Source organism: Triticum urartu, chromosome 6A (genome assembly GCF_056163025.1).
Source record: "Triticum urartu cultivar PI428250 chromosome 6A, HENAU_Tu73, whole genome shotgun sequence".
NCBI classification, from domain to species: Eukaryota; Viridiplantae; Streptophyta; class Magnoliopsida; order Poales; family Poaceae; genus Triticum; species Triticum urartu.
Genome location: NC_141878.1, coordinates 358,048,511 through 358,120,599, shown reverse-complemented (window position 1 = coordinate 358,120,599; position 72,089 = coordinate 358,048,511). Strand labels below are relative to the sequence as shown.

Below are 72,089 nucleotides of genomic sequence, written 5' to 3'. Positions count from 1 at the left end.
TTGGCTCCCAGGCGCACGGCCCCACGGCGCGACCTGCCGCGTTCGGCGCCTGCGCAAGAAGAAAGAAGCTACCAAGAAGTCCCTTGGCCACGAGAAAACGCCCCCGCGCTCCCTGTGCCACCATGGCAAGACCGTGTGCTGCCTGCGGCGGCGGTGCACAAACCGCATCAAGGACAAGTTCTCCACCAGCGCAGAGTCCCGGTGACCATGGCAGGCTGCTGCGCCTTCACTCCTGAGCTGCGTAGCGTCGCTTGGCCGGGCAAGTTCAAGACGGATCTGCCACCTCGCTACGAGCTGAGCATCGAGGCGGCCAACAGCGACGAGAAAGTCATGGCGAATTGGTTCCCCATGGCTCTCAAGGATGGTGCCCGCTCCTAGCTCTTGAATCTGCCTCCAGGCTCGATCTCCTCCTGGAACGAGATGCGCGACCGCTTCGTCGCCAACTTCCAGGGCACTCACGACCGCCCACCGGCTGCGGGTGACCTACGCCGCGTCAAGCAACAACTAGGAGAGACCCTCCAGAAGTACATCCAGCGCTTCAACAACGTTCGCCTCAAGATCCCCAAGGTGACGGACGAGGCCATCATCTCCACGTTCTTCTATGGCGTCCGCGACGTCAAGATGAAGGAGGAGCTCGCCATCCACGAGGAGCTGTGCACGTCCCTGGAGCTGTTCAACCTGACGACCAAGCACGCAAGAGCTGAGGAGGGGCGCCTCTCCCTCCTCGAGCTCCCGGCTGCGAACCCGGAGGAGAAGAAAGCCAAGGCCAAAGACGTGAAGTGCAAGGGAGCAGCCGTGCTCGCGGCGGAGCCAGACACAAAGCGTGCCAGGGACCTGCCCGAGTCATCCAGGAGCAGTCGACCGTTCTGTGCCTTCCATAACCTGCACAACCACAACACTAGCGACTGTCAAGAGCTCACATCCATTCAAGAAGGACGCTTCGGTCGACGCCCGGAGCGCAACAACCGGAGCTACAGCCGAGGAGGAGGACATGGTGGCGGACGCTGGGATGACCGTGGCCCGCGCCAGGAGTGGCGCGACCGGCCTTGTGAGGACAACTGGCAGTACCAGCCTCGCGAAGGTGCCTGGAGGGATCAGCCTCATGTGGATCGTCCTCAGGGCAATGTTGGGCTTCCTCCACTGCCACCACCAAGAAGGAACAATGACCACCACCAAGACGAGGGGGCTGGGGGCTTCCAGGAGCCGCGTGCTATCGCCTGTATCTTGGGCGGAGCTCAAGCCCCAGCCTCACAGCGTATCTTCAAGCAGTTTGCTCGTGAAGTGAATGCAGTCCTTCCCAAGCTCGAGGCCATGCGCCCGCTCAGGTGGTCCCAGTGCGCCATCACATTCAGCTCGGCAGATCAGCACAAGTGCGCGGCTACCACCGGCATCCTCCCGATGCTCTATTCACCAGTCATTAGCAACGTGCAAGTTACCAAGACTCTCATCGACGGCGACGCAGGGCTCAACGTCCTGTCCGTCGACACGTTCGACAACCTTCAAGTGCCATATGATCAACTTTAGCGCACCAAGCCTCTCTCAGGAGTGACCGATGGCTCCACCACCCCGATCGGGCAGGTCTGCCTCCCAGTCACCTTCGAACAGCGCAACAACAACCGCACTGAGCTCATCGATTTCGATGTCGCCCACATCCGTCTGCCATACAATGCCATCCTCGGGTATCCGGCCCTGGCCAAGTCCATGGCCGTGATGCACCACGGTTACAACGTCCTCAAGATGCTAGGAAGTGGCGGGATCATCACAGTCCCCTACGAAGAAAGAGATGCGGTGTGCTCCCTCGAGCGCGCCTTCCAAGCACCGCCAATCGAAGACCCCGGCAACAATGCATCTCGGTATCCTCCTGAGGTCGTCCCCAAGAAGAAGAAGCAGCAACTTCGTGCCGGACCTCAGGAGGGCAGCTCCGCAAGTGGGGCCTTGTCAGGATCAGTGCCCCCGCCTAGGGCGTCTCCCTCTGTCGCATAGGAAGGCATGCCCGGCGCCCTCCTCGGGCATGGCTCAGGGGCTCTCTTTTGGAGGGCCTCAGACCTTGCCAATGTCACGAGGGAGGTGCTCGGGCACCACTTGGAGGCATGTTTCGCGGCACGTCTCCCTCAGGAGGACACCAGGCAAGGAGCGCTCGACGCTCAGGAGTTCATCACTGTAAGTGCATCTAGTGCCCCTTAGTGATTTTGGTGTATTGAAGACTTATAGGTTAAGGGACTAATGCGTTTGTGAGTGTACACAGGTCTATAAGTCTATGATGAGTTTGATATTTACATAGAAAGTCGACCCCTAAAAATGAAGTTCTTCGACTGAAGACTTTGGATTTCTGAAGACTTTCTGAAGACTTTGAAAGTGAAGAAATTGGTGTGACCTTGAAGACTTGGTATTCATTCGAGGAACATGAAGCGTGAAGACTTTTGTTTTCGTAGTTTCATTTTCTCTTTCTTGAGTCATAGGAAACACCGTACTGTTAAAGGGGGTTGAGGAAATACTAAGGAAAATTTCCATGTGATGCTCAACTCAAAATCCTACACCTACCAATCCCTTCGAGTGAAGCCATTGGAAATCTCATACAGTCCAGTCATATTCTTCAGTGACAGAGACGAAGTTCTTCTGGTCTCTGAGGAATTTGTTCTGACTGAGGAGTTAGGAATTTGCCAGTGCGGATTGCCTACACAGTGAGGAACATGATAGCCCTGAGGATTTTGCTACTCAAAATTCCGACCATTGCTGTGCTATGCGCCAGCTGTCCCAAAATATCTACCCACCTAACAGTCATATCATTAAAGGGCATTTATGTCTTATCATGTCGGGCTGCTCCCTAGGCTATAAATAGCCGCCCCCTACAACCACTAGCTGGTTGGCTGCTCCGAGAGAAACTGACACTTGTCATTTGAGAGCAACCCATCCTCCGAGGACTTTGAGAGAAAATCATCAACTAAGGAAAAACCCAAACCTAAACACCTACACACCCCAAGTGATTGAGCATCACTTGGGAGATTCATCCTGTGTGGATCCGATGCTTTTTACCTTTGAAGTCTGTGCTTCTTCCAGATGGTTAGGCGTCATAGTCTAGAGCATCCAAGAGGAATTGTGGATCGCCGAGTGACCAAGTTTGTGAACGTTCGGAAGTCACCTGAAGACTTACCACGAGTGATTGGGCGAGGTCTGTGTGACCTTAGATCAAGGAGAATATGGTGAGGACTTGGTGTCCTGAGCTGCGTGTTCAGGACTGGGTGTCCGGGACTGTGTGTCCTTGAGTTTAAATACTCAGCCGCTCCAACCAGATGTACAATCGAGACAGCAGTTGGAACTGGTCTACCAAATCATTGTCTTCACCAAGCCAACTGGTTCTATTTCTTCAACTCTTTCATTTCCTCATAACTGTGTTGTGTGATTGTTCATATATGTGTTTGAAGACTTTGACTGAAGACTTTCTCAATTTCCTCAGTTCAATTTCTTCAGTCAATTTGTCTTCATCCTGTGTTATCCTATGCTTACGCTTCCTGTACTCTGTGCCTGTCTTCATTTCAGCATGATGACTATGCTTGTGTTCTGTTATGTTTACTTTTGAGTACTTATTCCGCTACTAGCAGTTCTTCTCTAAGGAACTTCCTCACCTGGAAATTCCTCAGTGAAGAATTCATAAAAATCGCCTATTCACCCCCCCTCTAGTCGATATAACGCACTTTCAATTGGTATCAGAGCAAGGTACTCCCTTGTTCTGTGTGATTTTGGTCTAACCGCATGGAGTTTAGTTATGCCAACCGTAGGTATGAAGAAAGTGACATGCCCCATCTTTGACGGTCATGAGTATCCCAAGTGGAAGGACATGATGAAGAAGGCCTCATGGCGATGAACAGCGAGCTGTGGACCGTCACTGAGATTGGTCTGACCGATTTAGGCAAGATGGCGGAAGCAGATGACATTTGCAAGTACACCCTTCTCAACCTCATGGAGAAGGATGTCATCTGTTCCTGTCTGTCTCAAAATTAGTTCAGGAATATCATGCATCTCGATCATTCGAAGCTTATCTGGGACCGTCTCTCTGAGGTCTATGAAGGTCATCGAACCCGTCATGATCCTTGGTTTGAGGACTTCAAGAAATCTCTCAAAGCGATGACATACGAACTAGCATCATCATCTTCTTCATCATGCCTTATGGCAAAAGATGCTGATGTAATTGAATACTACCTATCCGAGTCTAGTGATGATGAATCTGGTGATGAATTTGGACCCAGCTATGTCAAACTTGCTTCCCTTACCACTAAACAACAAATAGCTTTGGAAAAAGTTCAATATATGCTAAATAAGAGTGATGATATGTTGGGTGAAGAAATGGATCAGTCAAAAGCTTTAGCTGAGAGTCTTCAAAGACTTCAGTCTAAGTTTGACACCCTTCAAGGTCATCATAACAGTCTCTTATCTGATCATGTGAAGCTTTCTTATGAATTTCTTCAAAGAAAGCAAGACCTTGAAAAGCCAAGAGTGAGTTATGAAGATCTTCAGAAGGAGCGCAATTCATTACTTGCTCAACAAATCAGCGCTTCTTAGGAAGAATTTGTTCCTCCATGCTTGGAGTGCATTGAACGTGAATCTGCTAATTCTTCACCTGAATGTTCAAATGCTACTAATGTTTCAAATTCTTCACATGCCTCTGCTATCACTAATTCCTCATCTGAGGACATTGCTAGTATCACTAATGATGCAGGGCTGAAGGAATTGTACATGTGTAAGTGCATCTAGTGCCACCCCTAGTTGGTTTTGGAGTATTGACGACAAACCTAGTTGAGGGACTAATGTGTTTGTGAGAATTGCAGGATAACACAGGTAGAAGTCCCTCATTGATTCGGTTTTACTACCAGAGATGACCCCTAAAAATGTATGAAGACATTGAAGTCAAAGGTGGTATATGAAGATATTCACATTGAAGACTATGACAAGAGAAGACACGATATGAAGCCTATGGAGCTCGAAACTTAGATCTTTCGTAGTTCTTTTTCTTTTGTGTTGAGTCATAGGAACCACCGTACTGTTAAGTGGGGTCCAGGAGAACCAGTCAGAATGACTGAAGTGATGCCTAAATCAAAAACCTATGTCTTCGAGTGAAGACTATGAAAGCGAATCTTGTCCAGAGTCGGACAAGTCAGCTTTGCTTGTTGCCCAAGTAAAGTTGCCGCGTGAGTTTGAAATCTGACCGTTGGAACACGTGTCAGTTCCTTAGTGACCCAGGGTCATTTCGGACAAATCAGGTCGGGTTGCCAAGTGGTTATAAATAGCCCACCCCCTACAACCATAAACGGCTGGCTGCTCAGATAGAAAGTACGGCTTTTGTCGTTTGAGAGCAACCCACCTTGAAGCCTTTGAGAGAGAATTCCTTGTGAGGATAAAAGCCCTAACCACCAAAGGCAGAGAGAATTGGGCATCACTTAAGTCTTCTTGTCTGTGTGATCTGAAGACTTTTTACACTTGAGGACTGTGCATCCTCCAGCCAGTTAGGCGTCGCGTTCTGAGCTTCCAAGAGACATTGTGGATTGCCAGTGAACGAAGTTTGTGAAGGTTTGGGAGTCTACCTTGAAGACTTACCAGAGTGATTGGGTGAGGTCTATGTGACCTTAGCTCAAGGAGAATACGGTGAGGACTGGGTGTCCTGAGCTGCGTGTTCAGGACTGGGTGTCCGGGACTGTGTGTCCTAAGGTTTAAATACCTAGCCGCTCCAACCAGACGTACAGTTGTCACAGCAACTGGAACTGGTCCAACACAACATTGTCTTCAACGAGTCACTGGTTTCATCTTCACTTCCTTTTACTTACTGATTACTCATTGTGAAGTCATTGCATGTCTGTTCTATCTTTTGTCTTCACAACGTGAGTGTATGATCTGTTTGGCTTCATAATATCTTCCTACCTGATCCTTATTACACTACAGCTATTTGTCACTGTGCTTTCACTCTGTTGATACTTGACCATGGCTTGCCGAGTGTAGTCTAACTTCCGCTGCATAGTAATAGGCATATCTCTACTGTTTGTCTTCATAACTTCCACATTTTGAAGACTTTCATAAAAATCGCCTATTCACCCCCCCTCTAGTCGATATAACACACTTTCAATTGGTATCAGAGCAAGGTGCTCCCTTGTTCTGTGTGATTCAGTTTAACCACCTGGAGTTTTAGCTATGTCGACTGCAGGGATAATTAAAGTCTCCGCTGCGTGCCCTGTCTTCGATGGAACTGAATATCCCTACTGGAAGAATAAGATGCGTATGCATCTTGAAGCCATTGACGTCGACCTATGGTATGTCGTCGAGAACGGCGTTCCCAAGGCTAGAGAAGGTGTCACTGCTGCTGATGTCAAGAAATTCGTTCAACTGGACTCTACTGCCAAGAATATCATCTGTGGTCATCTGACCAAAGGACAGTATGGCCGTGTGAGTGCTTTGAAGACATCCAAGCTGGTCTGGGACTGGCTCTCCAAGGTCAATGAAGGCATCTCAACCCAGAGAGATCAGAGAATCAGTGTTCTTCGTAACCTCTTCAACCGCTTCAAGCGAAATGACAATGAGAATGTCCAGCACACATTTGACCGACTCACTGACATCACAAATGAGCTTCAAGCCCTCGGCGCCACTGAGATTACCAAACACGAAATCGTCAAGACGCTGCTAAGATCACTTGATAGTTCGTTTGACATCCTGGCCCTGATGATTCAAAAACGTCCTGATTTCAAGACACTCGATCCGTCTGACATACTTGAGAGGCTCAACACACATGAGTTTCAGCTTTCGGAGAAAAGAGAGATCTACGGTCCAAACTATGGGCGAACTCGTGCCTTGAAGGCAAAAGCTGTCTCCTCATCTGAAGAAGAATCTGACAGCAGTTCTGATGACCCTGAAGACATTGGAAGGGAACTTGCTATGCTTGTCAAGAAGTTCCAAAAATTCACCAAGAAGAAAGGCTTCAGAAAGTCTTCCCGATCAAGTTCAAGGAATGATGAAGCTCCTGCTCATGACTACAAGAAGAAAACATGTCACAAGTGCAAGAAACTTGGCCACTTCATCTCTGAGTGTCCACAGTGGGACAATGAGAACAAAAAGAAGAAGAAGAGCAAGGAATATGACTCTGACGACAAGAAGAAGAAGAAGAAATACTCAAAGTATTCTTCCAAGTCTTTCTCAAAGTCTTCATCACACAAGAAGAGCTCATCTGGCAAGGCACGTGCGTTTGTTGGCAAGGAAATGGATTCAAAGGAGGAGTCTGCTTCTGAGGAGGCGGAGGTGGAGTCTGAGGAGGAATCCAACTCAGGCGTCGCAAGTCTGGCTACAACATACATTGCCAAGTCCATCTTCAACACTGAAGACAATGACTTAATCACCGACACCGATGCAAATGACAAGGACTACTCCGCTTCTACCTACTGCTTCATGGCTCGCGGTGCCAAGGTAAACACACGCACTACTCACTATCAAACATCTAGTGACGATGACTCTGATTGTGGTTCAAAATCTAGCTACAAAACACTTGCTAAAATTGCAACTGAACAACAGAAAGTTATGGAACATATTCAAAAACTGTTAGACAGAAGCGATGATCTGTTGTGCTGAAATGACTCGATCTGATCCTTAATTGAAGACATAAAAAATCTTCACGTTAAGTACCAGGAACTTGAAAGTCGTCATGAAACTCTCTCAACAACTCATGAAAAGCTTTCCTATGATTATCTTCAAAGGAAGCAAGATCTTGAAAAATTGAGAGCGGTTCATGAAGATCTTCAAACGGAAAACGAGTCACTTCGCGCCAAACAGATCAGTCCCGCTCAGGAAGGATTTGAATCACCATGTCTTAAATGCATCGAGCGTGATAATGCTACTTCTGTTGCTAAATGTTCTACTGCTACTGCTGTTGCAATATCTTCAACTGTTGATGCGGTAACTAACCCCTCTGCTGAGGATACCACCGCTATTGCTGATGAGAATGCTAGGTTGAAGACATTGCTTGAAACAGGGATGTACAAAAGTCTTAAAGGACATCAGACGCTATATGATGTCCTGAAAAAGCAGATTCTGAACCAAAACCCTAGGAAAGAGGGTGTAGGGTTCGTAAGGAAAATGAATGCAGATGGCTCTTATTGGAAACCTGAGCAGTACCCCAAAACCATGTGGGTTGCTGCAAAGGAACCTTCAGCAGATCCATCCAATCTATCTGGCTTCACTTGTGCTCACCCCATTATCATTGATGAATCCTTTGATGCAAACTATATACTGTTTAAGAATCAGAATGGTGAAGTGTTTGCCAGGTACATTGGTACTAACTGCAGGAATGGATCGCCTATGAAGAAGATCTGGGTTCCGAAAAGGTGTCTGGAGAGTCTTCCTATGAATGTCATCATGACACCTCACGTGAAGAAGACAAACCTCAGACCAAAGGCTTCATACGGTCCAAAGGCTTCATACAGACAGAGGACTCACCTGAGTCACACTAACGCAAATGTTTTGCAGGAAAATCATACTCAGGCATATGAATATGAGAGCGGTTCATCAAACCGCCATGTTCATAAGACCAAAAACTATTCTGCTATTCTTATGAGTACTATTGTCCGCCTGCAAGACTGTTTGCAAAGGCTTCAAAGCCAAAATTCTCAGATGCTGCACTTAGACTTATTGCTTCTAAACCACCCTTGAAGATGTGGGTGGTTAAGAAGGCTTAACTATCTTTTGCAAGGAAAGGTCTCCAGCAGAAAACCAAAATCGTCTGACGCTATTGCTGGGGACCTTAAACATCTTGTAGGGCGCAAGATCAAATGCCCAAATGGTCTTACTATGTACTTCGTACCTGAATCGCTTGGTACTCTCCCTATTAGTCCTAACCTGGATCTAAGCTTTCATAACCCACTGGTTCGTCAAATGTTTTTGCTTCACAATGCTCTTGGTGAAGCCTATCCCCCTAACTGCACTGTAGGGTACGACACCATCGTCTTCAGAATGGATTATTGACAGTGGGTGTACAAATCACATGACTGGCAAAAGAAGTCTTCTTATGGACTCAACTTTACGTCCATCCGACAAGAGCCACATCACATTTGCTGGCACTGGTAAAAGTAAGGTATTGGGTCTAGGTAGAGTTGCAATCTCAAGGGATCAACACATGGATAAAGTCATGCTTGTTGAATCCCTTGGCTTCAACTTAATGTCTATCTCAATGCTTTGCGATTTGAACATGATCGTAATGTTTGGAAAATATTGTTGCCTTGTACTAATGGAATCTGACAAGTCTCTAGTGTTTGAAGGGTATTGAAAAGATGATTTGTATGTGGTAGATTTCTTAGCAGGGCCACAGCTTGCAGTATGTCTTCTAGCAAAGGCTTCAGAATGCTGGCTATGGCATCGGAGGCTTGGACATGCTGGCATGAGGAACCTCCACACCCTTGCGAAGAAGAAGCATGTCATAGGCATCGAGGGCGTCAAGTTCAAGAAAGACCATTTATGCGGTGCCTGTGAAGCAGGGAAGATGACGAGGGCCAAACATCCCTCGAAGACAATCATGACTAGTACTCAACCCTTCGAACTGATTCACATGGATCTTTTCGGTCCCACTCATTACTCAACTCTAACTACTACTGCTTGCCTCTATGGCTTCGTTATTGTTGATGATTATTCTAGATATACTTGGGTGCACATAATCCTTTACAAGACTGAAGTGCAGGATGTCTTCAGACGCTTCGCCAATCGAGATATGAACAATTTTGGCGGCAAGATAAAGCACATCAGAAGTGACAATGGCACTGAATTCAAGAACACTGGCCTTGATACATATCTTGATACCTTGGGCATCACACATGAATTCTCAGCCCCGTACACCCCATAGCAGAATGGCGTCGTCGAACTCAAGAACAGAACACTAATTGAGATGGCCAGAACGATGCTAGATGAATACAAGACCCCAAGAAAATTCTGGCCCGAAGCCATTGATACTGCATGCCATACAATCAATCGTGTTTATCTTCACAAGCTACTGAACAAGACATCTTATGAGCTCCTTACTGGCAAAAAGCCAAATGTCAGTTACTTCAGAGTATTTGGCGCAAGGTGCTGGATCAAGGACCCACATCACACCTCAAAATTTGCACCAAAAGCACATGAGGGTTTTATGCTTGGATATGGAAAGGATTCGCACTCCTACAGAGTCTTCAATCTCTTTCATTACAAAGTAGTTGAAACAGTGGATGTGCGGTTCGATGAGACCAACGGATCACAAAGAGAGTAGCTGCCAAGTGTGCTAGATGAAGTTCCATCCAGTGAATCAATCAAGCTAATGGGAACTGGAGAAATTATACCTTCTGAAGCTAATCCTGAAGAAGAACTTATCATTTCAGCACCTGATCAACATGAAGACAATGCTCAGCCTGAAGACATTCCTTCCAACAATGACAATGGACAGCCAGAGCAAAGTCTTCGCCCTGTACATCCTCACGTTGCCAATGAAGTGCAGATTGAAAGAATAATTGATAGAATCAATGCACCTGATCCACTCACTCGTTCAAGGGCAACTCAGCTAGCAAATTTCTGTGGGCACTTCGCATTCGTCTCAATATCAGAACCCAAGAAAGTTGAAGAAGCCTTCATGGAACCTGAATGGATTCAAGCTATGCAAGAAGAGCTTCAACAGTTTGAGCTGAATAATGTATGGGAACTGGTTAAGCGTCCTGATCCACGGAAGCACAATATAATAGGCACCAAATGGATATACCGCAACAAGCAAGATGAGCATGGTCAAGTTGTCAGAAACAAAGCTCGTCTCGTTGCTCAAGGATATACTCAAGTGGAAGGCATTGACTTCGATGAAACATTTGCTCCTGTGGCTAGGCTTGAAGCCATACGCATACTGCTGGCCTATGCAAATCATCATAACATACTTCTATATCAAATGGATGTGAAGAGTACCTTTCTCAATGGCAAGATTGAAGAAGAAGTGTATGTTGCACAACCGCCTGGCTTTGAAAATCCAAAACATCCTGACATGGTATACAAGCTCAATAAGGCACTGTATGGCCTCAAACAAGCCCCTAGGGCCTGGTATGACACACTCAAATACTTCCTGAAGAGCAAAGGCTTCATACCTGGTTCCCTAGATCCCACTCTTTTCACGAAGACATATGATGGTGAACTGTTTGTGTGCCAAATATATGTGGATGACATTATCTTCGGCAGCACCAATCAGAAGTACAGTGAAGAGTTTGGATATATGATGCACGAGCAATATCAGATGTCCATGATGGGGGAGCTGAAGTTCTTCCTTGGTCTTCAAATACGACAACAACGCAATGGCATCTTCATATCTCAAGAGAAGTATCTCAAAGATTGCCTGAAGAAGTTCGGTATGCAAGACTGCAAAGGCTTCACAACACCAATGCCAGCCAAACATCATGTGGGTCCTGACGACAATGGTAAAGAGTTCGATCAAAAGGTATACCGCTCCATGATTGGTTCTTTACTTTATCTATGTGCATCTAGGCCAGATATTATGCTTAGTGTTTGCATGTGTGCTCGATTTCAAGCGGCACCAAAGGAGTCGCATCACTTAGCTGTGAAGCGAATTCTTCGATATTTGGCTCACACCCCAACTCTAGGATTATGGTATCCAAAGGGCTCAGAGTTTGATTTGGTTGGATTCTCGGATGCTGATTATGCTGGTGACAAAGTTGATCGCAAGTCTACATCAGGCACATGTCACTTTCTGGGACGATCACTTGTATGTTGGTCTTCAAAGAAGCAGAACTGTGTATCTCTCTCCACTACTGAATCTGAATACATTGCTGCTGGATCTTGCTGCGCTCAGCTTCTGTGGATGAAGCAAACACTCAAGGACTATGGCATTCATTTGAAGCAAGTGCCACTTTATTGCGACAACGAAAGCGCCATCAAGATTGCCAACAACCTAGTTCGGCACTCGAAGACAAAGCACATTGAAATTCGTCATCACTTTCTCAGAGATCATGTTGTGAAGGAAGACATTGATATCATACACGTCAACACTGAAGAGCAATTGGCAGATATCTTCACCAAGCCCTTGGATGAGAAAAGGTTTTGCAAGTTACGGTGTGAGCTAAATATCCTGGAATCCTCAAATGTCCTGTGATCAGGCACACATCCTAACCCTTATGCATATCGATGACTTAGATGTGCAACACACGTAGTGAAGTATATCTTCAATCAATGAAGACATACATTCTAAGTGTGAATACATTAATGTGGAATTTTACTTCGGAGCGCCACGATAATTGTGCGCCATGTCTGGGTCTAATACTTCCTATACGGTGGGTAACGCCACCACCAAACGTTCTTTTTTAAAGTGTTTCACTCATGGTGTTACCTTGCAATGTCTTCACATTTGGTTTGGCTTCGAACTAAACATATTTTCATGATTATCTTCACTATGTTGATTATAGATATATACATATATATATGTTATTGTTCTGTCCTCTACAGCATTCACTTATAGCTATGTCTTCGTGTTGAATCTTTTGAACTAAGTGAATGTGATTGGACCCCAACTTCTCTATGCTTTCTATCTCAAACTCTATCTCTCCAAGTCATATGCATTCTATTGAAACTGTCGAATGTCCTCTCTGTGTCCTTGTCAGCAGAAGATACAGAGACAACCATTAAGTCCGTTTTCAATGCTCATTCCTCCACATGAAATCCGAAGAAGTAGGAACGACCACCCGACAATCCAGGCGTGCGTGGGACGTGGAACAAACCCCAAAATTCCGCATACTGGCCACGTGTTCCTCAGATGTGAATCGCCAGGGGCACCTGTGTAATAGCACAGTGCCGCCCCTGTGCCTATAAATACACACTCACAGCGGTAATTATCTCTTCTTCCACCCTCGCACGAACCCTAGCGCCACCGCTAGCTTTCGACGACGCCAACGACGAAGCGCTTCGCTGCCGCAACCTCTCCGACGCCATCTTCACGCCGATCGCGGACATCGTCCTCTCCACCGTCGCCGTAGGTCTCCTCCGTCGCCAAGTTAGGGCACGGAAGAGTGAACTACTCGGCCTCATCTCCCAATCCGTCTAGCAGTTCTTAGTGTGGTAAATAAAACTCCCTTTTTACAGCACCGTTGATCCTATTGATCTGTCACTTTCTACCACAAGCAGTTTCTGTTCACACAAGCTAGATCTCTCTCATACTGCATCTCATAACATGCCTAGTATATTCACTTATGCATCACAAAGTAGTTAGATTCCTCACTTGTACTGATCTGTGGGTTCGTGCAAATCTGGAACCAACTTCTTATCTATGAGTGAATGTCTTCGCACGATGAGGTCAATGTCTTCTAAACTGATTTATCTTCAAAATCTTCTGAGAATGCATATGACCTCTTCCCCTTCCCTCACACCTTAATGCTGTCACAGGTACATGTCCGTGGGAGAATCCTTTGGTTCTCATAGTCTGCATTCATTTGCAGAATTCTTATAGCAACACATAAATTCTCCTGAAGCCAGTTCCTGTTGGTCCAGCAAGAGAAAGCCTTTGAAGCCTTTGAACGTCTTGAAGCCTTTCAAGTTAAAGTTTATGGCTTCAGAGAAAGCAGCAAGAAAGGGGGGCAGACAACATCATGGCGGAACATCCAGAGATCTGCCTGATGAACTCGCAGAAATGTATAAGACAGATCCTGAAGAGGATTATGGTCAGCGCAAGACCCGAATCCAATGGATTCGACGCTATTGGGCAGAACAATGGTTCAAATACCGCTTCACAACCCAAGAGTATGCTGAGAAAAGTGCCACAAAAGACCGTGGGGAGACATCTTATACAAGAATCTTCAACCCAGGTCCAGAGATGAAGCTATTGCCCAAAGCTTCTATCCATGCATGGTTCGTGGGCCATAGCCTGATGATGCACATCCGTCGTCACTACTCTGGTGTCGTGACGACAATCTGTTCAAGCGCAACTTCCAGTTTGCCCAAAACTCAGCGAAGCAGAACAAGAAGAAATTTGGGTTAGACTTCAACCCTGGTCCCTCAGCACCAAGGGCAGATGGCACACGAGAAGCAGAACCCAATGTCATCGGGCCTTATGCAAACCTTGAAGGCCTCATCACCCGCATCTTAGTTCAAGGGACCGCAGTGAATGAGCCTCCAGCTGACTCTGAATCAGAAGAAGCTCCTGCAGTGCTGAAGCCAAAGAAGATGAAGAAGGCTAAAACTTCAAAGCCTGCCTCTTCACCGAAAATCTCAAGGGCGAAGCCATTGGCAACTGCACCTCCTGAAGACAGTGTGTAGTCTGAAGATTTATCACGTGTCTCCAAGCCCCAGAAGGCCAAGATGCCTCTGTCTCACACTGGCAAAGAGCTAGCAGCTGCTGCCATCCTGCGCAATGAAGACATTGATCTGTCAAGTGATGAAGATCTTGCAGATGACGCTCTTGAGCAGCTCATCAAGAGCAAAGAAGAAGCAGAAATCTTCAATGATCTGCCTCTCTTTGATGTCACCATCATCCACAGTTTCATTGACGAGTGGTTTGACATGCCAAACATCAGCTTTGAAGATCTGTAGCTACCTATTGGCCTCAGTGTTGCCTTCCAAGGCGCCATTACTTCAGAACTTCCTATTGCCCAGCGCATAGTTGAACTGAAGCAGAAAATTGACTATGAAAAGGCTCAGTTCAAGAAGCATATGGCCAAGCTCAGCGTGCAAGAAGTGAAGAACTTCAAGACAATGATGCACGAGCTCAAGGAAGCCTTTGTGAAGAAGCATGCAGAAGCTCAGGGCTCGCGTGAGCGCATGAAGACTCTGGCTGACAGATGTGTGCAAGCCTATAATGAGGCTGAGAAGCGCAAGGCACTTGGGCGTCCTGGCATCGACCCCAGGATGGACGCAAAGAAGAAGAAGAAGCCTGCTACGGCTGAATCTGATGCACCAAGGCAAGAAGCAGTTCCGATTGTCTTCCCAACAAGAATGACTGGCTCAAAGCCAAAGAGCCGGTCAACAGCTTCAGAGTTCAAGAAGACAAGAACTGCTGAGGCTGAAGCCAGGAAGAGGAAAAGCTCTGAAGCCTCTCCTACTGCCCCCAGCAAGAAAAAGAGAAAGACCAAGAAAGCTCGGGCTGCTCCCACAGAGCCCTTGATAGTTGAACACATTTCTATGGTTCACCCTGACGCAGAACGTCAACTGACGGTTCATGAGCCTGCTTCCACAGAGGCTCGTGAAGCTGAAGACATTCCAGCAGCTGATCCCATCGCTGCTGAAGACATTGGTCATCGTGACAATGTAGAAGATGATGCAGCCCTTCCTCAGTTAGAACACATCAAACTCATCAGCGTTGGTCGTCCACTGACGCCAATTACACAGGATACTTCATGGGCGGAGGAAGAAGACTGTGAGGCTCAGCCCACTCCAACCCCACAGGTGTCGTCTGCGTTCCGCAGGCTTCGCAAAGGTCCAAGGCCTCAAGTCTATGCTGAAGACGTTCCGGCTGCATCAGCCGCAGAAGAAGAAGTACCACACGAGCCCACTCCTCTGCTCCACCAAGAAGCAGTTCTCCAGGAGAACGTGCCTGTGACTGACCCTCCAGCTCGTTAAGTGGAGGATGAAAATCTTGAGGCTACCACAACCAATAACGAAGCTAATGTGGAGCCCTCCCCAGCAAAAGCTTCAGAAGACAGCGAAGCCACTGAACCCGCCACTTCTGTTCCTGAGTCTGCTGCCGGTCCCCAATTCAACTATCATGTTGAGCACAGGCCTCAGGTCCAGAAGCCAATCCCAAGACTACCAAGGTTTCCAGGTCCTGCATCAGCACCTGGCTCCTTCAACATCAATGGCTTCAGGGCAGACAACACGTTCTTCGATAGCTCCAGGAACCCCTACTCAAGGGAACGGATATCATCTGATCGGTTCTAGAGCTATGCTCAGTGAAGCTATTACTCTTGCATTCTTTACAACCAAGGTCGTATCTTCCCACACAAGCGCCTTGACGTTGAAGCTGTAGCTGGTCTGCCCTGTCTAGAAGAAGCGCTGGATTGCTTCAAGCAAGTGGGTCTGCTACAGTTTGTCACTGATGAAGAGCATTGGAATGAAGAGCTGCTGCTACAATTCTATGCCACACTTCACATCAAAGGGTATAGCAGAGATCTGAAGACTTGGGTCCTGGAGTGGATGACTGGCAACGTTCATCACGAAGCCAATGCATTTGACATCATTGAGCTCACTGGCTTGCCCACTCCTGGCAATCTCTTCGAGCAAGGCTGTCTGCTACATACTGAAGCTATTGAGAGCATCTTTCAGCGGCCAGAACCCAATATGAGTCAAATGCTCAGCATGATGAAGCCAATGCCCCCAGATGCTGCGTATCCCACAGAGTTCTTCGTTGAAGACCTTGAGTACCTGCCCAGAACCATCTATCACATCATCAGGCGAACTCTCTGGCCTATCAAAGGGCACTCTCCAAATGCCAAGCTTCAGGGTGCAATGAAGACTTTGGTCTTCTATATACTTCATGGCAAATGCTTCAATGCACAGGACTTCTTCATACGCCAACTTGCTGCATCAGGCATGGATCTGTTTGGTTTGAAGTTCTACACCCCTTGGGTCATGCGGCTGATCAAGCTACACTCCGCCATCAAGTATCAGCCCTCAGCCCGCAACCATCGGATCTTCTTGCCTAACGTGGACATGTCAACTGAAGCCATATATTCTGAGCCTGCCAAACAACCTCTAAGTCTTCAGAATGCAGAACATCAGAGTTTTACACAAAACGTTGAAGGCGTTGAAGCAGTTTCTCGGGTGTATCCTTTGGCTGGCACTACACGTGCACCACACCCTGCTTCAACTGAAGCCACTGACAGTGCCACTGCTTCAAAACCCAAGAAGCGCACTCGTGTTCTCAACGACCGAGAGCTTCTTGTGGCCCTACATCAGAAACAAGATAGGCATCATGACTGGCTGAAGCGTCAGATGAAAAGCCTCTTGGTGGATGTTAATCGCACTCGAAATCTTGCCACCAAGAATGCTTTCGTTGCCCATGAAACCTGTCGCCACACATGGAAAGGGCTAACGATGATGCTTTCTGAAGCTGATCTTCAAGAGGATGGCTTCACTGAGAGATTCAAGTTTGACTCCACACCTCCTCGAAGGGCTGTGCTGCTAGGAACTCCATCCCTTGAAGACTCTGAGTTCTCTTCCTCTACTGCCACAGTCACTGCCAGAATTATTGAGGAAGAAGACGATGCTACTTCACCGCCATATCCTTCAGCACCTCCAAGCTCTTCTGCACCGCCAAACAACACCAACAACCCTGATACTTCACCTACTCCTCATGGGAACGAGTAGAGGCTCTATGTCTTCAAACCTTTTTGGTCATTACTGACAAAAGGGGGAGAAGCATATGAGATTTATAGTCTTCAAGCGGGTCCATATGGGCGGGTGCTTTATATTTTGCTTCGTGCTTACAACTCTCATTTTTGTTACATTTGGTTCTTATGAGTTGTAACACTTAAACTAGATGGTCGTCTGCTACTTATTTGCCACCTTGTTTTGCGAAGATAAATTCCGCATGTGCAACGATAAATTCCGCTCTTAGCTCATTCTGCAGACGTCCATTTTCCATTATGCATGTCATTATCTTCATATACTTTCACATGCATAGTGGATTGTCATCATAAGTTGAGGTGGATCTCCACAAGTACAACCTTCCATGTGCATTTGCATTCCAAAAGCAAATTAACTCATATGCACATCTTCAGGGGGAGCCCTTGCAACCTATGAAGACAATTCCTTATTCTTTAACAATTTCACAGATTATATTCCCCGTTGAAAACTTCAACTAGTTTTTCATCAATCACCAAAAAGGGGGAGATTGTAAGTGCATCTAGTGCCACCCCTAGTTGGTTTTGGAGTATTGACGACAAACCTAGTTGAGGGACTAATGTGTTTGTGAGAATTGCAGGATAACACAGGTAGAAGTCCCTCATTGATTCGGTTTTACTACCAGAGATGACCCCTAAAAATGTATGAAGACATTGAAGTCAAAGGTGGTATATGAAGATATTCACATTGAAGACTATGACAAGAGAAGACACGATATGAAGCCTATGGAGCTCGAAACTTAGATCTTTCGTAGTTCTTTTTCTTTTGTGTTGAGTCATAGGAACCACCGTACTGTTAAGTGGGGTCCAGGAGAACCAGTCAGAATGACTGAAGTGATGCCTAAATCAAAAACCTATGTCTTCGAGTGAAGACTATGAAAGCGAATCTTGTCCAGAGTCGGACAAGTCAGCTTTGCTTGTTGCCCAAGTAAAGTTGCCGCGTGAGTTTGAAATCTGACCGTTGGAACACGTGTCAGTTCCTTAGTGACCCAGGGTCATTTCGGACAAATCAGGTCGGGTTGCCAAGTGGTTATAAATAGCCCACCCCCTACAACCATAAACGGCTGGCTGCTCAGATAGAAAGTACGGCTTTTGTCGTTTGAGAGCAACCCACCTTGAAGCCTTTGAGAGAGAATTCCTTGTGAGGATAAAAGCCCTAACCACCAAAGGCAGAGAGAATTGGGCATCACTTAAGTCTTCTTGTCTGTGTGATCTGAAGACTTTTTACACTTGAGGACTGTGCATCCTCCAGCCAGTTAGGCGTCGCGTTCTGAGCTTCCAAGAGACATTGTGGATTGCCAGTGAACGAAGTTTGTGAAGGTTTGGGAGTCTACCTTGAAGACTTACCAGAGTGATTGGGTGAGGTCTATGTGACCTTAGCTCAAGGAGAATACGGTGAGGACTTGGTGTCCTGAGCTGCGTGTTCAGGACTGGGTGTCCGGGACTGTGTGTCCTAAGGTTTAAATACCTAGCCGCTCCAACCAGACGTACAGTTGTCACAGCAACTGGAACTGGTCCAACACAACATTGTCTTCAACGAGTCACTGGTTTCATCTTCACTTCCTTTTACTTACTGATTACTCATTGTGAAGTCATTGCATGTCTGTTCTATTTTTTGTCTTCACAACGTGAGTGTATGATCTGTTTGGCTTCATAATATCTTCCTACCTGATCCTTATTACACTACAGCTATTTGTCACTGTGCTTTCACTCTGTTGATACTTGACCATGGCTTGCCTAGTGTAGTCTAACTTCCGCTGCATAGTAATAGGCATATCTCTACTGTTTGTCTTCATAACTTCCACGTTTTGAAGACTTTCATAAAAATCGCCTATTCACCCCCCCTCTAGTCGATATAACACACTTTCGTAGTTCTTTTTCTTTTGTGTTGAGTCATAGGAACCACCGTACTGTTAAGTGGGGTCCAGGAGAACGAGTCAGAATGACTGAAGTGATGCCTAAATCAAAAACCTATGTCTTCGAGTGAAGACTATGAAAGCGAATTTTGTCCAGAGTCGGACAAGTCAGCTTTTCTTGTAGCCCAAGTAAACTTGCCGCGTGAGTTTGAAATATGACCGTTGGGAGACGTGTCAGTTCCTTAGTGACCCAGGGTCATTTCGGACAAATCAGGTCGGGTTGCCAAGTGGCTATAAATAGCCCACCCCCTACAACCATAAGCGGTTGGCTGCTCAGATAGAAAGTACGGCTTTTGTCGTTTGAGAGCAACCCACCTCGAAGCCTTTGAGAGAGAATTCCTTGTGAGGATAAAAGCCCTAACCACCAGAGCCAGAGAGAATTGGGAATCACTTAAGTCTTCTTGTCTGTGTGATCTGAATACTTTTTACACTTGAGGACTGTGCATCCTCCAGCCGGTTAGGCGTCGCGTTCTGAGCTTCCAAGAGACATTGTGGATTGCCAGTGAACTAAGTCTGTGAAGGTTTGGGAGTCTACCTTGAAGACTTACCAGAGTGATTGGGCGAGGTCTATGTGACCTTAGTTCAAGGAGAATACGGTGAGGACTGGGTGTCCTGAGCTGCGTGTTCAGGACTGGGTGTCCGGGACTGTGTGTCCTAAGGTTTAAATACCTAGCCGCTCCAACCAGACGTACAGTTGTCACAGCAACTGGAACTGGTCCAACACATCATTGTCTTCAACGAGTCACTGGTTTCATCTTCACTTCCTTTTACTTACTAATTACTCATTGTGAAGTCATTGCATGTCTGTTCTATCTTTTGTCTTCACAACGTGAGTGTATGATCTGTTTGGCTTCATAATATCTTCCTACCTGATCCTTATTACACTACAACTATTTGTCACTGTGCTTTCACTCTGTTGATACTTGACCATGGCTTGCCTAGTGTAGTCTAACTTCCACTGCATAGTAATAGGCATATCTCTACTGTTTGTCTTCATAACTTCCACGTTATGAAGACTTTCATAAAAATCACCTATTCACCCCCCCTCTAGTCAATATAACGCACTTTCAACATGACATGCATGTACAAAAGCCTCAAAGGCATCAGACTCTTTGTGATGTGCTTAAAAAGCAGATCCTCAATAGGAACCCTAGGAAAGAGGGTAGTGCCTTTGAGAGGAAACTCCATGCTGATGGTACATATTGGAAGCCTGGGCAGTACCCCAAAACTACATGGGTTGCTGCAAAGGGACCTCTAGTTGATCCATCTAATTTATCTGGATTTGCATGTGAATCTCCTTGTTCTGATGATGAGTCATTTGACTCCAACTATAAACTGTTCAAAAATCAGAATGGTGAAGTATTTTCTAGATATGTTGGCACTAACTGCAGGAATGGTCCCCCTATGAAGAAAATCTGGGTTCCCAAAAGATGCCTTGAAAATCTTCAGGTGAATGTCATCATGACGCCACCTGTGAAGAATAGGAACCCCAGATCAAATTCTTCATATGGATCCAAGTCCTCATACGGACCAAACTCCTCACATGGATCATATTCCTCAACAGGATCAAAGTCCTCATATGAACATCATCGTGCTAACCCGTCTGTTTCGCAGGGAAGATCTAAGGATTATGGACATGTGCATTATTCTTCAAATCATTATGTTCATAAGTCCTCGAAGAATTTCTCTCCTTATTCATATCCTTATCCTAACTCCTCTTATGTGAAACGAAATGGACTGGCTTCTATGCAACCTTTCTCGTATGGAGCTCGCAGAGTGATGAACTCTTTGCCACCCCTTCAGATGTGGGTGGTGAAGAAAAGGAACTAATCTCTTCTGCAGGGTCAGGTCTCCAGACGTATGTAATCGTCTGAAGAATTTGCTGGAGACCTGAGTATGCCTGAAAGGACGCAGGCTAATCATGAAGAAATGAACTTTCATTTCTCATGTCCTCATACTGCTTTATCTGTTCTTTTGCTTGATGAAATTGATCTGATGAATTGATGTCATATTCTTCACTGATGAAGTATATGAGTTCATAAGTTGCACTAATTCATCTGCAGGATGATCAACCCAAAGCCACTGAGTGGGTCCTTGATAGTGGATGTACAAATCACATGACCAGTGACAAGAATCTATTGATGGATGCTCCATTATCTCCGTCGCATCTGAAGCATATCATCTTTGCCGACAAAGGCAAAAGTCAGGTATTGGGTCTAGGTAAGGTTGCGATCACAAAGGATCGACACATGGACAAAGTCATGCTTGTCGAGTGCTTAGGATACAACCTCATGTCTGTCTCAATACTTTGCGATCTTGATATGGTTGTTGTCTTTGGCAAGTACTGTTGTGTTGTGCTTATGGAAGCTGACAATTCCAAAGTCTTCGAAGGCTTTAGGAGAGGAGACTTGTATATTTTTTATTTCTCTACAGGACCACAACCAGCCGGGTGCCTACTTGCAAAAGCTTCAGAAGGCTGGCTCTGGCATCGACGACTTGGTCATGCTGGCATGAGGAATTTGGACACGCTTGCAAAGAAGAAGCATGTCATTGGCATTGAGAATGTCAAATTCCTCAAGGATCACTTATGCGGAGCTTGTGAAGCTGGGAAAATGACAAAGGCTAAGCATCCAGCGAAGACTATCATGACCACTACTCGTCCATTTGAATTGCTTCACATGGATCTCTTCGGTCCTAATCATTATTCTACTGTTTCAAATGATGCATCTCAATATGTCTTTGTTATTGTTGATGATTACTCTCGATACACATGGGTACATATTGTTACTTACAAACATGAAGTGCAGGAAGTCTTCAAACGATTTTCCTCGAGGGCTTCAACTAACTTTGGTGTGAAGATCAAGCACATCAAAACTGACAATGGAACTGAGTTCAATAATTCTGGTCTAGATGGCTATCTTGATGAACTTGGTATTACTCATGAGTTATCTGCTCCTTATACTCCTCAGCAGAACGACGTCGTGGAGCGCAAGAACAGGACTCTTCCTGAGATGGCTCGCACTATGCTTGATGAATACAAAATGTCTCGTCGCTTATGGATTGAGGCAATTGATACTGCGTGCCACATCATCAACAGAGTATATCTTCATAAATTCTTCAAGAAGACTGCCTATGAACTCCTCACTGATAAGAAACCCAATGTAAGTTATTTCAAAGTCTTCGGTGCTAAATGTTGGATTAGAAATCCTGATCACAACTCAAAATTTGCACCGAAAGCACATGAAGGTTTTATGCTTGGTTACGGAAAGGACTCGCACACCTACAGAGTCTTCAACAACGTTCTTCACAAGGTTGTTGAAACTGTAGATGTGCGGTTCGATGAAACTAATGGCTCGCAAAGAGAGCACCTACCTACTGTGATAGATGAATCAACACCTGAGGAAACTATCAAGTTCAAGGATACTGAGGATGTCATTCCTATTAAAGAATCTGCTGAAGAATTCATTCCAGAACATGAAGAACATCAAGCTAATGCACGTGAAGAAAATACTGAAGAAAATGGTGCTTAAGAGAATGCTGATCAAATTCCTCAACGACAACCAGCTCATCCTCGCATCGCAAAAGAAGTGCAAGTTGAAAAGATCAGACATCAAAGCGCCAGGTCCTCTCACACACTCAAAAGCTTCACATTTATCTAACTTTTGTGGGCACTATGCTTTTGTCTCTATCACAGAGCCCACTAAGGTAGATGAAGCATTTGTGGAGCCTGAGTGGATTCAGGCCATGCAAGAAGAATTACATCAGTTCGAGCTCAACAATGTATGGGAACTGGTCAAACGTCCAGATCCTCGCAAGCACAATATCATTGGCACAAAGTGGATCTACAACAACAAGCAAGATGAAAATGGCCTTGTGGTGAGGAATAAGGCACGGCTTGTAGCTCAAGGCTACACACAGGTTGAAGGAATTGATTTCGATGAAACTTTTGCACCTATTGCTAGAATTGAGGCTATTAGCATATTACTTGCTTATGCTAACCATCATGATATCACTTTATATCAAATGTATGTGAAAAGTGCATTCCTCAACGGTAAGCTTGAGGAAGAAGTATATGTTGCTCAACCCCCAGGTTTTGAAGATCCAAAGAATCCTGACAAAGTCTTCAGCTCAACAAGGCCCTCGATGGCCTCAAGCAGGCCCCACGGGCGTGGTATGATACCTTGATGGAATTCTTCATGAAGAAAGGCTTCAAACCCGGTTCACTCGACCCGACTCTTTTCACTAAATCTTATGATGGTGAATTGTTTGTGTGCCAAGTATATGTTGATGATATTATCTTTGGCTGTACTGACCAACGTTATAGTGATGAATTTTCCTACATGATGAGTGAAGAATATCAAATGTCTATGATGGGAGAATTAAAATTCTTCTTAGGTCTTCAAATTCGTCAACAACGCAATGGCATATTCATATCTCAGGAGAAATACCTCAAGGATGTACTGAGGAAATTCGGCATGCAAGATTGCAAAGGCGTCAAAATTCCTATGCCCGAAAATGGTATTGACTTCGATCATAAGGTATACCGCTCCATGATTGGTTCTTTATTGTACTTATGTGCATCTAGGCCAGATATAATGCTTAGTGTTTGCATGTGTGCCCGATTTCAAGCTACACCGAAGGAATGACACCATAAGGCTGTGAAGCATATTCTTCGATATCTATCTCACACACCAACACTTGGATTATGGTACCCCAAGGGCTCGGCTTTTGATCTCATTGGATATTCTGACTCCGACTATGCTGGTGATCGTGTGGACCGCAAGTCAACATCTGGTACATGTCATTTCCTCGGACGATCTTTGGTCTGTTGGTCCTCGAAGAAACAGAACTGCGTATCACTATCTACTGCTGAAGCTGAGTACATTGCCGCTGGTTCTTGCTGTGCTCAATTGCTATGGATGAAGCAAACTCTCAAGGACTACGGCGTCAACATGAAGAATGTGCCTCTCTTCTATGACAATGAGAGTGCCATCAAGATTGCTCACAACCCAGTTCAGCACTCGAAGACTAAGCACATTCAGATTCGTCATCATTTTCTTCATGATCATGTATTGAAGGGCGACATTTCTATTGAGCATGTGAAGACTGAAGAACAGCTAGCCGATATCTTCACAAAGCCCTTGGATGAGAAGAGATTTAGCAAGTTGCGGTGTGAGCTAAATATCCTAGAATCTTCAAATGTTCTTTGAAAAGGACACTCATCCTAACACTTATGCAAAATTGATGACTTAGATGTGCAACACATGAAGAAACGTTTTTCTTCAATCAATGAAGAATAAAACTCTAAGTGTGAAGAAATTAACGAATAATTGATTCTCAGAACCCTATGATAATTGTATGCGGTGTCTGAAATCATCATTCTTATATGGTGGGTCACGCCACCACCAAAAGTTGAATTTCCTCAGTTGTTCATATTCTTCAACTTTGCATTGTCTTCACTGTTTCTGTTGTTTTTCTTCATGGGCTATATATATATGAGTTTATGTCCTCTACAACATTCACTTATTGCTAATTCTTCAAGTTGGTTTTTCTGCTAAGTGAATGTGATCGGACCCTTTCCCCCTCTATGCAATACTCGACCCAATCTGTTCACAAATTCTTCATGTGCGTTCTATTTGAAATTCGTTCGAAATCTTCACTATGTCCTTGTCAGCTGAAGAAATTGCGAATGGAACTTTAAAACCTATCTTATCTAAATTTTCGGCTTTGCTGCTCAAACTGTTCCGCATCCCACGATACACTTATCCTTTCACCCATGATCGCACACGATCTCCACCTCTTAGTACGTGGGTGACACATGTCAAGCGAATGAGAAGGGTCAGGGGCACGTTCATAAAATTTCTTTGGGCGAACAGTTTTTCACCGTGGCTATAAATACCCCTCTTCCCTTTCCTCACTTCTTTTACTCCGCTCGACCTCTCTCCAGCTCGAGCTTCTCAAACCCTAGCGCCGCCTCTACTTCATCGTCGCCGGTGAGGAAGAGCTTCACTGCCTTGACCTCGTCGCTGTCGTACTCGCGCCGGCCGTGGAAATATTCACTCCGTCGCCGCCGTAGCTGTCTTCCTCCGCCAAGTTAGGGCATGGAAGATCCGCACTGACGATCTTCACCTCTCGACCTCACTATTCGTCGTGTTCTTCATCCAGGGTAATTAAAAGTTACTTTTACTGCCCTCGTTGATTCGAATGTTTTCTACAAAATCTTCAAAGGTGTTTTTCTTCAAATCCTCACACACTTGAACACCTCACATATCATCTATTCTTGATTCATTTCTCGAAGCTGCGAATTTCTCTTCAAGATTCCTCAATTGTGCGGATCTCTGATCTGTACAACTCTGGAACCTACGACTAAGAACGCTTAGTGAAATTCTTCAAGACTCATCTGGTCAAATTCCTCAAACTTGTTCTTTTTACAAAACCTTCTAAGAACGCATATGACCTCTCCAAATTCCTCGCAACTATACACTATTCACAGGTACTCATGCCAGCTGCTGAATCTCTAGGTTCTCGTCAACTTAACTCATTTGCAGCATTCCTCGAAGAAAAGTTGCATACTTCTTCAGAAAATTCAATTGTTCAAATTCCTCAACTGAAGAAAATGGCTGATGGTAAGAAGCCACAGAAAGGAGAAAGAGGGCTGAGGTCAACACAATGTTTGAAATCCCTGACGACATATACAAAGATTACTACACTCCTGATGAGGCCAAGTTTGGAAAAGAGGACAAAAATCAGCGCAAGGTGCGCATTCAGAAGATAGAGAGGAGATGGGCAAGAGAGTGGAGGGAGTACATGTATGTTACTCCCAAGTACATGAAGAAATTCGCACTCAATCCTCCATGCCCAAGACCTCCATTGGCACCTGGCCAAGAAGTAGATCCCACCAGCCTCAAGCGCGGTGAGGACTATCCTGATGAATGGGCCAATCGCCAAGCCAAGTTGGCTAAGCAAGCCAAAGAAGCAGCGAGGAAATTCAATGAAGACTCTGCTGCTGCTGCTGCCTCTGCTGAGGCCTCTGCTATCAAGCCGAAGAAGGCTATGTCAAAGAAGCCTGCGTGCAAGCCACGTGCTTCACCAACAGTGCCCTCAAGGCCAAGTTCCTCAGCAATGCCCTCACGGCCAGAATCCTCAAAGCCCTCACGGCCAATTCCTCATGCTGCTCCTACTCCTCAAAACTCCTCAGCTCCTCCTTCAAAGTCCTCGGCTGTTCCAACAAAGTCCTCAACACTTGTGCATCTTGCTTCGTGCCAAAGGACTGTAGATATCTCCATTGCCTCAGGTGTCTCAGCTAGTTCCTCAGCTGCACCAAATTCTTCAAAGGGACCCTCTCTACTGAAGATAAAGGCCACTGCTGGACGAGGTCCTCGCCCTAGTCATCAGAAGAAGCAGGTCGCCTTCCAAGAGCCGTCTGAAGAAGTCGAAGCTGATGATGATGAACTTGCTGAAATCATCAGAGATATGCAAGTCAGGGCTGCTAGAGCCAAGGGAACAGATGTGCCACTGCTTTTGGATCCCAAGTTGATCCTCGAATACATTGATGTTTGGCACAAGGACCCCAACACTCCCATGCCTAATTTCAAGCTGACTCCTGGCCAAAGTCACATGCTGACACACTTCATTCAAGGAGAAAAGTGGAAATTTGAGAAGGCCAGGCATATCAAGAAAGCGCGGTACAAGAAAGAGCGCTATCTGAAGAAAAACGTTATCTCTATGACAACTGAAGAACTTGTCACTATTCAAACTGAAATCAAGAAACTCAGTGATGAATTTGACGCATACCGCGCTGATTGGCTTGGAGCCAAGGTTTGTTTTGTAAGACTTGCTGATAACTTCACTTCCAATGTTGCTGCCCAAACGCAACAGGAAATTCCTCAGGCGGAAGCATCTGCTCAGCCGACTGAAGAACATGCCAGCACCACTGATGAAAATCAGGCTGTTGAAGAAAACATGAGTTCCAAGGCTGATTACTGCATTCCAGCCGCTGAAGAAATTGCCAGGGCATCCACTAGTGGTGCGCCTGAAGAAACTGAAGAAATCATGGCAACTGCATCAGTTGTGCCTGAAGAAAATCAACCAGATTCCTCTGCTCCTCCTGTGCCAACACCAACTCCGATCCTTCCATCTGCATCAGATGTGAAGAAGACCAAGGCTGCAGAGCGTGCAACAGTAAAGAAAAGGAAAGCATCAGCTGCTTCAGATTCTTTAGCTCCGAAGAAGATGAAGCCTATGACAAGTTCATTGGCAAATCCAATCGATGCTGTCCCAATCTGAACCATGCCATCAAAGAACCTTGTTCCTTTTGGTGAAGATTATGAGATCCCTAGCGGATCTAATGAATAAAATCATTCTGCTGCTTCGTCAGAGCAGATTGATGAAGAAATTGAAGTGGATGAGATCCCTTCAACACCTATCATTTCCTCGCCTCTGCCTCAGTTCACTGCTGAAGAGGCTGGCGTTGAAGAAATGGAAGATGAAGATGTGGACGTTGGCTGCTCCACACCAGTAATGAGTGATGAATTCTGCGAAAGTCAGCATCCAAACTCTCCAATGTTCACACTGTTGCAGCAAATACCTCAGTCCCCTGCACAAGCTGTTCAAATGGGCTTTGAAGAAACTCACCCGACTTCATCTGTACATGAAGAAATTCCAGCCACTAGTGCTAAAGAAACTGCTGCTAATGAACATCTGAAGACGCAGACTGCCACTGAAGAGAAACCCAAAATTCCTCAGCCTGAAGAACCTGAGATTGCAATTCCTGAGGTCGTGATGCAACTCACTGACACTCCTCTGCTCAAGCCAAAGGATCCATTCTGACGCAAGCAAAAGTTCAAGGTTGATGATTTCTTTGGTGAGCACGTATTCTTCGGAGACTACAACCCATATGATTCTGCTTGCATAAGGAAGAGGCATTTCTGGACTGCTAGTCAAGCAAATTTCTATTCCTTAGTGCTGTTCAACAAAGAGAAAATCTTCTACCATGAGCACATTCCTCACGTGGATATGGAATCTCTGCCGTGCTTCGTGCCAGTCCTCAGTGTTCTTCACGACGCTGGACTGTTAAATTTTTGCTCTGACAACTGCGATTGGAATGAAGAACTGATTCTTCAATTTGATGCAACGTTGCACATCACAGGAAACTCTGAATATGTGAAATCATGGGTTCTGGACTGGATGTCTGAGAACACTCACTACACAGCACCAGCTACTGAATTGCTTCGTGCCTTACCACTCAGTCCTCCCCTTAAAGAAGCTTGTTGCATCTACAGTGAACCTGATCTTACAAATCACTACATGCAGGTTCTGATGAAACCTTTGAAGCCAGGTCAGGCCCCACGAACCAAATTCCTCATGAAGGAATTACTTTATGTGCCCAAAACTGTCTATCATATTCTTACGAGGACAATGAGTCCTATCAAAGGCCACGACTCATATGGTGAGCAAATTGTTGGCATCATGAAGAATCTGGTATTCAACATCGTTCATGGCATTCCTATCAATTATCACGATTTCTTCACGAGGACTCTGGCAAATGTTGCACTGTCTCCGTCTGAGCTGAAGCCTTCTGCACCTTGGATTATGAGATTCCTCAGGACAAGGTCTTCACTCAACTACAAGGCTGATTTTCAGAATCACCTTAGCCATCTTCCCCTGAATGAAGTCCTCAAGAAGGCTTTTGCTTCCACCGATGAAAAGGGCAAGGCACCAGCTGCCATTGATGAAGGCATTCGTCCATTGGATGGACAATTTCGCAAAGCTGCATCTTATTCCACCAATGATGACTCTGCCACACATGACTCTGCCAATGCACCCAAGTCTACTCCTCAAGCCACAGCTCCACGTGTGATGACTGACCATGAGCTTCTGCTTAGTCTTCACCAGAAGGTGGATCGAAACCATAAATGGGTTAAGCGTCAGTTTGGTTCATTTCTTCACAACATGACTGCTACACACAATGCAGTGAAGAAAAACCATTACTACCTCCATGAAGTGTTCGGTCGCACCTGGGCCATTCTGTCACATCTGTATGGTGAAGAAGATTTGAAGAAAATGGGTCTCAAGGAAGATTTTGACTGGTCTGCACCTCCACCGAAGAAATTCAAGAAGGTCAAGGTTCCTTCCTTGGTGGCCAGCTCATATTCTTCATCACGCGACACTGATTAGAATGAAGACTTGGATGACACTGCGGCAGGCCCTACTATGACAAACGACCCGAACAACGCTGGCGCTCCATCATCAACTTGATATTCTTCAGGGGAGTTAGTCCTCATATTCGATCCTTTTGGTCATTTGATGACAAAGGGGGAGAATTTTGAGTTAGTCTTCAAGCGGGTCTCTCTATATGGGCATTTTTATTTGTTAAGTTACAACTCCCGTTCTTTTGAGACCTTTATTGGATCGAGTTGTAAACTTAAACCCGATGGTGCTCTGATACTTTTGATGTGTTTTTCTGCATGCTTATTCCTCATATATGCTAATGCACACATGCTGAATTACATCAGTCACCATATTTCATCAAGCATTTCAAATTCTTCATTGTGATATGTCAAATGTGTGTATGAATTACAAGATATAGGGGGAGATCTCCATGATTCTACTCTTCAAGTGTGCAATGCTTCAAAAGCAAATATCTCACCATGCACATATTCAGGGGGAGTTCTTCTATATCTTGCAATCAAATTCCTCAATATCAGTATTTACACTTCATATGTTTATCCCCGTTGAAAACTTAATCTATATTGTCATCAATCACCAAAAAGGGGGAGATTGTAAGTGCAACTAGTGCCCCTTAGTGATTTTGGTGTATTGAAGACTTATAGGTTAAGGGACTAATGCGTTTGTGAGTGTACACAGGTCTATAAGTCTATGAGGAGTTTGATATTTATAGAGAAAGTCGACCCCTCAAAATGAAGTTCTTCGACTGAAGACTTTGGATTTCTGAAGACTTTTTGAAGACTTTGAAAGTGAAGAAATTGGTGTGACCTTGAAGACTTGGTATTCATTGGAGGAACATGAAGCGTGAAGACTTTTGTTTTCGTAGTTTCATTTTCTCTTTCTTGAGTCATAGGAAACACCGACTGTTAAAGGGGGTCGAGGAAATACTACGGAAAAATTTCCATGTGATGCTCAACTCAAAATCCTACACCTACCAATCCCTTCGAGTGAAGCCATTAGAAATCTCATACAGTCCAGTCATATTCTTCAGTGACAGAGACAAAGTTCTTATGGTCTCTGAGGAATTTGTTCTGACTGAGGAGCTAGGAATTTGCCAGTGCAGATTGCCTATACAGTGAGGAACATGATAGCCCTAAGGATTTTGCTACTCAAAATTCCGACCGTTGCTGTGCTATGCGCCAGCTGTCCCAAAATATCTACCCACCTAACGGTCATATCATTGAAGGGCATTTATGTCTTATCATGTCGGGCTGCTCCCTAGGCTATAAATAGCCGCCCCCTACAACCACTAGCTGGTTGGATGCTCCGAGAGAAACTGATACTTGTCATTTGAGAGCAATCCATCCTCCGAGGACTTTGAGCGAAAATCATCAAGTGAGGAAAAACCCAAACCCAAACACCTACAAACCCCAAGTGATTGAGCATCACTGAAGAGATTGAACCTGCGTGGATCCGACGCTTGTTACCTTTGAAGACTGTGCTTCTTCCAGACGGTTAAGCGTCATGGTCTAGAGCATCCAAGAGGAATTGTGGATCGCCGAGTGACCAAGTTTGTGAAGGTTCGGAAGTCACCTGAAGACTTACCACGAGTGATTGGGCGAGGTCTGTGTGACCTTAGCTCAAGGAGAATACGGTGAGGACTTGGTGTCCCGAGCTGCGTGTTCAGGACTGGGTGTTCGGGACTGTGTGTCCTCGAGTTTAAATACTAAGCCGCTCCAACCAGATGTACAACTGAGACAGTAGTTGGAACTGGTGTACCAAATCATTGTCTTCACCAAGCCAACTGGTTCTATTTCTTCAACTCTTTCATTCCTCATAATTGTGTTGTGTGATTGTTCATATATGTGTTTGATGACTTTGACTGAAGACTTTCTCAATTTCCTCAGTTCAATTTCTTCAGTCAGTTTGTCTTCATCCTGTGTTATCCTGTGCTTACGCTTCCTGTACTCTATGCCTGTCTTCATTTCATCATGATGACTATGCTTGTGTTCTGTTATGTTTACTTTTGAGTACTTATTCCGCTGCTAGCAGTTCTTCTCTAAGGAATTTCCTCACCTGCAAATTCCTCAGTGAAGAATTCATAAAAATCGCCTATTCACCCCCCTCTAGTCGATATAACGCACTTTCAATCACCAAGGTATCTCAGGAGCTTCAGGAAGCAAGAGCAATACGCGGCGACCGCCGCCCACCTGGCATTGCTCCCTAGCCAGGCGAGGGTGGTGAGTTGCGCGTCTGCATCGACATCCCAGGGCTCAATCGAGCCGTGTCTCAGGAGCGCTTCTGGCCTTCGCGTGATGGGCACTGTGAAGGTCCACCTCACAGCTACGTTCGTATGCCGCTCGGCTTGTCGAGCGTGGCTGCTACCTTCATGCGCAACCTGCGGAGCTTCATGGCAGGCCAGGAGGCCAGGCACCACGCAGTCCTGGCGGAGATGGCGACGGTCCTCAAGGAACCGCCTGGACCCCAGAGCCTCCCGAGGCTCAGGGCCCCGGCGGCTCGTGAGGAGCAACCCCTTCACCGCCATCAACACCCCTCCATCAACGGAACCAGGTGACATTTTACAAGTTCATTTAGCTGAGAGTGCCCAGGGGGCTGCATTATTCCCAGGCCGCGTGGGTCCGTCCCTGTGGCATGTACCCCTTCCTTTTTATGTCTTTAGTTTACCTTGCTGGGGGCGCCCTTCGGGCTGCATCATCCCCAAGTCGCTCGGGCCTGACCCAGTGGCAGGTATCATTCATGCATTTACCTGAGCTAGGTTGCCTTTCGTGCTTAATCTATCTATGACTATCACCTGGTTGATTGTCGCCCATCGCGGGAGCCGCACGCCGGTCGTCTTTATTCAGGCCTGTCCCTGCAGCGTCGATAAATCCAACGGCCGAGCTCTGTCTGGCGGGCCAGCCTCGTTCACGTCACCTCCTGGGGCCGTTGGTGCTTGGCTTTCTCAAGCGATAACCTCAGGAGATTCGTTCGGCACAGGTTGTCTAACCGCCTCGCAGGACCAAGACAGCGAACAAGAACCAAGACGAGGCGCAACCCACCTTGAGGTAGGGCCTCGTGAGTCCCGCGCTGGCTCACGAGTGGCCTGACACACCTCGTCTAGCCCTGCTGTGCAAGACACGTGCCAGGGCGGGGCTGTACACGCCCTGGGGGCTCTCCGCAGTAGGGAGTCCCCTCCCATGTACCAGTGGAAGCACCATGCTCCATGCTGGCAGTCGACACTGCCGAGGAGCGGCTATGCCCGTGGAAGTGTGGAAGCGCCATGGTCCGTCCTGGTGATAAACAACTGAGGGCGGCCTCACGGTCGTATCAACCTCAGGGAGCCTCCGGGCTTGGTGTCTGGCCTCAACCCAACGCCTGCCCTCGGGAGAGCCGTGCGAGGGGGCTGGGCATGGGGGCTACAATCGGGTCACGCCCAAGCGTACACCACCCCGCCAGGTCCCTCAGACTTGGTCGTCACGCGCCCTCCCAAGCAGAGCTAAGGTATGAAGGTCGTTTGAACGTCAAGGGGGACTCCTGAGCATCGCGACTCAGGAGCCTAACTGACCACGTAGCCCCTCACTCCTTGGTCCGTCCTGGTCTCCGGTCGGGCCAACGGCGGTTGAGGTATGCACGGGGTCGGGCCCTGTCGACGTACAACATAAGATCAACCATTGCATCTCCTTTCCACAAGTTGTTTGCGCGTCAAGGGGGACTCCTGAGCATCGCTACTCAGGAGCCTAACTGTTCATGTAGCCCCTCACTCCTTGGGTTTGTCCTGGTCTCCGGTCGGTCCAACGGCGGTTGAGGTATGCGCGGGGCCGGTTCTGCAGACGTAGAACATAAAGCAAATAGGAAGAAAATCGCAAAATCTTGAAGCAAATATTACAATACATATTGTTCTTTGAATACGAAACACAAGTTTAAACGCCTCCACGAGGCACGCTACACCCTGCAGGAGTTTCAGCAGGGAAGAAGCCTCAAGCGAGTCATCCCTCGACACCACGGGCACCTGCAAGAGGTACCCCCTCCTGGGTGGCGTCTTCTTCACCCGCACCACCGGTCGAAGGCGCAGGGGCGAAGGCGTCGAACTTCTCCAGCAGGGCTTCCACCTGAGCCTTCACGGCTGCGGCAGCAGCCGCACAATGCTCCTCGTCCACAGGCTCCAGCAGCTCATCAAGGCGGGCGGCAGGATCGCAAAGATGGAGTTGGCTCAAGATGCGCGTCAGCGCAGCTGAAGAAAGGACGCGAGCCTCTGCCTCTGCCATGGGGCTGATGCCACGCACGACTTCCTCAAGCGCATCGACCAAGTAGGGAAGCAACTAGGCGGGGCAGTCCTCATCAGTGGCCAATGGCTTCTCCAAGCCCTTCTCATAGAGTGACTTCAGGGCCTCGTGAGACCTCTTCTCCAGAAGCACGAAGGCCGCACGGTCCTCGGCCAGAACCTTCGCCTTGGTGTCAAGATCGACCCCCTCCGCCTCCACCTTCCGCTCCAGCTCCTCCAGCCGGCTGCATTCAATGGCCTGCACCTTCGCCAACTCCCCCAGCTCGGCGTCACGGTTCTGGACGGCGTCCTCCCGGGCCTTCATCTCCTCCTTCGCCTGACAATAGCGAGCTTCTTCTGCATGCTCATCTCGCAGACTCTTCAGCTCGTCCTCCAGTGCCCAGCAGCGGTCATGGGCGGCTTCGGCGTCCTTCAGTGCCGCCTCGTGATCGGCCACAGCTTGAGCGACAGCACGCTTCTCCTTCTCGACGGTCATCGCGGCTTGGCTTAGCGCCGCTCAGACTGCGGCGTTAGACTAAAGCCAGCCAGAGGCCAGCTCTAGGCGCCCGGCTACCAGGTGTGGATCCACGCTCAGGAGATCTTCCCGTAGCTGAGTCATCTCTGAAAGGGCACGCTCCAAGACAGTGGGGGAGGCAGAAGAACCTGGGAGTAACGACACATGAGGAGGAAGAGGCGTCGTCATCACCATGCCCTGGGACGCAGGAAGCTCCTGAGCCCCTTGGACCTCAGCACCCGAGACGGACGCTGGCACCTCCCAAGTCAGCGGCGCTTCGGGGGCTGACTCCTCCTGAGGATACTCCACCCAGCCTCGCAAGGATGATCGGACTGGAGAAGCGCGAGCACCGTCCCCACCTTTTCTCATGGAGAGGGGCGCGGTCGCAGGAGGCGACCCGGACTCAGGCAGCACCACCTCGCTCTCCCTTCTCCTCTTCACCGCAGGCGTCAGCCTGGTTGCACAACAAGGGAAAAGAGTCGGAAACAAGCACCAATAGCAAAGACAAGAATGAATGACAAGAGGCCGTAGTATAAGCAAGAACAAGATGAAGCTCAAGAACTTACTTGTCCACAGCAGCGTAGTCCACCCTCTGCTTGGTGAGCTTAAAGCCGGAGAGCTTCACAACCTGAGGCGCGGGTGCGCCAGCTCCGGAAGCAGAAGTAGGAGCGGCAGCCGGGTGGAAAGCGGCTCCAGGAGGCATTGGAGCAGAAGAAGCGTCCCGGGAGATCAACGTACATCGGTCCCTCGTTGGGACGACGGGCGGCTCTCCCCTCTTCGGGCGGTCGCCGGCATCGGCGTCGTCAGGAAAGGCGCGGAGGATGTCGGCTCCCCCATCCTTCGGGGGTCACCTCCGAGTCTTCCTCCTCCTCCTCTTCCTCCCCGCGGGACTCACCAGAAGATAGCTCCACCGGCATCGGCGCCGCAGGGGCCCCGGTTAGCACCGAAGGCACCAGTCCACGCCCGTCAAAGGTCGGCCTGGAGGCCACGACCAACACCCCATCCTTGTGGCCGAACAGGGTAGTGAACACATTCGGCGGATACTCCTGATCATCCCCAACCAGAAGGCAGAGAGTTGCGGCTAGCTCCTCGCCGGACAAGGCCTTTGGGCTCAAGCGAAGCTTGTCCTCTTCGTCCCCAAGCTCCCACAAGGGGCACATGCGGGCTTGAAGCGGGGCCACGCGCAGCATCAGGAATTCCCTCAGGAGCATGGCCCCTGTAATCTTCGCTGCCTTCGCGTTGCCCGGCTTCAGGTCGGACTTCATCTGCTCCAGCACCAACTTCGCCCGCTCGTCGGTGAGCTTCCCGCAGGACCACCCCTTGTCGGACTGGGGCATCTCCGTCGGCAGCGTCAAGCGTGGGTGGATGCATTAAGCATCCACCATGGCCCACTTGCTCCGGAAGCCGTCGGCTTTCTTCCCCGTCTTTGAGATCGAGTTGGCCTTGCCGGCCGTGATGAAATTGACACACCCGGAGGCGTGACCCTCCTTGGCGCGGAGGAAGAAGATGTGGCGCAGAAGGGCTACACACGGCATCACACCGAGGTATGCCTCGCAGTAGTAGGCGAAGATTGACAAGAGAAGGATAGAGTTGGGATGAAGATGCAGCGCCTGCAGCCCGTAGAGATCAAGGACCTCGTAAAAGAAGTCAGAAAAGGGGGGAACCAGCCTAGCGGCGATGCAGCGCCTGCAGCCCGTAGAGATAAGGTTCTTCCCTCGGGCTCAGGCACGTTGGAGCCGGCCTGAAGTCCAGTCTTCCCCTTCTTGTTGCTTTCCCCCACTGTCAGCAAGCGCGTGGCGGCGAGGTTCTTCTCCGAGACGTTGGGCGTGTCGAGAGCTGGCTCGTACCAAGCTGGCGACGAGGCGGGCTTGACCCTCCGGGGCGCCATTGGTCGCCGATACGGGAAGGATGGGAGTAGATCTGGAGATTCCGGAGGAAGGGTGCAAGAAAGGGGATCTGAGCAAGACGAAAGGAAGTAGTGAAAGCAAGTGCTGTCTACGCCAACCTTTTGACAGTCGGGTAGTTGCCGAGGCAGCGTGGGGAAGCGCAGAAGCCCACGTCCAATCAACCGCCATGCATCGACCAAGGCTGTAGGCTATTGGGGCCCACGGCGCTCCACACTTGCCCCTTGGCTTCGCCTCGAAGCCAAGCCCGAGCGCGCCTTGGGCCCGGGGGCTGCTGTCGGTGTTCTGGGAATGAGGGTCCCCAGACTTGCCTGCCGCGGCCCATGGCGTGGCTCTGCGGGCGGGCCCGTACGGCCCATCTTCACGAACAAGCTTTCAAGACCCTCGCGAGGGGCCAAGCCTGGCGAGGCGGACGACACAAGAGCTCCTCAGGAGCGGCCTCACAAGGCTAGCTCGTGGGGGGAGGAGAGTTCAAAGGAAGGCAAACCTCGCGAGGTTCCACTGACATAAGCCATGACGACCAAGGCCAGGCGGGCGCTAGCGCGCACAGTGTCCTTGTGTTCCTCTTTGGTGCCAAGGGAGCAAGCACAGGCGCAGAGTACCGAGGCGTCAAGAAAAGATTTCCATATCAGTGCAACGAGACCAAGACCAGCAGGATGGCAAGACGGAGGTCACCATGGAGCCCAAGACGGTGTCACCAACAGAGCCTTTTGCAGGCGAAGACCGCTTTGTCTTGATAAGTTGTACTAGCTGTCCCCTTTCAAATTGGCCATTGTTGGTTCCCTCCTCCTCAATATTTGGGGAGAGGACCAGGGCCTCTATAAATAGGACTAGCCACCACCATAGCTAGGGGGATCGATCGGATGGATCGAGAGAGACCAGAGCTACCACAAGTTCACTGAGCACAAGAACACCTCTCCTCAGGAGGCTGTTCTTCCCCTTGTACTGTTCATCCTCAGCCCAAGAGGCAATCCAACACCACCACACTGGAGTAGGGTATTACACCACAACGATGGCCCGAACCAGTATAAATCTAGTGTCCTTGTGTTGCGAGTTCATTGATTTAGCCCGTGAGAGATTAGCGAAGTTAGGGTGTGGATCGGTAGGGGGAGATCTTCGCTCGCACCCCAGTGTTCGAACCTTGAGGGTTTTCTCGGAACCCGTGATCCGACAGGTGTCCTTTCCCAGTGACAGCAGGGGCAGCAAGGCACGTATTGTACTGTTTCCATCGAGGATAAAAAGATGGGGTTTATATCATATTACTTGAGTTTATCCCTCTACATCACGTCATCTTGCCTAATGCGTTACTCTGTTCTTATGAACTTAATACTCTAGATGCATGCTGGATAGCGGTCGATGTGTGGAGTAATAGTAGTAGATGCAAAATTGTTTCGGTCTACTTGTCAGGGAGGTGATGCCTATATACATGATGATGTCTAGATATTCTCATAACTATGTGTGTCGGATTTCGGGTTCCGGCAGACCCTTGAGGTTCGAACACTGGGGTGCGCGTGGAGATCTCTCCCCTACCGATCTACGTCCGATCCTCTCGTGCAAACTAAGATGAAAATGATGAACAACACAAGAGACACAAGGTTTATACTGGTCCGGGCCACCGTTGTGGTGTAATACCCTACTCCAGTGTGTGGTGTGGTGGATTGCCTCAGGGGCCAATGATGAATAGTACAAGGGAAGAACAGCCTCGCAAGGGGTGTTCTTGAGCTGGTGCGGACTGCTAGGGTGAGTTCCGTCGCCTCTCTCTCTCTCTTTTCTAGGTTTCTACCAGATCTCTAGATGTCCCTCTACTCTGTGTGGCTAGCTCTACTTATAGAAGCCCTGGGCCTCTCCCCAAATAATGAGCGGGAAGGGTGCCAACAATTGGCCATTTTGAAGGGGAACATATAGTACAAGTTATCCTAACCAAAGGTGGTCTTCGGCTGCCAAAAGCACTGGTGATGACGCCGTCTTGGGCTCCATGGTGACCTCCGTCCGGCCGTCCGGCTGGTCTTGGTCTCATTGCACCGGAATGGTAACCTTTGCCTGATGCCTTGGCCTGTGCTTGCCCCCTTTGCACCAAAGGGGAAACAAGGACCCTGCGCAGGCCGGCGCCCGCCTAGCCTTGATCGTCATGGCTTGCGTCATGGGTTCCTCGCGAGGTACCCCTGCATTGATCTCTCCGCCTCCTCGCGAGCCTGCCTGATGAGGCCGCTCTTGAGGAAGCTTCCTGTCGTCCGCCCCGCGAGGCTCGGCCCCTCGCGAGGGTCTTGAGCTTGGGCTGATGAAGATGGGCCGCACTGGGCCCCTGCCGGAGCCACGCCGCAGGCCGCAAGTAGGCAAGTCTGGTGACCCCCGTTCCCAGAACGCCGACAGTAGCCCCCGGGCCCAAGGCACGCACGGGCTTGGCTTAGCAGAGAAGCGAAGGGACAAGTACGAAGCGCCACGGGCCCTAATAGCCTACGGCCTTGGCCGCCGCGTGGCGGTTGACTAGACATGGGCGTATGCGCTTCCCATGATGCCTCGGCGACCGCACGACTTGACAAGTCCCTGCATGCAGAGAAACCGGTCATGATTACCTGCGATCGTGGCGCTTGGCGGCTGGCCTCCTCCAGCTATAAGTACGGGGCTGGGCGAGCCCCTTTAGTCCATCCCTTCTTGTTGCTCCTCTCCTTCTTCTTGGCTAATCGCCGTCCCCATGGCCCCAAAGAGATTCTTGGCCGCGGAGAAAGGAAAGGCCCCCCGGGCAGGGCCTGACCCTCCCCCGACCAAGCGCGGCCGAGGCCGCCCTCGCAAGTACACCACGGTCCCTGTGGTAGCCTCCCGCGGTCATGGAGGCGGTTCCCTGCGCGGTGGTGAGTGCCTGGTTGCCGACGGGGGGCACGCCGTGGGTGTGCGCCCCCCTAGTCCACGATTCCGCTCTGCGGAGGTGCTGCCGGAGTTCGTCGTGTGGTCGGCGGACCCATCCAGCTCCCGGCTCCAGCTCCGACGTTTCTTCGTAGATGAACTGCCGGCCAGCGCTCGGTGCGGCTTCTGGCTCCAGGCAGACGGCTGCTGCAGCAGGGCCTCCTGGGTTTCGCTGGAGGTCTCCATCTCTGGGAACGAGGCCCTGATGCGCGGCTGGCAAACGTTTGCCTGCACGCGAGGCCTGGGCCAGTGGTGTACCCTGTACTTCAAGTTCGATGGCGACGCCACCCTCTACGTGACGATGTTTGGGGAAGATGGTCGCCGTGCCGGGTGCTGCCCTGAAGACGACGACCGCGGCCGCCTGCCCAGCCCCGACACTGACCAGGATGAAGATGGCGACTGGCGTACAGGCGGCGGTGCTCGGGGTTCGCCAACTTTCGGCGACTCCTCCTCAGGCAGCAGCTCCTCCAGCGGTGGTCGCAACCAGCCCCCGCACCGTCACACCCGCCTGGGTGAAGGCAGCGGGTCCACCCGCCGCCGTGCCCTAGTGAAGCGAGAGGAGGCGTCCGCCTGAACCCCAGGAGCAGATCGAGCTTTTGTTGTAGGCTGTTGTTGGACAAGTCGTGTCCATTTTGTTTCCTTCCTTTCCTGCGTAAGAAGAAGGTAGTAAAGGGCCCCGTGGGGGCGTGTTAGAACTGTTGCTGTCAAGTGTCGTGTTGCTTTTGCCATTTCTGCGCTATGTTTTTGTGCTGTGTGTCCATGTGCGGGAGTCATTTGAGCTTGGTGGAGCTTGACGCGGCCCTCGCCTCCGGAGGCTGAGGCCTCGCTGTGCGCTTCATGCCCTGCAAGGATTAGTTAGAGGGGTAGCTTACGGTCTTGGTTATGGGGGCAATCAGCCTAGGTCCTGCGCTCGTGTCGCGATGCCCGTGGGGCATGAACTGGGAGGGGTGCTCCCGCAGAGGACTCGGATAGGGAAGCTCCGAACAATCGGGGCAGAAAACACTCGCGAGGGCGCCCGCGACTCCCTCGCGAGACTTGTGCGAGAGAAAACGAGGCAAGCGAGCGAGAAAGACAAAGAGTCACAAGGCAGGAACGTCAGCAACTCCAATAAAACTTCAAACGGGGATAAAAAAGCCAACTGCAGAAAGCAAATGGGAAAGCCGCGTCCGACACCTATTCTAGTCTTCGATGTCTTCTCACCAGCGCTAAGCTAAGTGCTGCCACTGGGCGTGGGCGGGAGCCCCCGAGGCCCAAGGGCGGCACTCCGGAGACTCCGGGGCGTGTACAGCCCCACTCATTATTACGTGAGAGTGTCACGGGAGGCAAGCTTCACATGCATTTTCCTTCTTCACAGGCACCGGGCCTTTCCCAAAACGCAGCAGCTTCACAGGCATTCGCCTTCTTCACAGGCACTAGGCCTTTCCCAAAACGCAGCAGCTTCACAGGCATTCCCCTTCTTCACAGGCACCGGGCCTTTCCCAAAACGTGATAGCTTCACAGGCATTGGCCTTCTTCACAGGCACTGGGCCTTTCCCAAAACGCGATAGCTTCACAGGCATTGGCCTTCTTCATAGGCACTGGGCCTTTCCTAGGCGCTAGGCCTCGCTCAGGGGTAGAACCTCCGGAGATGTTGAATGTTCCATGCGTTCTGGACCGGTACTCCCTCTGGAGTCTCCAAGCGTGCGGAGCCAGGCCTTGAAACATGAACAACCTTGAACAGGCCCTCCCACATGGGAGAGAGCTTGTGCAGCCCCTCCCTAGAGAGAACCCATCTGAGCACAAGATGCCCTACCTCAAGGGTCCTGGGGTGGATGTTGCGGCAGTGGTATCTCCGTAGTGCCTGTTGATACCTTGCCGCTCGCAGTGCGGCTTCCCGACGGTGTTCCTCCCCGAGCACGAGATCCGTCCCCCGCATGGCGTCCTGCTGAGCCTCGTCGAATGCCAGGACCCGTGCGGAGCGACACCTGACCTCGTGAGGGAGAACAACCTTTGCTCCGTAGACGAGGAAGAACGGGGTCTCGCTAGTCGGCTTGGTCGCTGTCGTGCGGATTGACCACAGCACGGACTGGAGCTCGTCGTACCAGCCCCTGCCGCAGGCTTCCAGCTTCTTCTTGAAGGTCCTAGCTTTGAGGCCCCTCAGAACCTCCGCGTTGGCCCGCTTGGCCTGGCCGTTGCTCCGGGGGTGTGCTACTGAAGCATAGCATATCTGCGTTCCAAGGTTAGCACAATACGTTTTGAAGAGATTACTGGTGAATTGTGAACCGTTGTCGGTGATGATGCGGTTGGGCACCCCAAATCGACTCACGAGGCCCTTGATGAATTTGACCGCTACGCCTGCCGGGATTGTGTGGACGGCTTCCACCTCAGCCCACTTGGTGAATTTGTCCACGGTGACGTAGAGGTAGCGGTAGCCCCCTGGCGCCCGAGGAAACGGGCCCAGAATGTCGAGCCCCCAAACTGCGAACGGCCATGAGAGGGTATAGTCTGTAGACCCCCCGCAGGCTGATGGATCTTCTTAGCGTGAAACTGGCAGGCCTCGCAAGCCTTCACAAGCTCAACGGCGTCGTTGAGTGCTGTGGGCCAATAGAATCCACTATGGAACACCTTGCCGATGAGGGTCCGTGACGATGAGTGGTACCCGCAGTCTCCACCGTGTATGTCCGCCAGTAGCTCCTTCCCTTGCTCTCAGGAGATGCAACGTAGGGACATGTCATTCGGTCGCTTCCTGTAGAGCTCTCCATCCCTGATGCAATAAGACGTGGCCTGCCGCGCCACACGCTCCACTTCCTCCTCATTCTCTGGCAGAGTCCCTTGCATCAGGTAGTTCTTGAGCTCCGGGATCCAACACCCTTCCTGAGGCTCTAATGCTAGGAGCAGGCGTGCCCCTGAGGCTGGGCCATAGACCGGGGCTCGTGAGGCAGGCGGCTGAGGGAGCTCCTCCCTTGGTTGGACCGTGCTCGACAGCGACGGCACCGCCGAGGGTTTGAAGAGCCGCTCCTCAAAGACGCCAGGCTCCTGAGGCAGCCGCCTAGATGCCCTCTTGGCAATGTCATCAGCCTCCTGATTGGTGCCGCGAGGCACATGCTGCAACTCCAGTCCCCAGAACTGTTTCTCCATCTTGCGAACCTCAGCGAGGTAGGCTTCCATGTGCTCGTCCGTTGGCTCGTATATCTTGTTGGAGAAGTTGACGAGGAGCTGCGAATCGCCCTTGATGATGAGGCGCTTCACCCCTAAGGCAGTTGCGGCCTTCAAGCCCGCTATTAGGCGTTCGTACGCCGCTATGTTGTTGGAGACCTTTTCTTCGTGCTGGAAGCAAAGTTGCACGGCGTAGTAGAGTTTGTCCTGGGTAGGGGATACGAGCACTGCGCCAGCTCCCGCACCGTGTCGGGAGAATGCCCCATCAAAGTACATGACCCAGCCATCCGGTGCTTCACTTCCCGGGGAAAGTGATCGGTCTTCGCCTTCCTCGAGACCCGGCGCTTCTGCCCATTCTGCCACAAAATCCGCTAGCGCGGCTCCCTTGATGACTCTGGTCTTACTGAATTCTAGCTGAAATGCCTGTAGCTCGATGTTCCATTCAGCAACACTTCCAGCTGAGTTGGGGATCCTGAGCACTCTTTCCAAGGGGTATGCTGAGACGACTTTGATGGGATGTCCTTGGAAGTAGTGGCGCAGCTTGCGTGAGGCCACTAGTAGCGTGAGGAGGAGTTTTTGAGGCATGGGATACCGTGCCCTTGCGTCCCGTAGCACCATGCTGACGAAGTACACGGGATGCTCGACGAGGTTGAGGGTGCTGGCGCTGCTTGCGTCCTCCAGAGGTCAAGGCGTCTCTTGAGACGACAGAGCTCCCAGTGCTTGGTCGCCTAAAGGGGCCTCTCCTGCTCCGGGTGCGTTCTCCTGCTGCGGCTGTTCCTTTCCAGCCGCGGTTGCGGCCTTCGGGAGGCCCTCCTGGCTCTGCTTTGCTTCAGTTCAGACGGTCGATGCGGCCTTGGCACAACGCTCCTCCCTGACCGCTACCAGGGTTGCGCTAGCGGAGTAGGGGGTGGCCGCAAGGTAGAGCACCAGGGGCTCCCAAGGACGCGGAGCTACCATCACTGGTGGACTGGTAAGGTACCTCTTGAGGTCTTGGAATGCCTTGTCGGCCTCTTAAGTCCATTCGAAGGGGCCCTTTTTCTTCATCAGCTTGAAGAAGGGCAGCGCTCGTTCCCCCAGCTTGGAGATGAAACGCCCCAGCGCAGTTACACGCCCGGTGAGCTTCTGCATTTGTCTGAGGGTCCTTGGTGGGCTCATGTCTTCGACTACCTTGACCTTCTCCGGGTTGGCCTCGATGCCCCTGTGGGATACTAGGAAGCCCAGGAGCTTGCCCAAGGGGACTCCAAACACGCATTTCTCCGGGTTGAGCCGTAGATCCACTTCGTTGAGGCTCGGAAAGGTTTCCTCCAGGTCCTGTATCAGGGTTTTTGCCTCCCGAGACTTCACCATGCTGTCGTCGACGTAAGCCTCAGCGTTCCTCTCGAGCTGCCGGCCTAAAGCGATGTGCATCATCCGCTGAAAGGTTGTGCCTGCGTTGCGCAACCCAAATGGCATGCACGTATAGCAGTACACCCCACATGGGGTTAGGAAAGAAGTCTTCTCCACGTCTTCCACTGCCATCTTGATCTGGTGATAGCCCGAGAAGGCATCCAGGAAGCACAATAGGTCACATTCTGCGGTAGAGTCGACTATCTGGTCAATGCGGGGGAGCGGAAATGGGTCCTGCAGGCAGGCTTTGTTGAGGTTGGTGAAGTCGAGCACATGCGCTCCTTTCCTCCCTTTTTCGGCACAACGATCGGATTAGCCAGCCAATCAGGATAGCGTACCTCGTGGATAACTCCTGCCGCCTCTAGCTTCCGGGTCTCTTGAACGATGAAAGCATGTTTCTCAGTAGACTGCCGCCTTGCCTTCTGCTTCACGGGGCGCACATTGGGGCACACGTTGAGGTGATGCTCAATCACTTCCCTTGGGACCCCTGCTAACTGATCAGGTTCCCACGCAAACACCTTCTTGTTCACACGCAGGAACCCGATCAGGGCTTTCTCCTGCTCGGGCTCGAGGTTGGCCCCTATGGTGAAGGTGGCGCTAGCGGACCCGTCCTCGTCGACTTGTACCTGCTTGGTTTCTGCCTTGTCTTGGGTGAACAACTGCTTCTTTTTAGCCGGCGCAGCCCCCTTGGGCTCAAGGGCGTCGGTGCCAGTGGGCTGCACCACCGCGGCCGCCCTGAAAACAAGCTAGAGTACCTGCAACGCATCCCTTCTGTCTCCTGACACGGTGAGGACGCCGCTGCTCCCAGGCATCTTCATGAGGTTGTACGCCGGGTGAGTTGCTGCCATGAACCAAGCCAGGGCCGGATAGCCGAGGATGGCGTTGTAGGGGAGGCTGATGGGGGCGATGTCGAAGTCGATCAGCTCCGTGCGGAAGTTGTCGCAGGTGACGAAGGTCACTGGGAGGCGGATCTGTCCCAACGAGGCGGTGGAACTGGTTCCGACGCCCGAGAAAGGCCTGCTGGGTCGGAGCCGCTCCAGCGGCACGTGGAGGAGGCTGAAGGCCTCCACCGAGAGCATGTTGAGGCCGGCACCACCGTCGATGAGGGTCCTGGTGACGGCCACTTGGCAGATGGTGGGGGTGCACAGCATCGGGAGCGTGCCCGAACCAATGGGGTTGAAGGGGTGGTCCTCCGAGTCGAAGGTTAGATCGGCCTTGGGCACCACCCAGCCCGGGGGGGGGGGCTTCTCAGTGCTTGGAGGCAGTGCTGATCCGGCGGGTGAACGGCTTGACGTGATGGCTTGAGGGTGGTGCCTGGGAGCCAGCCAGGAGAGCTGCGACGATGGGAGGCGCTGGTGCGGCGAAACGGGCGAGGAAGAGGTCACGCAGCTCCTCCCAGGAGGTGACAGAGGCCGTCGGTAGGTGGAGGAGCCACGCACGTGGGATGCTGGTGAGGGCCATGGGTAACCAGTTGGCCATCACCCGGTCGTCGCCCCCGGCTCTGAGGACGGCCTCCTCGCACGCCAGGAGGAAAATCGTCGGGTCAGTCGCGCCGTCGTAGCACAGCGGCGTCTCAGGCCTGAACTTGCGCGGCACTACACGTGTCACAAGGCGCGGGCCAAGGCCCGGAGCCCCCTTGCCCCGGTGTCGACATCTGTTGCTGGAGTGGGCGGCGCGTTGTCTGCCATGAGGGCGGGATGCGATGTTGGGGGAGAGCGGGTCGTCAGGAGGGAGGACTCCGGCGCACCCCTACCTGGCGCGCCAAATGTCGGATTTCGGGTTCCGCAGCCCTTAAGGTTCGAACACTAGGGTGCGCGTGGAGATCTCTCCCCTACCGATCTTCGTCCGATCCTCTCGTGCGAACTAAGATGAAAATGATGAACAACACAAGAGACACGAGGCTTATACTGGTTCGGGCCACCGTTGTGGTGTAATACCCTACTCCAGTGTGTGGTGTGGTGGATTGCCTCAGGGGTCGAGTATGAATAGTACAAGGGAAGAACAGCCTCGCGAGGGGTGTTCTTGAGCTGGTGTGGTGAACTGCTAGGGTGAGTTCCGTCACCTCTCTCTCTCTCTCTGCTAGGGTTCTACCAGATCTCTAGATGTCCCTCTACTCTGTGTAGCTAGCTCTACTTACAGAGGCCCTGTGCCTCTCCCCAAATAATGAGCAGGAAGGGCGCCAACAATTGGCCATTTTGAAGGGGAACATATAGTACAAGTTATCCTAACCAAAGGTGGTCTTTGGCTGCCAAAAGCACTGGTGATGACGCCGTCTTGGGCTCCACAGTGACCTCCGTCCAGCCGTCCGACTGGTCTTGGTCTCGTTGCACCGGAATGGTAACCTTTGCCTAATGCCTTGGCCTGTGCTTGCCCCCTTTGCACCAAAGGGGAAACAAGGACCCTGCGCAGGCCGGCGCCCGCCTGGCGCCCGCCTGGCCTTGATCATCATGGCTTGCGTCATGGGTTCCTCGCAAGGTACCCCTGCATTGATCTCTCCGCCTCCTCGCGAGCCTGCCTGATGAGGCCGCTCTTGAGGAAGCTTCCCGTCGTCCGCCCCGTGAGGCTCGGCCCCTCGCGAGGGTCTTGATCTTGGGCTGATGAAGTTGGGACGTGCTGGGCCCCTGCCTGAGCCACACCGCAGGCCGCAGGCATGCAAGTCTGGGGACCCCCGTTCCCAGAACACCGACAATGTGCTTTTCTATCAATTGCTTGACAGTAATTTGTTCATCCACCGTAGATTGTGCTATCTTGAGAGAAGCCACTAGTGAAACCTATGGCCCCCGGGTCTATTCTCCATCATATCATTTTCCTGTCAACTTGCTAATTTCTGTCGTAGTTTATTTTGCAATCTTTACTTTTCAATCTATACAACAAAAATACCAAAAATATTTATCTTATTATCTTTATCGGATCTCACTTTTGCAAGTGGCCGTGAAGGGACGGACAACCCCTTTATCGCGTTGGTTGCAAGGTTCTTGATTGTTTGTGCAGGTACGAGGGATTTGCGTGTAGTCTCCTACTGGATTGATACCTTGGTTCTCAAAAACTGAGGGAAATACTTACGCTATTTTGCTGCATCACCCTTTCCTCTTCCAGGGAAAACCAACACATGCTCAAGAGGTAGCAAGAAGGATTTCTACCGCCGTTGCCTGGGAGATCGACGCACAAGTCAAGACATACCAAGTACCCATCACAAACTCTTCTCCCTCCATTACATTATTTTCCATTTGCCTCTCGTTTTCCTCACCCCCACTTCACCTTTGCTGTTTTATTCACCCTCTTTTTCCGCCCGTCTCTTTCCGCTTGCTTCTGGTGTGTTTGTGTGTTAGATTGTTTGTTTCGTCGTCATGGCTAGTCCTTTATCTGCTCCTTTGTCTCCTGAGTTTGAATTTCTTCACTTCAAACAAAGACAAGGAAAAAACTTAAAAGATGCTTGGTATACGATGATGGAATCTTATCATAATTGCACCTTAGAGGTGAGTTTTAGAATTTTACTTCGCAATTTTTTTGGACTAAATATGTCCCATAGACAACTCTTGGATTATGTTGCCAAAGGAAATTTTATCGAAATTGATCCTGGTATTGCACATGAAATCATAGAGGGAATAGTGGGAACACTACCTCAACAAAAGGGTCCACATAATAACCAGGAAGAGACACAAGTTTTTGAGAAGATTTGCGAAGTAACGAAAATTTTACAAAAGTCTCTTGAACCTCTTAAGAGTGTTAGCAGAAACCTTCACCGCATGAATATGTTGATCACCCTTTGCAATAAGCAGTTGGATTCTCTAGATCTAAAAATTTCTGAATATGAAGGGAAACGTAGAGAACTTCCTGGATTCGAGTATGACTCCGCTAAAAAAATGAAAACCAAAGATGATAATACCTAGATCTATTCTTGTTTTTATGCCTAGCTAGGGGCATTAAACGATAGCGCTTGTTGGGAGGCAACCCAATTTTATTTTTGTTTCTTTTTAGAAATAAATAATTCATCTAGCTTCTATTTAGATGTGGTTCTATTTTTAATTAGTGTTTGTGCCAAGTAGAACCTTTGGGAAGACTTGGGGAAAGTCTTTGCGATCTTGCTGTAAAAAACAGAAACTTTAGCGCTCACGAGATTAGCTGCCATTTTTTTACTGGAGAGTGCTATTAGGTTGATTATTTTTGCAGATGATTAATAGACAAATTCCTCACGTCCACCAATTTATTTCAGAATTTTTGGGGTTACGGAAGTATATACGTTTGATACCTATTTCTACAGACTGTTCTGTTTTTGACAGATTCTGTTTTTTGTGTGTTGTTTGCTTATTTTAATGAATCTATGGCTAGTATCGGGGGGTATGAACCATAGAGAAGTTTGAATACAGTAGGTTTAACACCAATATAAATAAACAATGAGTTCATTATAGTACCTTGAAGTGGTGGTTTGTTTTCTTATACTAACGGAGCTCATGAGATTTTCTGTTGAGTTTTGTGTTGTGAAGTTTTCAAGTTTTGGGTAAAGATTTGATGGATTTTGGAATAAGGAGTGGCAAGAGCCTAAGCTTGGGGTTGCCCATGGAACCCCAAGGTAAAATTCAAGGACAACCAAAAGCCTAAACTTGGGGATGCCCCGGAAGGCATCCCCTATTTCGTCTTCATCCATTAGTAACTTTACTTGAGGCTATATTTTTATTCACCACATGATATGTGTTTTGCTTGGAGCGTCTTGTATGATCTGAGTCTTTGCTTATTAGTTTACCACAATCATCCTTGATGTACACACCTTTTGGAGAGACACACATAAATCGGAATTTATTAGAATACTCGATGTGCTTCACTTATATCTTTTGAGCTAGATAATTTTGCTCTAGTGCTTCACTTATATCTTTTTTGAGCACGGTGGTGGTTCTATTTTATAGAAATTATTGATCTCTCATGCTTCACTTATATCATTTTGAGAGTCTTTTAGAACAGCATGGTAATTTCTTTGGCTATAAAATTAGTCTTAATATGATAGGCATCCGAGATGGGTATAATAAAATGTTTCATAAAAAGTGCATTGAATACTATGAGAAGTTTGATACTTGATGATTGTTTTCAGATATGAAGATGGTAATATTAGAGTCATGCTAGTTGAGTAGTTGAGAATTTGAGAAATACTTGTGTTGAAGTTTGCAAGTCCCATAGCATGCAAATTTGGTGACCGTTGTGTGACAAATTTGAAACATGAGGTGTTCTTTGATTATCATCCTTATGAGTGGCGGTCGGGGACGAGCGATGGTCTTTTCCTACCAATCTACCCCCCTAGGAGCATGCGCATAATGCTTGGTTTTTGATGACTTGTATATTTTTGCAATTAGTATGTGAGTTCTTTATGACTAATGTTGAGTCTTTGGATTATACGCACTCTCACCTTTCCATCATTGCTAGCCTCTTCGGTACCGTGCATTGCCCTTTCTCACCATGAGAGTTGGTGCAAATTTCGCCGGTGCATCCAACCCTCGTGATATTATATGCTCTATCACACATAAACCTCCTTATATCTTCCTCAAAACAGCCACCATACCTACCTGTTATGGCATTTGCATAGCCATTCCGAGATATATTGCCATGCAACTTTCCACCGTTTCATTTATTATGACATGCTTCATCATTTTCATATTGCCTTGCATGATCATGTAGTTGACATCGTATTTGTGGCAAAGCCACCATGCATAATTTATCATACATGTCACTCTTGATTCATTGCCCATCCCGATACACTGCCGGAGGCACTCATATAGAGTCATATTTTGTTCTAGTATCGAGTTGTAATCATTGAGTTGTAAATAAATAGAAGTGTGATGATCATCATTAATAGAGCATTGTCCCAAACAAAGGAAAAAGAAAGAAAGAGAAAAGAAATAAAAGGGACAGCGCTACTATCCTTTTTTCCGCACTTGTGCTTCAAAGTATCACCATGATCTTTATGATAGAGAGTCTCTTATTTTGTAAGTTGCATATACTAGTGGGCATTTTTCATTATAGAACTTGGCTTGTATATTCCAGCAATGGGCTTCCTCAAATGCCCTAGGTCTTCGTGAGCAAGCAAGTTGGATGCACACCCACTTAGTTTCTTTTGTTGAGCTTGCATACATTTATAGCTCTAGTGCATCCGTTGCATGGCAATCCCTACTCCTTGCATTGACATCAATTGATGGGCATCTCCATAGCCCGTTGATTAGCCGCGCGAATGTGAGACTTTCTCCTTTTTTGTCTTCTCCACACAACCCCCATCATTATCATATTCTATTCCACCCATAGTGCTATGGCCATGGCTCACACTCATGTATTGCATGAAAGTTGAAAAAAGTTTGAGATTACTAAAGTATGAAACAATTGCTTGGCTTGTCATCGGGGTTGTGCATGGTGAGAGCATTTTGTGTGAAGAAAATGAAGCATAGCCAAACTATATGATTTTGTAGGGATACGCTTTCTTTGGCCATGTTATTTTGAGAAGACGTAATTGCTTAGTTAGTATGCTTGAAGTATTATTATTTTTATGTCAATATTAAATTTTTGTCTTGAATCTTTCGGATCTAAACATTCATGCCACGATAAAGAGAATTCCTTCAAAAATTATGCTAGGTAGCATTCCACATCAAAAATTCTGTTTTTATCATTTACCTACTCGAGGACGAGCAGGAATTAAGCTTGGGGATGCTTGATACGTCTCCAACGTATCTATAATTTTTGATTGCTCCATGCTATTATATTATCTGTTTTGGATGTTTAATGGGCTTTATTATGCACTTCTATATTATTTTTGGGACTAACCTATTAACAGAAGGCCCAGCGCAAATTGTTGTTTTTTTTGCCTATTTCAGTGTTTCGCAAAAAGGAATATCAAACGGAATACAAAAGGAATGAAACTTTTGCAAGGATCGTTTTTGGAACAAATGCAATCCAGGAGACTTGGAGTGGACGTCAAGGAAGCAGCGAGGAAGCCACGGGGCAGGAGGGCGCGCCCCAGGGGGTTGGGCACGCCCCCACCCTCATGGGCCCCTCATGGCTCCACCGACCTACTATTTTCCCCATATATACTCATATACCCTGAAAACATCCAGGAGCACCACAAAACCCTATTTCCATCGCCGCAACCTTTTGTACCCGTGAGATCCCATCTTGGGGCCTTTTCCGGCGCTCCGCCGGAAAGAATCGATCACGGAGGGCTTCTACATCAACACCATAGCCTCTCCGATGATGTGTGATTAGTTTACCACAGACCTTCGGGTACATAGTTATTAGCTAGATGGCCTTTTCTCTCTATTTAGATCTCAATAGAAAGTTTTCCTCGATTCTCTTGGAGATCTATTCGATGTAATTCTTTTTGCGGGGTGTTTGTCGAGATCTAATGAATTGTGGGTTTATGATCAAGATTATCTATGAACAATATTTGATTCTTCTCTGAATCCTTATATGCATGATTTAAATATCTTTGCAAGTCTCTTCGATTATCAGTTTGGATTGGCCTACTAGATTGATCTTTCTCGCAATGGGAAAAGTGCTTAGCTTTGGGTTCAATCTTGCGGTGTCCTTTCCCAGTGACAGCAGGGGCAGAAAGGAACGTATTGTATTGTTGCCATCGAGGACAAAAAGATGGGGTTTATATCATATTGCTTGATTTTATCCCTCTACATCATGTCATCTTTCCTAATGCGTTACTCTGTTTTTATGAACTTAATAATCTAGATGCATGCTGGATAGTGGTCAATGTGTGGAGTAATAGTAGTAGATGCAGAATCATTTTGGTCTACTTGTCAAGGACGTGATGCCTATATACATGATCATGCCTAGATATTCTCATAACTATGCGCTTTTCTATCAATTGCTCGACAGTAATTTGTTCACCCACCGTAGATTAAGCTATCTTGAGAGAAGCCACTAGTGAAATCTATGCCCCCAGGGTCTATTCTCCATCATATTATTTTCCCGTCAACTTGCCAATTTCTGTCGCCGTTTATTTTGCAATATTTACTTTTCAATCTATACAACAAAAATACCAAAAGTATTTATCTTATTATCTTTATCAGATCTCACTTTCGCAAGTGGCCGTGAAGGGACTGACAATCCCTTTATCGCGTTGGTTGCAAGGTTCTTGATTGTTTGTGCTGGTACGAGGGATTTGCGTGTAGTCTCCTACTGGATTGATACCTTGGTTCTCAAAAACTGAGGGGAATACTTACGCTACTTTGCTGCATAACCCTTTCCTCTTTAAGGGAAAACCAACGCATGCTCAAGAGGTAGCATGGTGGTGGTCGACGAGATTTCCCTCCGCAAGGAGGAGGAGGTCCTGGTCAAGGTCAAATCCCTTGACTCATCCAGACTCCGTGCCACGATCCGAGTGTTCTTCAACGACTAGGGCTTCGACCTCCGCATCTTCCCCAAGCCAACCAACCACATTGGTCTCCCCCGCATCGACGAAAGCTTCTTGGGGGGCGGCACAGATGGGGGATGAGTCCGAGGCCACCGCAGCGACCGGGACCCCCGCCATGGTCACCCCCTAGATCTGACGAGGACGAGGACGACTTCGAGGACACCCTCCCCACGACCAGCCTCCTGCGCCGGCTGCCAGGGGTGGGGCTGGGGAGGGTCGTACCCACGCTGCGGCTCCCCCGTCCCCCGATGACAGCGTCGACGCCTCGGACGCTAGGCTTCAGGTCTTCCCGGCATCTTCGCCCCGCTCCCCCGACGGTTCCTCCCTTGGCATCTTCGCCTCCTCCCCCGCCCAGGCCGACCCGGCTCTGCTCGCTCCGCCCTCCCCCGCGGCTTCCGCTCTCCAGGTGGAGACTCTAGGGGTGACAGACCCGGCCCCGGTCTCGTCCCTTCCGCTGCTTCCGGTGGTGGAGGCCTGTCCGGTCACGGGGTCGGTCATACCGCCTCCGATGGATGACGTGACTACGGCCCTGTCGCCTTCCTCTGGTGCTCCCTGTGCGGTGATTCCTGCTCCTCCCCTGGTGCCTCCGTGCTCCGCTGCCGAGGGCCTGTTGGTGGTGGCGACCACCCCAGTGGCCGGTCCTCCGCCTCCCCCTTGGACTGCGGCCTACTCCAGGAGGGGCAGATCGACCTCGACCCCGGTGACCTCCTCGCACCGCAGTGCTCGGATTGAGGCGGCCAGACCGGTGGGTAGCCCGACTCTGCCTATCCCCGTGCAGGCCGCTCTCCGAGCTGCTGCCTGGAACCTCGAGTCAGGTACCACGACCATCCCGACCACCTCCGCTACTTGCTCCTTTTCTGATTTGGAGTCGGCTCCGCTTGGCCACCTCGCTAAGGTGGCAGCGGACTCGGCCATAGTGTTCAGGGGGGAGGTTGCCCCCCCGCTAGTTCAAATCGAAGCCATCCGTGCATGGGAAATCCTTGATGGTTGGCTTGCCGAGGCCCGTGCGTGTCTCCCTCCCTCCTCGGGAGCTCCATCCGGGGCTGCCTGAGCGCCCCTCCTTGCACGGCGGCCGCCCCGGCGAAGATCCGGGGCCGCACCCGCTCCCGTACCGGAGCCCTCCGCGCCCAGAGCGGCTCACATGTCTTGGGGTCAAGCAGCCCCCCGATGGATGCGTGATGCGAGCCCTATTCTGGAACATCCACGGTTTCAGCCAAGATGGTCGACGCCGCCAACTCATAGAATACATGCGAACTGAGCGAATCGACATTGTGGACATTCAAGAAACGATGAATACAGAATTCTCCATGATAGAGCTTGAGAATCCGAGCTCCTTGTTCGCCTGGCACTGGCTCCCTTCTAGTGGGAGTATGGGCCACTCGGGCAGCATCCTCTTAGGAGTGAAGGATGCCACTCTTGAGGTGGGGAGCATGGACCGGGCGAGTTCTTTGTTAGCATGGAGGTCTTCGAGCGGGCCATAAACTTCAAATGGGAGATCAATGCGGTTTATGGACCGGCCGATCACCGTTGTTCTGAGTCCTTCCTCACTAAGCTCCGTAGGAAGGTGGCGTCGGCCCAGCTACCGGTGGTAGTGGGCGGCGATTTAAACCTCATCCGGATGGAAGAAGACAAGGGCAATAATTTAGTGAACTTTCATCGAATGCAAATGTTCAATGATTGCATCGCTGATATGGGGCTACGTGAGCGCGATCGAGTCAGGGCCAGGTTCACTTGGACTAACCGCCAAGTTGATCCGACTCGCTCGGTCCTCGATCGGGTCTTCGCCTCTCTTGAGTGGGACATTCGATGCCCCCTAGCTTCGCTTCAGGCGACTACATGGATTGCTTTAGACCATGTCCCCCTAATCCTCTCGTTGGAGAATGAGCGCCCACCCCTACCGCCTATCTTCCGCTTCGAAACCTTCTGGTTGCGTCAGCCAGGATTTACCGCCGCGGTGCCCGCCAGGTGGCGCGAGGCGCAGGATGCCCCCTACCATGCCCTGTCAGCCGTTGATTCCTGGCATTTATGCGCCAAGCGGTCATGGCAATTCACGAAAGGGTGGGGTGCAAACAGGGGCCGTGACATCCGTGAGCGGAAGAAAGCCCTCCTTGAGGGCATCCAGGCCCTCGATTTGCGGGCTGACGCCGTTGGCCTCTTGGCAGACAAATGGATGCTTAGATACGACTTGGAAGAAACTCACGATCATCTACACTGACAAGGAGGCATACTGGCGCTTGCGGGGTACGCAGAATTGGGTCCTCAAGGGGGACACTAATGCTTCCTACTTTCAGGCTATTGCTAATGGCCGTAGACGCCGTAACTCCATCCCCCTCCCGTGGGACGGAGCGACCCTCTTACAGCGGCCAGAGGACATCCGGGCACATGTAGACGGCTTCTACAGAGACCTATTCTCTGCCTCCCCTCGGGGAGGTCTTGCACTAGCGCAAGACATTTGGCCATCTCACTGTTGCGTCTCGCCTACGGATAACGTGGCCCTCATGGCCCCGTTCTCTAGGGCTGAAGTTTGGGAGGCAGTTAAGGGCATGAACCCTTCCTCGGCTCCCGGCCCGGATGGCCTCCTAGTGAAGTTCTTCCAGACCTTCTGGGAGGTGATCAAACCTGAGGTGATGGCCCTATTTGACGAGTTCCTTGTTGGGTCCATTGACCTCGCCCGACTGAACTATGGGGTAGTCACTCTCATCCCTAAAGTGACTGGAGCCTTGGACATTCGACGATTTTGACCGATTACGGTGATTAATGTCATCTTCCGCATCCTCGTGAAGGGGTACGCCATTAGGGTGGCCCCTATTGCCGACCGGATCACTCACCCTGAGCAGTCGGCCTTCATCAAGGGCCGATATATCCTTGATGGAATCTTGGTGTTCCACGAAGCTCTCCATGAGGTGCACGCCAAACACCTCAAGGAAGTCTTCCTAAAACTGGATTTCCACAAGGCCTATGACACGGTCAGCTTGCCTTCCTTCGGGAATGTCTGCTCCGTAAGGGCTTCGATGATAGGTGGGTGACCAGGGTGATGCAGATCGTATCCTCGGGTTGCACCGCGGTGAACATTAACGGGGAGATCGGTTCATTCTTCCCCACTTTATGTGGGGTGCGCCAGGGCGACCCCTTCTCCCTGTTCTTGTTTAACATGGTTGTCGATGCGCTGGCGGCCATCCTGGATAAGGCCAAGGCGGCAGGTCACATTAAGGGGATAGTGCTGCATCTAGTTGGAGGTAACGGGATTTCCCTTCTCCATTATGCGGACGACACCATTATCATGGTGGAGGGGTCGGAGAGTGATATTTCAAACCTCAAGTTCCTCTTATTGTGCTTCCAGCAGATGTCCGGCCTTCGGATCAACTTCGACAAGAGTGAGGTGATTGTCTTGGGTTACGCCCAAGACGAGCGACAGAGCATAGCTGAGCGGCTTAACAGCCAGCTCGGGTGTTTCCCCATGACATATCTGGGGATACCCATTTGTGACTCCAGGCTTACGATGGCCGAGCTACGTCCCACGGTGGGGAAGCTCCAGCACCGTATCGAGCCCTGGCAGGGTCGGTGGTTCTTGAAAGCGGCCTGTACGGTGCTCATTAACTCGTCACTCTCCAGCCTCCTATTATTCATCATGAGCTTCTACAGCCTTCTAGAGACCCTACATCATGAGATTGCTACCGTTCAGGGGCGTTTCTTCTGGACCGGCGAGGGTGATAAGCAGAAGTACCACATGGTCAGGCGGTCTGAGATATGCAAACCTCGCGACCAGGGCGGACTCGTGATCATGTCCTCCAAATGCATGAACATTGCCCTTCTGACTCGTTGGACTGGTGACATGCCCCATGCGGCCCGCTTTCCAGACCTATTCTCCATCGTGGTTGCCCTGCAGATCTCCGTGGCGACTGCCCTTATTGACTTAGGGCAGCTTGCGTTCCGGAGACCTTTTGGCCCGGCTGAGAAAGCGGACTGGCAGGAGTTGCTTGACTATATTGCACTCCACGAGCTTGAAGTCACGATAGACGATGACCGCGCCAGAGCCTTCTAGTCAATTCTCCACCAAATCACTCTACCTGGCCAGCGCCCCCTTGCTTGGCTATGAGGCTATCTCCTCCATTTGGGAGATTCACCTTCCCCTGAAAATTAGTATCTTCTTGTGGCAGTGGATCCGCAGCCGCCTCCCATCTGGCATAGAGGTTCTGAAGCGCAATGGCCCTGGTGTCAAGACAACTGTTGCTACATTTGGCACCGATGCCCTGCACTTCCAAGCCGATACCAGAGGAAAAATTCATGGAACCGGACTTCGGAGCACCTAGTTGTTCCGATGACCAATTCCTTCGTGCTATAAACTTTTAGTATTTTACTGCTTGGCTGCTCAAATGTGTGGAGCAAAGTTGGCTGCACAAATCTGAAGCGGTGCCAAATAATTTTCTATTGGCATCGCTGATGAGATGGCAATATTTTTAGATGCTAGGTAGAAACCGTGACACTGTCTTAATCACATCCAACATAACGTAGCATAGTGAGAGTGTCTGAATCACATCTAACAAATGATTTGTAACAATGAAAGTGGGGCTAACCTTCAATGCACATGAAAGAAACTTCCTCCCGCTGTCCATATATTCAAATGCAACTAGCTTCACACGTGGAGATTGATGGTGACAACGAGCAGGCAGATCTTTAGCCATCCCGCTCCATTCGTTGCAAGTGATGGCCCTAGGGAGCTACAAGAGGAAGAAATGACTCAAATTGGCCGTTAGGTTAAAATCCTTAATTCCAAATCATAACCTGGAAGAGAGGAGAGAGTCATACCCGGGTGGTGAAAGAGTCATCGCCGGAGGAGGAACCGTTGGAGAGGTCATTGAAGAAGACCATGGTGACCGTGGCGGTCGGACGCGAGACGACGAGAGCGAGTAAGCGGCTATAGCTTGGGAAGGAAGGAAGGAGGAAACAAGGGAAATGTGACTTGTGGTCGGGGAGAAAAGGGGGTGCTGAGAGGGGGGGAGTTAGATATTTCGGTGATGGGCCAAAAATTTCGAAGAGTGGAGGGAAACTTTGTGTGCGGTGCCGCCGGACACCATTCAATTTGAATGAATGTGTGCATCGCAAACGATTCTTCTACTTTACACGCATATGAGTTAGATCATTCAATTTTTGGTTGAAATTTTTGTGGGTACTATGCTCATCCACGTCATTGCATAATTTAACATCGCTTGCTAATTTAGGTACACAAAAGAGCCTACAGCACACGGACCACACTTACTGAATCGAGCAATTTTAGTAATTAAATAGAGCCAGTTGACCTAAACATCGTTCTAACAAAAGACCAGCGTTATAAAGAAAGGCTAAGTACACATAATTTTAACAAAGCTACTGACGTGCTACCCTATGCCTCAGCGGTGTAGGATGACACGTCGATGACTTGTCCTGGCGACAAGCTACCGTGGTGGACTCTGCGTCCCCAGGATGAAGTGGACCGCATCATCATCATCATCTTCCTCGTCCTCAGTGCCACCCTCAAGGTTGTATTACTCGTAGTAGTGGCTATACCAGACCTCACATTGGTACTCCACCAACAATTCCTCGACTGACAGGCTCTTCTCTACCTCCTCCTCAGCCACGCGCAACTCCTCCTCCTGGCTATCCTCGATCTCCGCCACCTCATGCATCTCTAGCTCCCGCTCGATGATCTCATGAGGAAGCAGGTGCTCCATGGCCTTCGCCGCTTTTTAGACCTGGGTTGCATGCTGGATTCCAAGGAGGCATGGAATATCTTGGCGTGGGCATCCTCGATCTTGGCGTGGATGGCCTCGACTCGGACCAGGGCGACGTCGGCGGCACGGACGGCTACTCGAGCACTCTCGGCGTTTGTAGCCACCGTCTTAGCTGCCATAGATGCCCTCTTGATGGATGTAGCCGCGCTCAATGCGGATGCGGCTGGGCTCTCGGGGCAGCGGCGCTCGAGGAGGACGCAGACACCATACATGCCCTCACGAAGCGTCTTCACAGCGTCATTCTTTGCATGAAGGGGTTGGGGAATGGGGATCGGGGATTCATGGATTTTGGGGTGACCGGCACTAGAGCAGACGAATCCGGCAAAGCTTATGGAGTAAGACTTAAAATAGACCCATGAATTTTTCATCGCAAACGGTTCATACAACAAACTGTGTGTGATGTTGTTGATTTTCTATAATGGCTGAGAAAGATAAATGAGGAGTATAGTGGCAACAGATGGTGTTTTAAATGTACAAGAAAATTTTGTATTGTTAAAATATACTAATAGGACTGTCATATTAAAATTTGGAAATTATAAGGGTCCTTTTGACATTTTAAAGACATTTAAATGATTTTATAGCCATTTAATGACCGTAACTCAAATTTGAACTACATGTACATGCAACAACTAACCATAACGGTTTGATAAATCATATTTGTGTACTTGTGTGCGAGTTCATTCCATGTGTAGTAAATTGGAAGGAATTTTCAAACATATTGGTGTCACAGCTTGGACACACTACTACAAGATGCTGCTAACGCGACGCTACGATCACAGACCCTTTGACAAAACTGTGTGCGATGCATTAATCACAAACGGTGATGTAAAAAACCGTCAAAAAGATGAAAAATGTTTGCGATGAAGGATACATCAAACACGGTTCCGATTTTAGTTGCGTGTGCGATGCGGGGCATACAATTGATCCATACGAACTATTTGTGATGAGACCGAACAACAGAAACGGGCTGTCGGATCATGGTGTGTGCGATATATGGCATACAGTTCGCTCATCTAAACTGTTTTCCATGATCGAGTTGAACACAAATGATTCGGTGTAACAAGATGTGTGTGATACCCGACAAACATGTCGGTAATCGGAATTGTGTGTGTGTAACACCCCGGATGTAATTTACCTAATATGTACTCCAACTCTTGCCATTTCCGGTGCTAAGTTATTTTCTTTCCACGGGTTCGGGTTTTTGTCTCCGTGTGTTGTTGTCGTTGTCATGCATCTCTTATCATGTCATCATGTGCATTGCATTTGCATACGTGTTCGTCTCATGCATCCGAGCATTTTCCCCGTTGTCCATTTTGCATTCCGGCGCTTCTATCTCCTCCGGTGGTCCTTTCTACCTTCTTTTCGTGTGTGGGATTAAAAATTTCCGGATTGCACTGAGACTTGCCAAGCGGCCTTGGTTTACTACCGGTAGCCCGCCTGTCAAGTTTCGTACCATTTGGACTTCGTTTGATACTCCAACGGTTAACCAAGGGAACGAGAAGGCCTCGTGTGTGTTGCAGCCCAACACCCCTCCAATTTGGCCCAAAACCCACCAAAACCCTCTCCATCATCTAGAGCGTTCGATCACGATCGCGTGGCTGAAAACCGCACCTCATTTGGACTCTCCTAGCTCCCCCTATGCCTATATATAGGTCTCTCCCCGAAATTTCGGATCTCTCCCCCTGAAACCCTAGCCTCCGTCTTCCTCCGCGCGCCGGACAACGTCCGCTGGCGCCGGACGTGTCCGGTTCCAGCCCCGCCGCCACTTGTCGCGCCCCCATTCACCGCCGCCTCGCGCCCACATCGCCGCCGCGCCGGCCCGTCCGGGCCCAGGAGGGGCCCCACGGCCCAGATCCGTGCGCCGCCCCGCGCCGCCTTCTTCGCCGAGCCGTGCCCCCGCGCCGGAGTGCCACGCCGCCCCGTCTCTCATGTCCGGCCGGCGAGCCTCAAGTCCGGCCAGCCGCGCCCCCGAACGTCTGGCGTCCTCCGCCGCCGAGGCCACCGCCCCTACCGGCGCCCGCGGCCACCTCCACCTCTCCGGCCACCTCACCGGCGACCGAACCCCTTCTCCGCGGCAAGTCCTCCGGCGAGCTCCTGTTCCAGCGATCCTCGTAAAGCGTGCACAATCCGGATCGAAATCTGGATCCGAGGTTGACCTAATCTTGCCCGAAACCCTAATAATTTGCATTTTTCATCATGCTATATCTCTGCACCCGTAGCTCCGTTTTGCGCGTGTAGCATATCAAAATGTTCGCCTCATAGAGTACATCATTTCATCTCATTGCATCATTTTCATTTGAGCTCATCTTGATGCCCGAAATTCTGTTGGAAGAGAGCTATTTGAGTTAATTGTTAGATCTGCTGCACCAAATAGCTATTTGTCATTTTTTTCCATGATTAATGTGTGCATGATATGCTCCTAAGCTCTACATGTGTTTTGTTATATGCTTTGCCATCTTTACAGAGGTGCTATCTATGTATTTTTGTGCTATGTGTGGTGACTAGCACAAGCTTGCAAAGTAGTGCATTCGTTAATGCTGATTTCAGGGACTTTGAAATTTCACTAAGTCCTTGTTCTGTTTTTATCAATATGCCATATGTTCATGTTGTTTCCTAGTGATCCGTGCCTCTTTTGAGGATGATCAGTAAGGATGATTTGTTAACCATGTGGTGCTCTATGCATCCGTGTCTTTGTTTGCATTTATGGACCAATCTAGCTTGAGTCAATCGAGCTCTACTTTTGCTATTTCATGAATCTGGGCAGATTGTCTACTTGTTAGCGATTTTGCCGAGGATGTTGTTGTTGATCCGTGCATGCTATGTTATTGTTCTTGCCATATCTAGCTTATATAATGTGTATTATTGATGGGTGTATAATTAGATTGTCATGACTTGCTCTGTAGTGAGTGCATCGAGCTCGTAAACATGCCTACTCGTTAACATATTTGCATGCTCCAGTTTTTCTCTAAGTCTGTAACCTGATTATGTTTTTGCCATGTTCACATGCTTGCAATTGTATTTTCTGATTCCTTTTGGCTCAAGGTCACTAAGGGACTTTTGTTCAGCTCTTTGAGTAGATCCATGCCATGCCTTTATTTGCCATGTTAAGTTCCTGTAGCATGTAGTTTTCATGCTCCAAAGTGTGCTACCTGATCTGAAATTCCAGACTAGTGTTAATTTCACTAAGTCTGAAACCTGTTTATCATTTGCATTTTTGCCATGCTTGTTTGAACCTGTTAATGGATGAATTGGCCGTAGCTCAATGTTCATATTTTGTCAAGCATTATGAGTGGATCCCTGCCACGTATTTTGTTGCCATGTTTGAGTGCTGTAGCATAATTAACTTGTTGCATTTAGATGGCTACTTGCTGTTTATCTCAGACCGGTGCCATATTTGTTTTTCTTGCCATTTCCAACCCGTGCATCTGATTCCGGTGATCTTTATATCGATTTCAACCGAAATCACCTCACCTCTCCAGTGGCACTCTTGGATTCCCAAGACGTTGCCAGGTTCAATCATTCCTTGTCAAATCTTGCATATGCATCACATATCGCATCCCGCATAGCATACCATATTTGCATCATGTTGTTTGAGCTTTGCACGTGGTTGATTGTGTTCCTTTTGCTTGTTTGTCTTGTTTGGGTAGAGCCGGGAGACGAGTTCGCTAACGAGGAGCCCGTTGAGTTTGCTTTCGAGGATCCAGTAAACTCTGACAACTTTGTAGGCAAGATGATCATACCCTCGAAATCACTTCTATCTTTTCTTTGCTAGATGCTCGCTCTTTTGCTATGCCTATGCTACGATGCCTAACACTTTCTTATCATGCCTCCCAAATTGCCTTGCCAAACTCTAACCCACCATGTCCTAGCAAACCGTTGATTGGCTATGTTACCGCTTTGCTCAGCCCCTCTTATAGCGTTGCTAGTTGCAGGTGAAGATTGGAGCCGTTCCTTATTGGAACATCTTTTATTTACTTGTTGGGATATCACTATATTGCTATGTTATCTTAATGCATCTATATACTTGGTAAAGGGTGGAAGGCTCAGCCTCTCACCTAGTGTTTTGTTCCACTCTTGCCGCCCTAGTTTCCGTCATATCGGTGTTATGTTCCCGGATTTTGCGTTCCTTACGCGGTCGGGTAATAATGGGAACCCCTTGACAGTTCGCTTTGAATAAAACTCCTCTAGCCATGCCCAACCTTGGTTTTACCATTTGCCACCTAGCCTCTTTTTCCCTTGGGTTTCCGGAGCCCGAGGGTCATCTTATTTAAACCCCCCTGGGCCAGTGCTCCTCTGAGTGTTGGTCCGACTGAGCTGCCTGCGGGGCCACCTCGGGGCAACTTGAGGTTTGGTTTTACTCGTAGCTAGTCTCATCTGAGTGTGCCCTGAGAACGAGATATGTGCAGGTCCTATTGGGATTTGTCGGCACATTCGGGCGGTGTTGCTGGATTTGTTTTAACTTGTCGAAGTTGTCTTGTAGAACCAGGATACCGAGTCTGATCGTAATGTCTTGGGAGAAGGTATATCCTTCGTTGAACGTGAGAGCTTGTCATGGGCTATGTTGGGACTCCCCTGCAGGGATTTGAACTTTCGAAAGCCATGCCCGCGGTTATGATTAGATGGTAATTTGTTAATGTCCGGTTGTAGATAACTTGAACCTTAACTTAATTGAAATGAATCAACTGTGTGTGTTACCGTGATGGTCTCTTCTCGGCGGAGTCCGGGAAGTGAACACGGTGTTGGAGTAATGTTTGCCGTAGGTTGTTCTCTAGTTCTTCGTTCGAGCTTTGCCTTCTCTTCTCGCTCTCTTTTGCGAACAGTTTAGCCACCATATATGCTAGTCGCTTGCTGCAGCTCCACATATTACCTTGTCTTACCTATAAGCTTAAATAGTCTTGATTGCGAGGGTGCGAGATTGCTGAGTCCCCGTGGCTCACAGATTACTTCCAAACCAAATGCAGGGCCTGATGATTCCGTTCCCGATGACGCGCTTGAGCTCAATTGGGAGTTCGACGAAGACTCATGCCGGTACTATGTGTCTTTCCCTAATGATCAGTAGTGGTGCCCAGTTGGGGCAATCGGGACCGTGTCGCATGTTGGGTTGATCTTTTATTTTGGTAACGTAGTCGGACCATGATTGTATTGGTTGATGTAATGCTATCTATGTACTTTGTGTGACGTGGCAAGTGTAAGCCAACTATGTACATTTCCCCTTATTATTATCTATTTACATGGGATATTGTGAAGATTACCTTACTTGCGACATTGCTTTCAATGCGGTTATGCCTCTAAGTCGTGCTTCGACACGTAGGAGATATAGCCGCATCGAGGGCGTTACAAGTTGGTAATCAGAGCCTTCCCCGACCTTAGGATCCCCACTGCTTGATCCAATTAGCGGATGAGTTGAGTCTAGAAAAATGTTTTGAGTCATTTATGAATTATATATCAGAGAGTTTAGAAATTCTTTTTACTCCCCAGTCTCCTCATCGCTCTGGTAAGGCATCCTGACGTAGAGTTTTGACTCTTCTCTTCTCAAATTTCACTAAAAAATTTAGGATCACGCGTGTATCTTGGAATCGTTCCGATGGTTTTGTGACGAGAACATTGTTCTTGGTGCCTCCTGTCATTTAGGGGTTGTGGCAGTGTCCCGGGGAGTTGAGCTCCAAGGTGTTGTTGTCACAAATTTTATCGTTGCAGTTCTGGAATACCTGAGTTTAGTTCGCTAACATCGAAAATCTCTTTTATGAAGTTGTTGGTGAGATAACCTCGACGCTACCCAGTACTGGGGCAGGAGTTCGGGAGTATTGCCATAACTTGTATAACGGATGCTTTTCGAAGGTTGAGGTAGATGATTTCCGAAGTTTTCTTGGTTATGTGTTGAAGGATGGATACAGCTGGATGTAGGATTTTCTAGAGTTGGGTGAGATATTATGCTTCCCCTGTATGCCCAACACCTGATTGCATAACCGGAAAGGTTCGGGAGTTTCATAGGTGCGAATTCTTGTAGCTCTAGTTCTTCTTCCACGGATATTTGGTCTGAGATTGGGCGATCCTTACCGAGTATTCGTTCTTACTCCGTACCTTGTTGATTTTATTCCTCTACCTAAATTCTAAGTGGCTTCTCAATTTATGGATATGTGACCATTTCTATTGGAATGCATTCGTTCATTTCATTCGGATGTGAAGACTATATGTTGCAATTTCTACCCGTTGGAATCAGCTTCAATTTTTGTCTATCAATGTGCTAATGGATGTCAACCTCTTCAGGATGGCTCCTCCAACGTGCACGACTCCGAATCCTGATCTGCCACCACCACCTCCACCTCCGGAGGCATGGCAAGCTGTGATGGCCGCTACCAATGCAAACACGCAGTTGATCATGCAAATTCTACAAGAGCGCAACCAAGTGAACCAAGGCAACCAAGGCAACCAGGGCAACAATCAGAATCACTTTGATACACTCAACCAGTTCCTTGCTAACCAGCCAAAGACCTTCAGCAATTGTGTTGAGGCAACTGATTCTGACGATTGGCTCGTGTACTTGTGCAAGCATTTCGAGTGCAGTAACGTCAGGCCTGAGGACTTTGTCAAGTTTGCTTCCTTCCAACTCAAAGACCAAGCTGCAGAATGGTTTCAGCAGTACAAAGATTCCAGAGGAGGTCGTGAGATTACCTGGGACGAATTCCATCAAGACTTCAAAGCTCATCATATTCCTCAAAGCATGGTTGAAAGCAAGCGTGAGGAATTCCGCAACCTGAAGCAAGGCTCTATGTCTGTCTATGACTACAAAAGTTGTTTCAGAAGCTCGCCCGCTTTGCTAAGCAGGACGTCCCTGACGAGAAGAGCATGATATACCAGTTCAGGGGTGGTCTCAGAGAAGAAATCCAGCTAGCTCTTGTTCTCTTTGAGCCCTTGAGGTACGATGAGTTTTACAACGTGGCATTGAAGCAAGAGGCTGCTGAACTGAAGTGTGATGCTTCCAAGAAGCGAGTCAGATATGATACTCCTTCTTCCTCTACTCAAGTGGCCAAGCAGCAGAAGTATTGGCTTCCTCCTCCTCCGTTCCGGCAGCCGTATCAGAAGAGCAAAGGTGGCAGTGGATCTTCCCACCCACCCAACCCTGGCTTTCAAAACAAGACTTCGTCTCAAGCTCCAAGATCGAGTGCTCCGTATCACCGTCCGCTTTCAGAGGTCACGTGCAACAAGTGCCAACAGAAGGGTCACTATGCCAGCAAATGCTTCAATCAGAGGCGTCTCCCTCCTCCTCCTCCTGTGAGATCGGCAAGTACAACTGTGGTCAAGCATAACCCCAAGTCCGCCAAGGTCAACTTGATGAATGCAGCTCAAGCAAAGGACTCGTCAGATGTCATCATGGGTAACCTTCCCGTTAACAATATTCCTGCAAAAGTTCTTTTTGACACTGGTGCATCGCATTGTTTCATCTCGAGACCATTTGTTTCTAAGCACGAGTTGCCTTTACAAGATTTGCCTAGTTAGTTATCCGTTGTTTCTCTGGGTAAATTCATGAATGCAAGCGCTATGGCCCCAGATGTTACTATCACGTTGGGCGACTACAAGTTTCTATCCTCTCCAGTGGTCCTTGGTAACTCGGATATTGATCTTATTCTTGGAATGGATTGGCTTTCTAAGCACAAGGCTCAGCTTGATTATGCTGCCAGGCAGATTCAATTGACTCATTCATCTGAGGGAATCAAGGCAACAATCAGAATCACTTTGCTACACTCAACCAGTTCCTTGCTAACGGGCCAAAGACTTTCAGCAATTGTGTTGAGGCAACCGATGCTGACGATTGGCTTGTGGATCTGTGCAAGCATTTCGAGTGCAGTAACGTCAGGCCTGAGGACTTTGTCAAGTTTGCTTCCTTCCAACTCAAAGATCAAGCTGCAGAATGGGCCAGCAGTACAAGGACTCTAGAGGTGGACGTGTTATCACTTGGGATGATTTCCGTCGAGATTTCTGAGCTCATCATATTCCTCAGAGTGTGGTTGAAAGAAAGCGTGAGGAATTCCGCAACCTGAAGCAAGGCTCTTTGTCTGTCTATGACTACAACAAGTTGTTTCAGAAGCTCGCCCGCTTTGCCAAGCAGGACGTCCCTGATGAGAAGAGCATGATATACCAGTTCAGGGGTGGTCTCAGAGAAGAAATCCAGCTAGCTCTTGTTCTCTTTGAGCCCTTGAGATACGATGAGTTCTACAACATGGCACTAAAGCAAGAGGCTGCTCAGTTGAGGTGTGATGCTTCCAAGAAGCGAGTCAGAGATGTTACTCCTTCTTCCTCTACTCAACTAGCCAAGCAGCAGAAGTATTGGCTTCCTCCTCCTCTGTTCCGTCAGCCGTATCAGCAGAAGAGCAAAGGTGGCAGTGGTTCTTCCCACCCACCCAACCCTGGCTTTCAGAACAAGACTTCGTCTCAAGCTTCAAGATCGAGTGCTCCGTATCACCGTCCTCTTTCAAAGGTCACGTGCAACAAGTGCCAACAAAAGGGTCACTATGCCAACAAATGCTTCAATCAGAGGCGTCTCCCTCCTCCTCCTCCTGTGAGATCGGCAAGTACAATTGTGGTCAAGCATAACCCAAGTATGCCAAGGTCAACATGGTGAATGCAGCTCAGGCAGAGGACTCGTCATATGTCATCATGGGTAACCTTCCTGTTAATGATATTCCAGCTAAAGTACTTTTTGACTCTGGTGCATCGCATTCCTTCATGTCATTCCCATTTGCATCAGAGAACAATTTTAGTACTAAGGCTTTACCTAGAGCTTTGCAAGTCACCTCGCCGGCTAAGTGTCTGAGTTCTAGTATGATGGTTCCGGATATTTCTATCATGATGGGTGATTTCAAGTTTCTGGCTTCTCCAATGGTTCTTGGTAACTCGGATATTGATCTTATTCTCGGGATGGATTGGCTTTCTAAGCACAAGGCTCAGATTGATTGTGCAGCCAGGCAGATTCAATTGACTCATTCGTCTGAGGATGTTATTGTCTTTGCCGCTCGGGATAATACCATCTGTCTGTTTTCTCTCAATGAGAAGGGTGAACTGGATGCCATCTCTCAAATTCCAGTTGTTTGAGAATATCAAGACGTCTTTCCAGAAGAGCTTCCAGGAATGCCTCCACACCGGCCAGTTGAATTCGTCATTGATCTTGAGCCTGGCACGGAACCGGTTTGCAAGCGTCCTTACAAGCTCGGACCTGAAGAGTTGAAGGAGCTGAAGAAGCAACTCGATATTCAAGAACGAATGGGTCTCATCCGACATAGTTCCTCTCCGTGGGGATGTGGAGTACTTTTTGCGAAGAAGTAGGATGGAACGGACCGACTTTGTGTTGACTACCGTCCATTGAACAAGAAGACTATGAAGAACAAGTACCCACTTCCCAACATCAATGAGCTTTTCGAACAACTCAAAGGTGCCCAAGTATTCTCCAAGCTTGATCTCCGTATGGGCTATCACCAGATTCGAATCCGTGAGCAAGATATTCCCAAGACGGCTTTCAGGACAAGCTATGGTTCATATGAATACACAGTCATGTCTTTTGGCCTCGTCAACGCTCCTCCGACTTTCTCTTGCATGATGAACTTCATCTTCAATGCCTACACAAATGACTTTGTTTTGGTCTATCTCGACGACATTCTGGTCTTTTCGAAGAACAAGGAAGATCATGCCAAGGACTTCATCTTCAATGCCTACACAAATGACTTCGTTTTGGTCTATCTCGACGACATTCTGGTCTTTTCGAAGAACAAGGAAGATCATGCCAAGCACTTGCGTTTGGTGCTCGATAAGCTCCGGGAACATCAGTTCTACGCCAAGTTCTCAAAGTGTGAGTTTTGGCTCGATGAGGTTCTATATCTTGGGCATATCATCTTTGCCAAGGGCATTGCGGTGAATCCTGAGAAGGTGTCTGCAATCGTGAATTTGGAACCACCTCAGAACGTGAAGCAACTCCGCAGCTTCCTCGGTCTCGCAAGCTACTGTCGAAGGTTCATGGAGAACTTTTCTAAGATTGCGAACCCTCTTTCAAACCTTCTCCAGAAACACGTCAAGTACGTTTGGTCTCCGAAATGTGACATCGCTTTCAACACTTCGAAAAAGAAATTGGTCACTGCTCCAGTTCTGACTCCACCTGATGAATCCAAACCGTTCGAGGTCTTCTGCGATGCCTCTCTTCAAGGTCTTGGTGCAGTGTTGATGCAAGAGAAGAAAGTTGTGGCTTATACCTCTCGCCAGTTGAAGCCCAACAAGAAGAACTACCCCACTCATGACCTCGAGTTGGCGGCAGTTGTGCATGCTCTTTTGACTTGGAGACATCTCGTATTGGGAAGAAAAGTGGACATCTTCACTGACCACAAGAGTCTCAAGTACATCTTCACTCAGCCTAATCTCAACCTCAGGCATACTCGTTGGGTCGAAATGATTCAAGAGTATAATCTGAGTATCGAGTATACTCCAGGCAAGGCCAATGTGATTGCTGACGCTTTGAGCAGGAAGGCGTACTGCAACAGCCTCATTCTCAAGCCTTACCACCCCGAGCTTTGTGAAGCTTTCCGCAAACTCAATCTGCAAGTTATTCCTCAAGGTTTCCTCGCCAACCTTCAAGTCTCTCCTACCTTGGAAGACCAGATTCGCGAGGCTCAACTTCTTGATCCTATGGTGAAGAAGGTGAAGATTGGGATTGCCAAGAGTCAACCCAAGTACAAGTGCTACCGCCTTGATGACAAGGATACTCTCTTCTTCGAGGATCGTATTGTTGTGCCCAAAGGTGACCTTCGTAAAGTGATCATGAACGAGGCTCACAATTCATTCCTCTCCATCCACCCTGGGAGTACGAAGATGTATCAGGACCTCAAGCAGGCTTATTGGTGGACTCGAATGAAGCGAGAGATTGCTCAGTTCGTGAATGAATGTGATGTCTGCAGAAGAGTGAAGGCAGAACACCAAAGGCCAGCTGGTCTCCTACAACCTCTTGCCATTCTAGAATGGAAGTTTGACCACATTGAGATGGACTTCGTGACTGGGTTTCCAAAGTCCAAGCGTGCCAATGATGCTATATTCGTTGTCATCGACAAACTCACTAAAGTGGCTCACTTTCTGCCTGTCAAAGAGTCAATCACTGCAGCTCAATTGGCGGAGCTGCATACCTCTCGGATTGTCTCTCTGCACGGTATTCCATAGGTGATCTCTTCAGACCGTGGTAGCATCTTTACCTCCAAGTTTTGGGAGTCTTTTCAGAAGGCCATGGGCACCAACATCCGCTTCAGCACAGCTTTCCATCCTCAAACTAGTGGTCAAGTCGAGCCTGTCAATCAGATTCTTGAAGATATGCTCAGGGCTTGTGTGATCTCCTTCGGTATGAAGTGGGAAGATTGTCTTCCATACGCCGAATTCTCCTACAACAATAGTTTTCAAGCCAGTTCGGGCAAGGCCCCATTTGAAATTCTGTATGGCAGGAAGTGCCATACTCCACTCAACTGGTCAGAAACCGGTGAACATCATCTTCTTGGAAATGACTTAATCACAGAGGCAGAGGAAATGTGCAAAGTCATTCGAGATAACCTCAAAGCAGCGCAATCGCGCCAGAAGAGCTACTATGATAGTAAGCACCGTGATTTGGCTTTCGAGATCGGAGATCATGTTTACCTCGGTGTCTCTCCAATGAAAGGTACTCGTCGCTTCGGTATCAAAGGGAAGCTTGCCCCTAGATACGTGGGTCCTTTCAAGATCGTCAGCAAGAGAGGCGATCTTGCCTATCAACTCGATCTTCCTTCAAACTTTGCAAATGTACACGACGTGTTCCATGTCTCTCAGCTCCGCGAGTGCTTCAAGACTCCTGACCGCACCGTCAACTTCAAAGACATTGATCTCCAAGAAGATCTCTCTTATCGTGAGCACCCCGTTGCTATTCTAGAAGAGACTGAACGCAAGACTCGCAATAAGTCAATCAAATTCCTCAAAGTAAAGTGGTCACACCATTCCGACCGTGAAGCCACCTGGGAACACGAGGATCACCTCCGTTTTGAGTACCCGATGTTCTTCCAGTCCTAGATCTCGGGACGAGATCCTTTCGTAGTGGTGGAGTGCTGTAACACCCCGGACGTAATTTACCTAATATGTACTCCAACTCTTGTCATTTCCGGCGCTAAGTTATTTTATTTCCTCGGGTTCGGGTTTTTGTCTCCGTGTGTTGTTGTCGTTTTCATGCATCTCTTATCATGTCATCATGTGCATTGCATTTGCATACGTGTTCGTCTCATGCATCCGAGCATTTTCCCCGTTGTCCGTTTTGCATTCCGGTGCTTCTATCTCCTCCGGTGGTCCTTTCTACCTTCTTTTCATGTGTGGGGATTAAACATTTCTGGATTGGACTGAGACTTGCCAAGCGGCCTTGGTTTACTACCGGTAGCCCGTCCTGTCAAGTTTCGTACCATTTGGACTTCGTTTGATACTCCAACGGTTAACCGAGGGACCGAGAAGGCCTCGTGTGTGTTGCAGCCAAACACCCCTCCAATTTGGCCCAAAACCCACCAAAACCCTCTACATCATCTAGAGCGTTCGATCACGATCGCGTGGGCGAAAACCGCACCTCATTTGGACTCTCCTAGCTCCCCCTATGCCTATATATAGGTCTCTCCCCGAAATTTCGGATCTCTCACCCCGAAACCCTAGCCTCCGTCTTCCTCCGCGCGTCGGACAACGTCCGCCGGCGCCGGACGTGTCTGGTTCCAACCCCGCCACCACGTGTCGTGCCCCCATTCGCCGGACACCTCGCGCGCACATCGCCGCCGCACCGGCCCGCCCGGGCCCAGGAGGGCCCCCCGCGGCCTAGATCCGCGCGCCGCCCCGCGCCGCCTTCTTCCCCGAGCCGCGCCCCCGCGCAGGACACCCGCGCGGCCCCGTCTCTCAAGTCCGGCTGGCGAGCCTCAAGTCCGGCCAGCCGCGCCCCCGAACGTCCGGCGTCCTCCGCCGCCGAGGCCGCCACCCCTACGGGCGCCCGCGGCCACCTCCACCTCTCCGGCCACCTCGCCGGCGACCGGACCCCTTCTCCGTGGCAAGTCCTCCGGCGAGCTCCTGTTCCGGCGATCCTCGTAAAGCTTGCACGATCTGGATCCAGATCTGGATCTGAGGTTGACCTAATCTTGGTCGAAACCCTAATAATTTGCATTTTTCATCCGTAGCTCCATTTTGCGCGTGTAGCATACCAAAATGTTCGTCTCAGAGAGTACATCATTTCATCTCATTGCGTCATTTTCATTTAAGCTCATCTTAATGCCCGAAATGCTGTTGGAAGAGAGCTATTTGAGTTAATTGTCAGATCTGCTGCACCAAATAGCTATTTGTCATTTTTGCCATGATTAATGTGTGCATGATATGCTCCTAAGCTCTACATGTGTTTTGTTATATGCTTTGCCATTTTACAGAGGTGCTACCCATGTATTTTTGTGATATGTGTGGTGACTTGCACAAGCTTGCAAAGTAGTGCATTCGTTAATGCTGATTTCAGGGACTTTGAAATTTCACTAAGTCCTTGTTCTGTTTTTATCAATATGCCATATGTTCATGTTGTTTCCTAGTGATACGTGCCTCTTTTGAGGATGATCAGTAAGGATGATTTGTTAATCATGTGGTGCTCTATGCATCCGTGTCTTTGTTTGCATTTATGGACCAATCTAGCTTGAGTCAATCGAGCTCTACTTTTGCTATTTCATGAATCTGGGCAGATTGTCTACTTGTTAGCGATTTTGCCGAGGATGTTGTTGTTGATCCGTGCATGCTATGTTATTGTTCTTGCCATATCTAGCTTATATAATGTGTATTATTGATGGGTGTATAATTAGATTGTCATGACTTGCTCTGTAGTGAGTGCATCGAGCTCGTAAACATGCCTACTCGTTAACATATTTGCATGCTCCAGTTTTTCTCCAAGTCTGTAACCTGATTATGTTTTTGCCATGTTCACATGCTTGCAATTGTATTTTCTGATCCCTTTTGGCTCAAGGCCACTAAGGGACTTTTGTTAAGCTCTTTGAGTAGCTCCATGCCATGCCTTGCTTTGCCATGTTAAGTTCCTATAGAATGTAGTTTTCATGCTCCAAAGTGTGCTACCTGATCTGAAATTCCAGACTAGTGTTAATTTCACCAAGTCTGAAACCTGTTTATCATTTGCATTTTTGCCATGCTTGTTTGAACCTGTTAATGGATGAATTGGCCGTAGCTCAGTGCTCATATTTTGTCAAGCATTATGAGTGGACCCCTGCCATGTATTTTGTTGCCATGTTTGAGTGCTGTAGCATAACTAACTTGTTGCATTTAGATGGCTACTTGCTATTTATCGCAGACCGGTGCCATATTTGTTTT

The 72,089-nt window shown here is 48.9% G+C and overlaps 2 protein-coding genes across 2 annotated transcripts; both read left to right on the top strand.

Annotated features, from left to right (window-relative positions):
* The first annotated feature begins 420 nt into the window (after window positions 1-420).
* Window positions 421-3,065, top strand: LOC147965233 (uncharacterized). The gene is made up of 2 exons (XM_087530361.1): window positions 421-1,431; window positions 3,042-3,065. Exons 1-2 carry the CDS (start codon window positions 421-423, stop codon window positions 3,063-3,065), a joined length of 1,035 nt encoding a protein of 344 aa, XP_087386487.1.
* A 51,917-nt stretch (window positions 3,066-54,982) lies between these two features.
* Window positions 54,983-55,990, top strand: LOC147965232 (uncharacterized). Its single transcript, XM_087530360.1, has one exon. It carries the CDS (start codon window positions 54,983-54,985, stop codon window positions 55,988-55,990), a length of 1,008 nt encoding a protein of 335 aa, XP_087386486.1.
* Window positions 55,991-72,089: the final 16,099 nt, after the last annotated feature.

Coding starts and splice junctions, on each gene's coding strand:
- LOC147965233 (XM_087530361.1), top strand. CDS start 421: ATGCGCGACCGCTTCGTCGCCAACTTCCAGGGCACTCACGACCGCCCA. Junction 1,432..3,041: donor CAGTCATTAGCAACGTGCAA/GTTACCAAGACT, acceptor TTACCTTTGAAG/TCTGTGCTTCTTCCAGATGG.
- LOC147965232 (XM_087530360.1), top strand. CDS start 54,983: ATGCAGATCGTATCCTCGGGTTGCACCGCGGTGAACATTAACGGGGAG.